This window comes from Leptodactylus fuscus, chromosome 6 (genome assembly GCF_031893055.1).
Source record: "Leptodactylus fuscus isolate aLepFus1 chromosome 6, aLepFus1.hap2, whole genome shotgun sequence".
Taxonomy (NCBI): domain Eukaryota; kingdom Metazoa; phylum Chordata; class Amphibia; order Anura; family Leptodactylidae; genus Leptodactylus; species Leptodactylus fuscus.
This window is the reverse complement of record NC_134270.1, coordinates 174,662,153-174,734,241: the sequence shown is the minus strand read 5'-3', so window position 1 is coordinate 174,734,241 and position 72,089 is coordinate 174,662,153. Positions and strand designations below refer to the sequence as shown.

Sequence of the window (72,089 nt, the reverse complement as noted above, 5' to 3'; positions counted from 1 at the left end):
GGGTGAATGTAGTTGAGGCTGGGACTGCTTCCCAAACTGGCCCGGTGTACCTCGTCTCCCCGCCTAACATTCCTGGCAGGGACACGAGAAGAACATCCCCCTCCTCTACCGCCTCCTCCTCCGCCACCGCCTCCTCCTCCGCCACCGCCTCCTCCTCCGCTGTTAGATTGACCCCAGCTACGAGTTGGAAACGTTGCAGCACTGGCTTTGGTAGACGTCAGCAGGCTGTGCTGAAGCTGATCAGCTTGGGGGACAGACAGCACACTGCCTCCGAGGTGAGGGATGCCCTCCTCAATGAGACGGCAATATGGTTTGAGCCGCTGCACCTGGGCCCAGGCATGGGTGTTTGTGATAACGGCCGGAACCTGGTAGCAGCTCTGGAGCTTGCCGGACTCCAACATGTTCCATGCCTGGCCCACGTCTTCAACCTAGTGGTGCAACATTTCCTAAAGAGCTACCCCAATGTTCCAGAGCTACTGGTGAAAGTGCGGCGCATGTGCGCCCACTTTCGCAAGTCGACAGTAGCCGCTGCTAGCTTAAAATCTCTCCAGCAACTCCTGCATGTGCCACAACACCGGCTTTTGTGCGACGTCCCCACACACTGGAACTCAACGTTTCAGATGTTGAATAGAGTGGTTGAGCAGCAGAGACCTTTGATGGAATACCAGCTACAAAACCCTAGGGTGCCACAAAGTCAGCTGCCTCAGTTTCACATCCATGAGTGGCCATGGATGAGAGACCTTTGTGACATCCTACGGGTGTTTGAGGAGTCCACAAGGAGGGTGAGCTCTGAGGATGCGATGGTGAGCCTTACAATCCCGCTCTTGTGTGTTCTGAGAGAATCCCTGATTGACATCAGGGATAACTCAGATCACACAGAGGAGTTAGGGATAGCATCCGATCCGTCACAGCTGGAGAGTAGGTCCACACATCTGTCCGCTTCATCGCGTTTAATGGAGGAGGAGGAGGAGGAGGAGGAGGAAGAAGAGTTGTCCGATGATGTGATGGTGATACAGGAGGCTTCCGGGCAACTTCGAATCGTCCCATTGTTGCAGCGCGGATGGGTAGACATGGAGGATGAGGAGGAAATGGAGATTGAACTTTCCGGTGGGGCCAGAGGAGTCATGCCAACTAACACTGTGGCAGACATGGCTGAGTTCATGTTGGGGTGCTTTACAACCGACAAGCGTATTGTCAAAATCATGGAGGACAACCAGTACTGGATCTTTGCTATCCTTGACCCCCGGTATAAAAACAACATCTCCTCTTTTATTCCGGTAGAGGGGAGGGCCAATCGCATCAATGCTTGCCACAAGCAATTGGTGCAGAATATGATGGAGATGTTTCCAGCATGTGACGTTGGTGGCAGGGAGAGCAGTTCCTCCAGTAGGCGACCAAGTTCTCACCGGTCCACACAAACGAGGGGCACACTGTCTAAGGTCTGGGACACCTTGATGGCACCCCCTCGCCAAAGTGCCGCCACGGAGGGTCCTAGTGTCACCAGGCGTGAGAAGTATAGGCGCATGTTGCGGGAATACCTTTCCGACCCCTCTGCGCCCTACACGTATTGGGTGTCGAAGTTGGACCTGTGGCTTGAACTTGCCCTATATGCCTTGGAGGTGCTGTCCTGTCCTGCCGCCAGCGTCCTATCTGAGAGGGTGTTCAGTGCAGCCGGTGGCATCATCACTGACAAGCGCACCCGTCTGTCAGCTGAGAGTGCCGACCGGCTCACTTTGATAAAAATGAACCACCACTGGATAGAGCCTTCATTTTTGTGCCCACCTGTGTAAAGCACCCCAACATGAAACTCCATGTCTGTACTCAACCTCTCCAATTCCTCCGCATCCTCATACTCATCCACCATAAGCGTTGCACAATTCTGCTAATACTAGGCTCCCTCCACCCTGATTTCCCCCAAATCTGCTGGTTAGAGGCTCCCTCCACCCTGATTTCCACCAACTCTGCTGGTTAGAGGCTCCCTCCACCCTGCTTTCCCACAACTCTGCTGGTTAGAGGCTCCCTCCACCCTGCTTTCCCACAACTCTGCTGGTTAGAGGCTCCCTCCACCCTGATTTCCACCAACTCTGCTGGTTAGAGGCTCCCTCCACCATGAATTGGTCCAAACTGGGCTGTTTAGAGGCTCCCTCCACCATGAATTGGTCCAAAGTGGGGTTTTTAGAGGCTCCCTCCACCATGAATTGGTCCAAACTGGGCTGTTTAGAGGCTCCCTCCACCATGAATTGGTCCAAACTGGGGTTTTTAGAGGCTCCCTCCACCATGAATTGGTCCAAACTGGGCTGGTTAGAGGCTCCCTCCACCATGAATTGGTCCAAACTGGGGTTTTTAGAGGCTCCCTCCACCATGAATTGGTCCAAACTGGGCTGTTTAGAGGCTCCCTCCACCATGAATTTGCCCAAACTGGGCTGTTTAGAGGCTCCCTCCACCATGAATTGGTCCAAACTGGGGTTTTTAGAGGCTCCCTCCACCATGAATTTGCCCAAACTGGGCTGTTTAGAGGCTCCCTCCATCATGAATTGGTCCAAACTGGGGTTTTTAGAGGCTCCCTCCACCATGAATTGGTCCAAACTGGGGTTTTTAGAGGCTCCCTCCACCATGAATTTGCCCAAACTCTGCTGGTTAGAGGCTCAATCCACCCTGATTTTCAAAACAAATGTTGGTGCCAACCTCAACTTACTACAAGGGCCAAATTCACTGCTGGTGACAAGCTCTCCTCACTGCAAGTGCCAAATACACATGTTTCAAGGTGTTTTCCTACTGTCAGAGAGGTGGTATTGAGTGTGTAAAGTGTGTAGTTGTTAGGCTGTGATGTTGGGGTAATAGAGGGTCTTTGGTGTGTTAGATGCCCCCAGACATGCTTCCCCTGCTGTCCCAGTGTCATTCCAGGGTGTTGGTATCATTTCCTGGGGTGTCATAGTGGACTTGGTGACCCTCCAGACACGGATTTGGGTTTCCCCCTTAACTAGTATCTGTTCCCCATAGACTATAATGGGGTTCGAAACCCGTTCGAACACACGAACATTGAGCGGCTGTTCGAATCGAATTTCGAACCTCGAACATTTTAGTGTTCGCTCATCTCTACTAATAATGTAACTGTGAATCTCAATAGTCATGGCGCAGTAGTGGGTCCATCCCGTAGCCCCCGCGCTCCACAGATCCCCTTATCTCTGGCACTGCTCACTTTAGAGAAGGGATATCCAGTTCGGACCAGACTTGTGATTTGTGTTGCTTTTCTTTCTCTTACGGCTTATTTTCATCCATTATATTTCTTGTATTTCTTTACAGATGATGAAAGATCTAAAAGTAACCATACAGTTCTGGCCACCATTGGACTAGTCTTCACTCTGCTGGTTGTGGTGCTTGTCTACTTCAGTTCGAGGTAAATGACCTGTCTGCATTAGGGTTGAGGGATCGGAATTCCGATCCTGATCTTTTCCAGCGGGATCGAGGTTGGAGGTTAGCTCAAGATCTTGAGATTTTTTTCTCATAGAGAACCATTGACTGGGGTTGAACGATCGGGATCGGAAAAGATCGGATTCCGATCGACGATTGAGCAAATTTCACGATCGCTCTCGGGATCGGCTGGAAAATGATCGGAAATCGGATTTTAAAATCAATCCTGAAATCTCAAGATCGGCTCAACCCCACTCTGCATTTACTCATGGCCATAGGTAGCAATAGTCTGACGCTGACTCAATGGAATCTATGGGAGCAACGTCATCTGTTGTCAGTAGTGGATGTAGTAATTGATGTAGAGGTGTTATCTTCTATTGTGATCCTACTTGGATTGTTTGTGATGTCAATAAGGTGACTGCTGCAAGGAAAACCTTACAGAATTGGCAATTGTCTATTATTAGACTTAGTGACCAAAGTGAAAAGTGCAAGATTTTCCTTCTTTCGTGTTTCTTTTACTTTCTCATGTCCCTGATCGGCAGTAACAATATGACGTGTTCTGTTTTTATAGAAGTCGATGCCAGAAGGTGACAAGGAATGAGGTAAGATGGTTTATATAATGTATATTGTGCAATATACTGTAATACATATTATATAAGTACATCATACATAGTAGCAGTCAGGAGGCAGAAGCAGAGGGGGAAATCTCGCCCCAAGACACCCTGATGCTATTGATTATGGAATCCAGGGGGTCACTCAAATGAATTTTAATCTATGGTATTTTGTATCTCCATTTTTTTCTAGATTGAGTTTCCAAACGCCACCTATGCTGATCTAGTGAAAAACAATATTGCAAATGATTATGAAATAATAAAGGTAAATGTAACAATATCACATTATTTTATGGGACTTTAAGAGACTCTCCTGTGTATTATGCTATAGAAATCTGGTTAGTAATACAGGCTGAGATGAGGGGTGACATGGGGTGACTCTTATAAGGGCTCAGATCCATAATACAGTCCAGTGGTGAACCTAGCCTCGCTGCTGCCTGAGGCGGATGATTGAAAGACGCCCCCTGTCCCGGACTGAAAACCGGGGAAGGAGACATTAGCTCATATTTCCATGACCAGTTGTAAGACAGGCTTGCACATTCCAGTGAGCGCCCTCTATTGGTTTGCAACAATGTGGCAGCAACTGTCTTCCTAATTACATCATGGAAGGCGGATTTGCATATTCTTCCCATAGTTCCTTGCAAAGTGGAGTGCTAAAGGCTTAACAAGTCTCCACACACCTATATGGTGGTCTCTCCCTAAGGAGTGACAATATCCCCCGAACCCTGTCTAAGCCTCTCATCTCTACCAGGTTATAGTCCTCTCTACATCGGGCTGATGAGATCCAACCAGATCGAAACAGCTGTCCTCGATTGAGAGACTATAACCTGGTAATAATCCCAGTGTCATTGCTAAACAAAGGTCTCTTGGAAGGTCGGGCATGAGGCTAAAGGGAGCAGCCATTATTGGGTTATTTCACTGGAATCCTGTCTTAAGACAGGCTTGCACATTCCAGTGAGCGCCCTCTATTGGTTTGCAACAATGAGGCAGCAACTGTCTTCCTAATTACATCATGGAAGGTGGATTTGCATATTCTTCCCATAGTTCCTTGCAAAGTGGAGTGCTAAAGGCTTAACAAGTCTCCACACACCTATATGGTGGTCTCTCCCTAAGGAGTGACAATATCCCCCGACAGTTGTAACTTGTCTCTGTAAAGTTTGCAACACAGACATCTTTGACTCCTCACTTCTCCACCCGACCCTCATATAGGGGACATTATGAATAGAAGGGGCATCATATATACTGTATATATGATGCCCCTTGAATACGTAATGTCGCCTAATGAACGTTTTTATAAATGTCGCTTGCACGTGGAATTATGCACCACAGCGGCCCCTGCAGCCTCTATTATGCACCACAGCAGCCACTGCAACCTCCATTATGCCCAACAGCGGCTCAGTAGACTTTGAGGCATAATAGAGGTTGCAGGGGGCCGCTGTGGGGCATAATAGGAGTTGGGTGAGCCACTGTGGGGCATAACAGAGGTTGCAGGGGCCACTGTGGGGCAGAACAGAGGTTGCAGGGGCCACTGTAGTAGTGACCTGTCTTAAATCTGAAGATGACTGATATGATGTATTATATAATGTCTTGTCTTCTGTGATGTCATGGTGTATTGATGACTTATATCACTATATCGTCTCTTACTTTACAGCCTATGAACCCCCCTGAGATCACAGGAGGACCTGGAGGCTCCACTTACCAAAATGTGTAAAACCATTCTAAGGAGTCAATACCCATTTACAACCCAAGAATAACAGCTCAAACACGTTGTGGAAGAAAACTCAGTAGGAACACATTGCATTTTCTCCTGCAGCATTTTTCATTTATTTCTGCAGAGTTTGTCTTTACTGATCTTCTTCCCTTAATACGCCAGCATTTCCACAGGTATAAATGACATGCTGCAATTTGCAAAAACGTGGGCGTTTTTGGAAATGCAGCTTTTCCTCGGCAGATTTTTTCCCTGCGATGTGCAGGTACTGGCTTTTCCGCAGCTGAATAAATACATGCATTGTAGTAACGGGGGGCTTTAGCCCAATGCCCCCACTCACTGTATAGTGCTTCTTAATGCCTCCTGTACATAGTATAATGCTCCATAGTGCCCCCAATCTCAGTATAATGCTCCTTAGTGCCCCCTCTCATAGTATACCAATGGAAGAACAAAAGGACGGCGCTCTCAGGTCCAAAGGAATTTATTCAAAAAGAAGATTGCACAACGCAAAAACAGTTGCCGCGTTTCGGGTCGGAACCCTTTATCAAGTGCGTAACTAGTTAAAAACAATAAATATAGTATATGTATAAAAAACATGAATATACAAAGACATAATTTAAAAAACAGATTAGCTTGTCAAAGAAAAAAACAACAGACCACGACGTTATTAGGCAAGAAAATCATTTACCTATAAACCCAGAACCTATAAACAAATCCAAGGTATATTATATGAATTCTGAATTAAGCTCAGGTGATGTATTACACATCATTAGTCATAGACAAACTATTATATATTGATCATATTATTCATACTCGAGATAACTATAGATCCTTAACATCCCATATGTTCAGTGACTATTATTATATTTCATTAGAACAAGATTCCAGCAATAATATTGTCTTACCTTCACTAATCGAGCTTCACTCAAGCTAGGAAGAAATAAACTCTATCCGGAGCGCCTCGGCCTATTTAACCGTACCGCTCCATGTGCCACTTCCGGAGGAAAAAGATGCGGTCCAAGCTGGAACGCATGCTCATTAGCTAGATGTTACGAGCCTTTGTGCAAATTTTTTCGGCGGAATATTCTATCACCACAAGAGCACGGGCACTCCGCCCGCACCAGAGAAACCAACAGTACGGGCTAAGAAAAAACGGTGGTACGACCTATCAAGAGTCGTATAGCTAAATATGCAAATGTGGATAAAAAATAAAATAAAAGGAAGTCATGCGGTTCAACCTAGAACGCATGAACTTCTGCGCATGCGTAAAAGGACAATCTGCTATACGAGTCATCTAAAAGAATTCATAGTGATGATATTTGCCTAGGACGTAACATAAAAGTTTAGAAAATGATTCTAATTAGAAAACATAAAAATCTATATGATTACATTCCTAAAAATATATATATATAAATATAGCCCACCATGTTCATGATATACTCGATATTGGTACATTAAATTTCTATCTGACTATTATACAAATTAAAAATGAAAAATAAATTGAATAATTTAAATAGTTTAAAACATGCATTTCAACCAATTATATAGGCCCTTCCCTAAAAATACACCTTTTAGTTAACAGTATACATTAAGAATGACCAAAAGGATTATACAAGGTAACTCATCTGTTTACATCCTCAGTTGCGATATTTAGGCCCGCTGGATGTAATGTATTAAATTTAAACATCCAGAACATCTCTTTTTTATTTAGCTTACTCAGTCTATCACTATTACCCGGGGGAACCCAGTCAATTGGTGTTACCAAAAATCCGCTGAAGCTTTTGTTGTGATGTTCAGCTGCATGTCGCGACACACTATGTTTCATGTAACCGTTTGTGACATTCGAGCGATGCTTGTTGATACGCTCGCTTAATTGTCTAGATGTTCTACCTATATATTGGAGGCCACACGGGCATTCCAATAAATATATTACAAATGACGAAGTACAATCAAGATGGTATTTTAATCTAAAAATTTCGTTGGTAGTGAAGTATGTGAGATTAGTAGCTTCACTACCAACGAAATTTTTAGATTAAAATACCATCTTGATTGTACTTCGTCATTTGTAATATATTTATTGGAATGCCCGTGTGGCCTCCAATATATAGGTAGAACATCTAGACAATTAAGCGAGCGTATCAACAAGCATCGCTCGAATGTCACAAACGGTTACATGAAACATAGTGTGTCGCGACATGCAGCTGAACATCACAACAAAAACTTCAGCGGATTTTTGGTAACACCAATTGACTGGGTTCCCCCGGGTAATTGTGATAGAGTGAGTAAGCTAAATAAAAAAGAGATGTTCTGGATGTTTAAATTTAATACATTACATCCAGCGGGCCTAAATATCGCAACTGAGGATGTAAACAGATGAGTTACCTTGTATAATCCTTTTGGTCATTCTTAATGTATACTGTTAACTAAAAGGTGTATTTTTAGGGAAGGGCCTATATAATTGGTTGAAATGCATGTTTTAAACTATTTAAATTATTCAATTTATTTTTCATTTTTAATTTGTATAATAGTCAGATAGAAATTTAATGTACCAATATCGAGTATATCATGAACATGGTGGGCTATATTTATATATATATATATTTTTAGGAATGTAATCATATAGATTTTTATGTTTTCTAATTAGAATCATTTTCTAAACTTTTATGTTACGTCCTAGGCAAATATCATCAATATGAATTCTTTTAGATGACTCGTGTAGCAGATTGTCCTTTTACGCATGCGCAGAAGTTCATGCGTTCCAGGTTGAACCGCATGACTTCCTTTTATTTTATTTTTTATTCACATTTGCATATTTAGCTATACGACTCTTGATAGGTTGTACCACAGTTTTTTCTTAGCCCGTACTGTTGGTTTCTCTGGTGCGGGCGGAGTGCCCGTGCTCTTGTGGTGATAGAATATTCCGCCGAAAAAATTTGCACAAAGGCTCGTAACATCTAGCTAATGAGCATGCGTTCCAGCTTGGACCGCATCTTTTTCCTCCGGAAGTGGCACATGGAGCGGTACGGTTAAATAGGCCGAGGCGCTCCGGATAGAGTTTATTTCTTCCTAGCTTGAGTGAAGCTCGATTAGTGAAGGTAAGACAATATTATTGCTGGAATCTTGTTCTAATGAAATATAATAATAGTCACTGAACATATGGGATGTTAAGGATCTATAGTTATCTCGAGTATGAATAATATGATCAATATATAATAGTTTGTCTATGACTAATGATGTGTAATACATCACCTGAGCTTAATTCAGAATTCATATAATATACCTTGGATTTGTTTATAGGTTCTGGGTTTATAGGTAAATGATTTTCTTGCCTAATAACGTCGTGGTCTGTTGTTTTTTTCTTTGACAAGCTAATCTGTTTTTTAAATTATGTCTTTGTATATTCATGTTTTTTATACATATACTATATTTATTGTTTTTAACTAGTTACGCACTTGATAAAGGGTTCCGACCCGAAACGCGGCAACTGTTTTTGCGTTGTGCAATCTTCTTTTTGAATAAATTCCTTTGGACCTGAGAGCGCCGTCCTTTTGTTCTTCCATTGATGCATCCTCCTGGTTTTTGACCAGTGTTATAGAGACGTGCTGCCACTCTCACTCTGACGAAGCCTAATATTGCTGAAAACGGAGTTGTGAACGGAGTCACAACCCGATCAGGTGAGAGGCCACCAGGTCCTGAGTTCTTTTCATAAACACCAGATAATTCATCTATATATTTATAATAGACCATCTACACTATAAGTGTGCTCGGTATCTCTCTATTCTCCCTCTCATAGTATAATGCTTCTTAGCACCAGTCCACAACCAGTCATGATACAAACATCTAAGGCCGGGTTCACACGGAGTTACGTGCCGCGAGATTTGGCACGTAGACGCCGCGTGACCCTTTGCGTGCCGTACACGCTCCCATTCATTTCAATGGGAGCGGGGAGCGTATGCGCCGCGCTAGTTTGCGGCCGTGCATTTATTCACGGCCGCAAACTAGCGCGGCGCATACGCTCCCCGCTCCCATTGAAATGAATGGGAGCGTGTACGGCACGCAAAGGGTCACGCGGCGTCTACGTGCCAAATCTCGCGGCACGTAACTCCGTGTGAACCCGGCCTAATGATTCATGGACCAAAGCTGAGCCCACAGGAAGACAAGAGACCACATCTGGGTTCACACGGGGGTGCGACTACCAGCTCCTCCATACTCTGTGGGTTGCATTGTTGACTTGGGGGTCTTTGATCTGTGTCTGACTGGGGTTAAACCTACAAAGCTTTTGTGTATATTGTCCCTGCAGATTTCCTTTAGTCTATCCACTTTTGTAACCACAATAGCTTAATGGCTTCCTATATACTCTGGTGTGTTACTAACAAGAGGATTGTGAGCCCCACCGGGGACAGGGGCTGATGTGGGAGATGTTGGTGATTTATATACAACATGGAATAAAGATCTGTCATTAATAAGGTCTCATATGTTGTGTGTTAATTCATTCCTATGACTTAGAGCATAGTGGAAGTGATCGGATCCAACATCAGCTCCATATTGGATTGTCTGCTGCCCATTATTGTGTCAAAGTCTCATGGACAGGTCGACCTCTACATTGTATATCTTGTCTATATTCTCCATAATAATTTTTGTGAAGTGTTTTTATGTGATGGGCTGGTACTCAAATGGAATAAGATGATGATGGGGAAAGTCAATAATTGTAACAATGTCTTATTTATTAATGTTCCTTTCAGAGCACATCTTCTATATTGTCTGCTGCCAGTCAGTGTCCTGGATCTCAAAACTATATAACCCTATTGATGTGGGCTGTAAATGTATCTCTGGTCTAGGCAATGTATGACAATACCGATCTGTCCTCTCTTACCTATTCTACTCGCTAGTCCTTATACACAGCCCAGTCACTTTAATGTGACCACCTATCAAAGTCCAGAATAACCACCTTTGGCAGAGCGGACCGCTGCGAGACGTGCAGGAAGAGAGGGGATGTTGTAATGTCACTGGGATGTTGTGATGGTGTCACTGGGATGTTGAGCCATGCCGACTCCAGTGCCGTGTCCAGCTGTGCTAGGTTACGCAGTGAACAACCTGATTGAGTTGGTCCCACAAATCCTCGATTGGGTTCAAGTTCGGGGAACTTGCTGGCCAAGGGAGTACGGTAAACTCATCCTGGTGCTCCTCGAACCACGCACGTACACTGTGAGCTTTATGACACGTCACATTGTCCTGCTGGTAGATGCCATCATCCTAAGGAAAAACAATTTGCATGTAGGGGTGAACATGGTCCGCAAGGATAGAGGCAAACTTGTGTTCATCCATCGTGCCTTCCACAATGATGAGTGCACCCAGATGGCTGATGACACGCGCCTTCTTTAACGTTGAAGTCACAAGTAGGCGGTGCTCACATTAATAGGACTGGACTGTGTATGTGTATCAGGAGTTTAAGCAGATTTATTTTTCAAAAATAGACTTTAACCCTCTCCGGTTGCAGATATTTTTTAGTCTTGTCTTTGACTCTCCATCTTCCAAACACTTATACTTGTCAGTGGACAGAGTAGTATGGGAGCTTATTGCTTGTGGGATGAATTGAACTTTGTAAATTGTATCATTTATTATTCCATATGATGTACTAGGAAGCTCTAAAGAAATTCAGAATGTGGTGGAATTGGAGAAAGTGCATTTGCGTGACTCTTCTTGCAGGCTTCATTTTTATGGCCTTCACTGTGCAACCAAAATGACCTGTACCCTGTAGCCTACGGGTCAATACAATTCCGGAGATATCAAATTTTTGTAGCTTTATTTATGTTGTTAACCTCTCCTGTGTTGCCTTAGCCGTGTGCTTAGGGACATTGTCTTGTTGGAAAGTGAACCTTTAACCCAATCTGATTCTGGATCAAGTCTTCATCAAGAACATCGCTGTACTTTGCTCCATTCAGCCTTTTCTCAATCCTAACCAATCTTATTGTCCAAGCTGCTGCTTCACTATAAGATGGTGTTGGACAGATGAGGCGCAGTGTCTGGTTTCACCAGACCAGAGAATCTTGTTTCTCATAGTCTAAGGGAGCGTTCACACTACCGTCGGTGTCCGACATGTAGTGTCCGCTCCTAGTGTCCGCTCAAAATCTGTCACGGACACTAGGAGCGGACACTAGATGTGTCCGTGACACCTGTCATTCACTTGAATGGGCATCGGGTGCGTTCTTTTGCACTCCGTGCCCGTCCTTCCCTGTCCGCAAGAGAAGATGTCCGACTTCTCAAGCGGACAGAGGAAGGGTGCATGCAGGGTTTTTCTGTCCGCTTGAGAAGTCGGACATCTTCTCTTGTGGACAGGGAAGGACGGGCACTGAGTGCAAAAGAACGCACCCGATGCCCATTCAAGTGAATGACAGGTGTCACGGACACATCTAGTGTCCGCTCCTAGTGTCCGTGACAGATTTTGAGCGGACACTAGGAGCGGACACTACATGTCGGACACCGACGGTAGTGTGAACGCCCCCTAAGAGTTCCGTTTCCCGAACCTTGGTGGAGTTCTGCAGTAATGGTTGACCTTTTGAAAGTTTCTCCCATCTGCATTCAGTATCTCTGAAGCTCAGCAAGAGTGACCATTGATGTCCTAGGTACCTTCTACCAGGTCCTTTCCTCTTATTACTTAGCTTGGTGGGCAACCAGCTCTAGGAATCATTAGCCACTGTGCTCTTAAGACTTTTATTTTACGTTTCTCCAGATGTTTGTCTTCACATGATTCTGTCTCTACAAGCAACTCTTTTCTCCTTGGCTTGTTTTTTGGGGGAGCATTCCCTGTGCTCCTCCAAGACTCTCCAGCAATCCCTCTTGTCTTCTTCTGCTAATGCTTCTCCACCATGTCATCAGTAGAGTCATCAGCCAGCAGAGTCGACTGCACGTCTGTTCGGCCATTCTCCTGTGGCCTCTTACACAAGTCTCTGTTTGGCCACAGGAAAATGGCTGAATTGACATACGCAGTCAACTCTACTGATTTCACGGCGGAGAAGCATCAGCAGAAGAAAAGAGGGGTTGCTGGAGGAGAGGCGTCGGTAGAAGAAGACATAGGCGTTGCTGGAGAGACTTCGTTGAGCACAGAAGACGCCCCTGTGCTTTCTGAAGACTCATTTGCAAAAGGAAGAAATAAGAAATTTCTCAGGAACGGCGGCTCGGATCAGAACAGCAAATTTTGGAGAAGAATAGCCTTTCTAAAGGCTATTCCGACATGGTATTTGTAGAAAAAGGGATTCTAATGATAGAATCCCTTTAAGTGTCATAGCAAAGGGTCCGTGCAACATTTGATTTTTCTTTATAATGAATTTTCAAAAAATTCTAAAACTCTTTGCAGAATACTGAGTGCAGGATCACATGGAAATATAGATTTTTTAAAAAAATTTTGCTACAAGGTCTCAAAATAAATTTTAAAAAGTGAGAGGACTTGAAGTCTTTCAGAATTCATTGTTTATCTTAAACCTTTAAAAACATTGCATAGATCACTGCAAAGCTTTACTAATATATAAATAAAATTAACAAATACATAAGCAAATGAAAAATTGTTACGATGACGTCGATGCAGAAAGGAAGTCGAGGCAAAATAGGACGGAGAAGGGATGATGCCGAATATATTAACCCAATATAAAAGCTGCACAAGGAGGTGCTAAGTTTGGGAACAAGAAAGGAGACATCTCAAAATAAAGGAAAGTATCATACATTGCACTCGAGACCCGAGGAGAGGGTGTACATGTAACTGTATGTGAGAAAATAAATTGCGTGAGTTGAGTCCTGGGCAGAAGTGCAGGATGTTGCATTATAGCTAAACCAAGTCGCTTCCCCAAATTTCTATTAGATAGGAGCGAGCTCATGGTGCTGTCTGAGATGTCACATCAAGATACAGAGCAAGTAAGTAATGTAATGTCTTTACTGATATCAGTGATATTTATCAGCTCCATCCCCCCTCCTCCCCCTCCCCTCTGTCTTCTACTTATTAATATTAGAGGTTTGGGGTGATGAACATACAGAGATAGAGAAGCATTAGAGCCACAATAGTAGTAGCGTGATCATAAATCCATCGTCGGGGTACTCACATAATATTACACACCTATCTCTGATACTTGTAGCGAAGAGAATTAAGACTTTACCTTTAAGGTTGATCTATATAAACTATAAGATGAGAAGTCTAGAGATTTACTCCACCTGCAGTCTGGGCTTAGAGATTGTCATTGGCTTCATTGCTTATAATATACCACAGTACTCCAAATGGATAAAACCCTAATAGTTTAGTCCAAAATATTCAATGGGTTAATAGAGCGAAATAAGAATAAGATAGAACTTGTAACAACTCACAGATCAGTGATAACATCACATTTCGGCTGCGCAGTGAATTCCTTAAAAACAATGTACGTAAGAAAGTCATGGAAACACGTTTTTTCTTTAATTCAACCCCATTCCAAAAATTTTTTCCAACTGCCCAGTATATCATAAGGAAAATTAGTAGGGTTGAGCGATCGGGATCGGAAAAGATCGGATTCCGATCGGCGATCGAGTAAATTTCACAATCGGGATCGGAATTCCGATCCTGATCTTTTCCAGCGGGATCGAGGTCAGAGGACAGAGGTCATTTGGACTAAACAACTAATTGTTCTGCACTGTAACTTTCCATAATTTTTCTCTTCCATCCACGTTCATGTGACTAGCTACAGTGCCACTGGTTGTGCACCGTGGACAAAGGTCATTAAGATCTCTGGAGATGGACTTGTCACCTTGATGTTGTTGATATTATCCACCATTTTGGAAGTCTTCAGAAAGTTTTCTTCTCGTCTTTCTGTTCTCCATGCTTGGCATGGAACACAGACACACAAGGCGAAGACTGAGCCAACTTCTCTCCCTTTTTTCTGGCTTCAGGTATGATTTTCATATTGCCCACACCTGTTACTTGCCACATGGGAGTTTGAACAAGTATCACGTGCTTGAAACAAAATTATTTACCCACAATTTTGAAAATGTGGACCATTGTTGGAGTTTTTTTGTGAAATTATGCCCAATTTGCCCTTTTTTCTTAGTTTTTTTTTGTGTTGTTCCAATACACAGAGGAAATAAACATGTGTATAACAAAACATGTGTAATGGCAAAAATTTTCTGGGAGAAATCTTTATTTTCTGGAAACATTTCAGGGGTGCCAACACTAATGGCCATGGCTGTATATACAGTCTGCTTTGCCCTACAGCCTGCTGTAGATTTTTCTCAGCTTCTTGATCTCAGGTCTATGTTTCTTATTGGTCTCTTTGTAGTCCTGGGACGATTTGTCTGAACCCTCCGACTTCAGTGTTTTTAGTTTCTTATTCTATTCTGGACTTCCCTATTCAGCCACATTGGTTTCCTTCTATTCCTAGACATCTTATTACCAGACGTATAAACTTCCTACATGAGTCATGTAATATATCATTATATTCTCCACATTTATCTTCTTATAAGTTATAACCTATGAAAATTTTTTCCCACAATTTGTCAACTGGCCGTGTGAATAAGGTCTGAGAGAGAGTAACAGCCAAGATACCGGGCGGGAACATGAAGGTGCATAACAGTAACCAATATAAGGATGGGAAATGACTTACTGCACAAGACAGGGGACATGGACCTGAGGTTACAAGGGGTGTAGGGTAATGTCACTAACATTATGGCAATTGCTTTGCCCTCTGAGGCACAAAAGTTACCATAATAATCAGTGACCGCCAAAGAGATTGAGAATATCCATAAGGATTGCAGGAAAGAGTCTCTGGACTAAAAGGAGGCAAATAAACTAGGGGTAACAAAACTGGGAACTGCTACAAATAGTCAGAGGGGAGGAGTCTGAATACAGAATCGGTAAAATGTAACTATGCTATGAACATATGTAATGTATCTCAGTTCTGATCAGAATTATTATTCTATTTGAGGTTTTCTGAATCTGTTTTGTGATTTTTTTTCATCCTTCAGGTCTGGCAGGAGATGTGTCCATGACCATGTCTGGATGTGTTTAGTCACCGTCAAGCAGTAGAGAATGGCCGGTGTAAAGCAGATGTTTCTTCTTATCGTCTTTCATGGTAAGAAGAACTCAATATACAAATGTAACCAGATAGAATGTTACATTGTAACTCCGGCCTCATGTCCTGCTGATTGTTTCCAGGCTTCTATCTGGGTTCTGTAGGTCAGCGATGGACGTTCCCTCGTAGAATGGCAGCTCTGATCGGCTCCTGTGTGGAGATTCCTTGTACATATCATCCTGAAGGAACATCAGATACATCCGGCACTGTATGGTACTTATATAAAACAGTGGGTTATCCAGAGGTCCTAAACACCAAGGACTCATCATCAGTAATGAAATATTACAAAGATCGGACCTCACTGGTACCAGGAGAGAACAGCTGTACCCTGCGGATAGACTGGGTGAGAAGAGAAGATGGTGGGGACTATTATCCAGGAATAGCAGAAGATAAATATATAAATGCATATGATGAACTTTTCAGATCTGTCTGGCTCAATGTCACAGGTGAATAGTTCACAGATTACTGAAAATGATTTACGATAATGGAAGACAAACTCGGTGTAGTTGGATCAGGGCACCATATTGTCCCCTATCTGTCCTCTGTGTCTTGCTAATCTTTGAACACATTAGTAAGAAGTAGGAGAGAGATGGACGGGAGTGTGACTGCAGGACCAGATTATACAAGGGTTCAATTTGCTGACTGCACCAGGAATACACGAGGGAAGGAAAACAACATAAGTCAGGCCAGGAACTGGTCTATTACCTGGTTATTTGATTAAATTCTAGCAGAAACCTACACCAGCTCATAGCTACCAGACTGCCGACAGCTGCCCAAAATCTATGGATAGAAGTGGTAATGAATGGCATTACACCAGTTTTACAATTCCCCCAATGTTCTTCTTACGAACTACGGACACAAAAAACAAACAAACAAAAAAAAACTGTTCATGTGCACCAAAGCCAACCAGCTGGACATGGCTGTTCTACTTTCTTTCCTGAAGACAAAGTTCACATAGCGGATTTTGGTCTGGAATTTGGCATGGATTCCGCATCAGATTCCGGATAAAAAAAAAACCTATTCAGTAGGAGTCGAGGATTTCCTCCGGACTAGACCCATTCATTTGAGCCCAATTCGGAGTGGACTTCGACGACTGGATGCCGGTGCACTGTATACACTGCACTGGCAACCAGTCGCTGGATAGATGTTTTTTGGTCCGGAATCTGAAGCGGCATCCTGCCTCAAATTCCGGATCACAATCCGACGTGTGAACTCAGCCTACTTTTTGTAGTAATCTATTGATATCCGCTGATCCTTCGGGCTGCTAGATGTCAGACGACCACCAATCTGATATTGGTAACCAAATCCAAGGATACAGTAAGTCATCAAATTTATTTTATCCTGGAAAACTCATTTATCTCCTCTTTACCTCTATGGAACTTATAGAAGCAGAAGAACGGCCATGTTTGACTGTCTTCATACCTACCAACCACCTAGGGTAGGCATAGACACTAGAGATGAGCGAGTAGTACTCGATCGAGTAGGTGTTCGATTGAATACTAAGGTATTCGAAATACTCGTACTCGATTGAACACTACTAGCTGTTCAAAGTTAAGATTCGATGCAGAACCAGCATTGATTGGCAGAATGCTATACAGTACATTGCCAATCAATGCTGGTTCTTCTCTTACCTTTAGAAGTCTTCTCCCTGCGCAGCATCCCCGCGTCCTCTTCCGGCTCTGCATTCACTCTGCTTAGGCATCGGGCCTGGGCAGAGCCGACTGCGCATGTCCGCGCGGGCGCGGGCATGCGCAGTCGGCTCTGCCTAGGCCCGATGCCTAGTAGAGTGAATTCAAGGCCAGAAGAGGACGTGGGGACACTGTGCAGGGAGAAGAATCCAGCCCGACCCTCACTCATGGACTTTTAAGTAGAATTTGATCGGATTTTCCGTACCCCTGAAATGAGCATTTCCCCCCATAGACTATAATGGGGTTCGAAACCCGTTCGAACAGTCGAACAGTGTGCGGCTGTTCGAATTGGATTTCGAACCTCGAACATTTTAGTGTTCGCTCATATCTAGTAGACACATGAAAAATTATGATAAGAACACCCCTTTAAGCTTAGCATTGTTTTTTTGTTTTTTTTTCAGTTTATACAAAAAACAATTGAAAGTGATAAAATGTAACAATTTGTTACAATTTTTTTAGGTTTTCCAGGAAATGTTAATCTTTCTGGCTCTTGGACTGTAAGAGAAGAAGCCACCACTATAAGATGTTCTGTAGATCACACGTGTCCCTCCAGTCCTCCTTCTCTACAATGGAGCAAACCAGGGAAAGTTAAAAAGAACTTGGTGGAGATTTCAGGGGGGATCCTGGAGAGAAGAATCAGAACTTGCTTATATTCCTACATATGTGGATGATGGGAGTCGTGTTCAGTGCACAGTTACATATCCTAATGGACAGAGAACTGAGAGATCAAGAACTCTGGACATCAACTGTATGTATTATATGGAACTGATATATGTGGTTGATATATTATATGGAACATGATATATGTGGTTTTATTTTTTTATGGGACAAACTGTGCTTGACAATGGTGCTATTTCTAGAAAAAATTCTAGGCTAGAAAAAAAATTCAGAATGAAATAAAATTACCAACAAAATGGTTTTGTGCCATTTATATGGGTTTCAATTTTACAGTGCAATTTCAAATGCAAAAATTTAGATTTTTTTTTCCTTTTTTGGTGTTCACCCTATGAGATAAATATTTGTATAGTTTGGGCAGGGGGGCATCATTTGTTACATTTATTTATGATCTAGAGAAAGGGGGGATTTTTATTTCAATTAAAGGGGTTGTCCCATCACAAGGATCCTATCTATCCGTGCTTGTATTTATGAGCTGTTTATCTCTTTGGCTAAGACAAGTGACTAGCTCCCTGTTCCAGGAGGGGAGGGAGAGCTGAGTGCTCCGTGCTTGTATTTCTGAGCTGTTTATCTCCTCAGCTAAGACAAGTGATATAGCTCCTGCTCCAGGAGGGGAGGGAGAGCTGAGCGCTCCATGCTTGTATTTCTGAGCTGTTTATCTCCTCGGCTAAGACAAGTGACATAGCTCCCTGCTCCAGGAAGGGAGGGAGAGCTGAGGGCTCTGTGCTTGTATTTCTGAGATGTTTATCTCTCTGCCCCAGATAAGTGACATAGCGCCTTGCTCTCAGATAGGGAATGGGGAGCTGAGTGCTCGGGAGCCAGCTTGCATACGAAACCCCGTTCACCAATTAACACAGAAAACCAGGAAGGCAACTGTGTTTACAGCCAGCAAGCTGGTGAGTGAGCAACATGGGAACACCCCTTGAACCTGTAGTCATTAGATGACCTGTCTTTGGGTAAATTACTACATAGCTATTGAGGCCTGCCACGGACAAGCCTCAATAGTTATTTTCGTATGACAGACTGCGGAGCCTTCATAAGCCATCCAGACATCTAAAAAGTTTTGAAGGGGTTTGGACTGTGACCAGAGGAACACAAATCGCTTGGCCTAACACAACTACATGCCGACTATTAGAGAAGACTCGTAACCATTACTGCCGGATCACCAATGTGTAAAATGGCGTCCACTCTGCTTTTGGGCTGGTGCTATATTTAAAGAGCCAAGGGGCTAATGTGGCCAATAGGAAGTACCATTTGTTCTACAAAAGCATCCCATTACATGGCCCTATAAATGGAAATGTAAAACGGTTATGGTTTTAAAGAAAGGGAAGTTACATTATGTACCTATGTAGCACAATGAAGATGTTATAGCTCAGTTATAGCACATCCAAGCTGTTATGGGGTCAGTGTATAAGTCCCTATTATGGGGACACTGTGGCAGTCACTAACATTGACCACTATGGCTATTACTGTTATGGGGTCAGTGTAACTAATAGGAAGCAACTTTGTGCCTGTCTATGAACTTGATGGTCTTTCTGCAACCATAACAATGTAACAATGTATTCCAATAGTCATGGCGCAGGACCAGGTTCCTCCTGTAGCCCCCGCGCTCTACAGATCTCCATATCGTTGGCACTGCTTACTTTAGAGAAGGGGCTAGGACCAGACTTTAATGTGAGTTATGTAGTTTTGCTTCCTCTTACAGGTCATATTTCATTCATTATATTTCTTGTCTTTCTTTCCAGATGGTGGAATATTTAATCATAACATTATCCTTCTGGCGACCATTGGAGCCATCTGTCCTCTGCTGGTCGTGGCGCTTGTCTACGTCTACTGGAGGTAGGATGTAATAATAATAAAGATTTCTAGTATGCTGAGGGTAAGTTCACACTGAGTTTTTTTGGACAGTGTTTTGAGGCGTATTCGCCTCAATCAATGGGAGCCGCTAAGGTCTTTGATTTGGCCTGAAGACACTCCCTCCTACGGACTAGGCCCATTCATTGGCCTGGATGCCGATGCAGTGCACTGGCTTTCATTCATAGCTACCCGGTATTTGGATCGGAACCTGAGGCGGCCCAATTTAGTTATGGCCAGAGGCCACGTTGGGACTTATTGTGAATCACTGAGGTCTATGGGAGCATTTTCTAGATAAAATCTGTCCACGGAGAGGGAATAGAGCTGTGATATCATCTATAGTCAGTGGTGGATGCAATAATGTGTGTAGAGGTGTTATCTTCTATTGTGATCCTACTTGGATTGATTGTGATGTCAATGAGGTGACTACTGTAAGGAAAACCTTACAGAATTGGCCATTGTCTACTATTAGAATTAGGGGCGGAAGTGAAAAGTAAGAGACTTTTCTTCCTTTTTGTCCCTTTTACTTTCTCAAATCCCTGATCGGCAGTAACAACATGACGTGTTCTGTTTTTATAGAAGTCGATGCCAGAAGGTGACAAGGAATGAGGTAAAATGGTTTATATAATGTATATTTATATATTGGGAGATCAATTCTACGGTAATAATTTGTGACTATGAACTCTGTACAATATGACCAGAGGGGGCAGCAGAGGGTTAACAGTTCAGCTGCAAACTATCTGCAAGTACCGAGAAGACCTGATGGAAGGCAAAGGGCAAAGGTCACCCCAAATAATCTTGTAAAAGATATTGATGTTTGTCAAATGTTGGAAATAGATTCAAGCGAGTTTTATTTAACCCTTTGATATTTTGCATTTCCTTTTTTCTAGACTGTTGAGTCTCCAGAGGTCACATATACTGATCTTGTGAAAAAGGATATTGCCAATGATTATGAAGAGTTCAAGGTAAGTGTAATAATAGAATATTATGTTATAGGACTATAAGAAGAATCTGGTCAATGTAGATGACTTGGGGGGACTCCTATAAGGATCAATAATGGAATGTATAATGGAGAAGAAGATGTTCTGTGCTAGTCGCTCCCTATCTTAGCTAGGTCACCCTTCCTTCTTACAGTGCTCAGTGATGGCTCCCTGCCCAAACCTATAGGTCTAGTAGGTCACCTCCTTCTTCCCCTCGGATAACATTTGTGTCTCATGAGCTCAACGTTTCTAATCTACATCACTGATTATATTGTATCTTACGTTGTAGCCTGTGAAGCCCCCTGAGATCACAGGAGGACACGGAGGCTTCGCTCACCAATATATCACCAAAATCGATCCAAGAAGTCAACCGTCCATTTACAAACACGAATAAACCGAAGGCGTACCGCCATATTTTGTAGGAGTAGACACATGTGTAAAGCTGGACATGACATCATGTGTGGCTTACTGTATGGAGGAGTCTAAATGGCAAGATTTATGAAATATAAACCCAAGGCTTTATGTGGTCTTAAAGTCACTACCATCACTGTATTGACTATTTTTGGTAATTCTCCCCTACTATTATCTCAGTATTTGACTTTCTTCTCCTTATTTCAGAGACTCAGACTGCTGTTCTCTCTTAATCCAGTGTTGACCGCAGCTCTGTTTGTCCTGTGTATAAGCAGAAGCCCTCCACAAGCTGTTCAGCTCTTCTGATCCATACATGATATACAGTGTTTCCCCTAAAATAAGACAATGTCTTATATTAAATTTTGGTGCTAAAGATATGCTATGTCTTATTTTCAGGGGATATGGTTTCTGCGCAAAGACTGTATGAAGAAAAACATTGCAGCCGGCTGAACGCTGTGCGCGATGTTCCGCTTGCAGAGGAAAGCTGTCTGCTGCGTGTGCTGTGATACCATACATTGTATCCACTGTTCCTGCTGCTGTGGGATGAGCTGGGAGAGTGCACCCCCCACCGCATACTATGCTTAGTGTATGCATAGCAGGCATCTCCCAGCGCATCCTACGGCAGCAGGAACAATGGATACAACGTATCACAGCGGCATCAGCAGCCGGCATATCTGTGCACATGGAACATCGCACACAGTTTTCAGCCGGCTGCAATGTTTTTCTTCATACAATTTTTGCGAAGAAAGATTATTATTATTGGGGAATGTCTTACATTCGGGAGATGCCTTATATTAGGCAATTCAACAAAACCTCTGCTATGTCTTACTTTTGGGGATGACTTATTTTCGATCCACAGACTCTGTATCTTTGCTATTATTCTTATACTTATTCTTTTTGCAAACTTTTCTCAATCATCAGCTTTCTAGTCTGCAGGGAGGAAGTCTCCCTTTCCTCTATTGCATATTCTCTAAGGGATATCTTGACTTTACTACAAAGAGTCATGATCTGTAGACCATACACATGCAGGTGTACTCCAACACCCAATAACATGGGCCTCCATCTCTGGCACCTTCTACAAATCTAAATATGCACCAGACTATTATATTTGTACTTGAAGCTTCAGTAACAATCATTTTCTGGGGCAGCACCCAAAACCAAGCACACTAACCAAATCTACTTAGAGGGCCCAAGACTCACAAGGCCTAAGCTACTCAGAGGACCTAATGCACACAAGGTCCAAGCTACTGACCAGCTACTGACTATGACACCTTTGTCAACCTGACAAGCATGGACCACAGGTAGGGTTGAGCCGATCTTGAGATTTCAGGATCAATTTTAAAATATGATTTCTGATCATTTTCCAGCCGATCCCGATCACCATCGTGAAATTTGCTTGATCGCCTATCGGAATCTGATCTTTTCCGATGATCGCTCAACTCTAGTCAATGCTTCTCTATGGGAAAAGCCACTTTTAGGGTTGAGCTGATCTTGAGATTTCAAAATCTGATTTCCGATCATTTTCCAGTCGATTCTCATTGCGATCATGAAATTTGCTCGATCGCAGATTGGGATCGGAAAAGATCAAATTCAGTTCACATGGAGGCTGTGACTACCAACTGCTTCATACCCTGACCTTACTGGGGTCTGCCAAAAAGGGAGAAAACACACATCAACAGGAGATGTCATCAATGTCCTCCTCCTTCCCTAAACATGTGAGCAATGACATCTGGCTCCCACCTTGGCCATATTTGTCACTGGCAGCATTAGTTTGGCAACTTATAGCATGTTCCTCTCTTCTCCTCTCATGACATCAACTATTAATAGTCATTTCTCATACACATACTTGTCAAATCTCTCAAAACATCCGGGACGCTACCACTAAAAAGGATGACTCCCAAGTGTTTTGGAAGAATAGACAAGTTTCCAGGGCTCCTAGGCTCTCTCTTATATTATACAGTTGTGCTAAAAAGTTTACATACCCCGGCAGATTTTTTTTGTTTTTTGGCCTCTTTTTCAGAAAATATGAATGATAACATAAAAACTATTTCTAAATTCATGGTTAGCTATGGTGAAGCCATTTATTGTCAAACTTCTGTGTTTTCTCTTTTCAAATCATAATGACAACCAGGGCCGCACCTCTAATGAGGCGAGGTGAGGCGACGGCCTCAGGCGGCATTTTGGAGGGGGCGGCAGCTGGGCCAATTAGATTTTTTTTAATTTTTTTCTAAACTAGCGCAGGAGAGGGCTGCTCTGAAAACAAACCAAGCAGCCGGGCAGCCCTCTCCTGGGCTGGTTTAGACCTCTGCGGTTCTACTGACTGGTCTCTGCACTCACATGCGGATCCACTGTATTCTCCTCATTGGGGACGGGGACTGATGTGGAAAAAGTTGTTGCTATATATACAACAGGGAATAAAGATATATAATTAATAAGGTCTAATATGTTGTGTGAATTCATCCATATGACATGGAGCATATCGGAAGTGATCGGATCCAACATCAGCTCCACATTGGTTTGTCTTCTGCTGCCCACTATTATGTCAAATCCTCGGCATCAGATAATCGCCTGGAGCTCTCATGGACAGATAGACCTCTACATTGTATTGAGAATCTTGTTTCTCACAGTCTAAGGGTTCTTAGAGGCTTCTTTCTGCATCTCAAAGATGGTCAAGAGAACTAGAAATCCTCAGAGCAAAATGTAACAGCAAAGAGTCTGAAGGGCAGAATACTTATGTCCATGCAAAATTTTAGTTCTGCTTTTGCAGTTCATATTCTCTATGTAGGATATTGAGCGCCGATTAATGTGGATTTGTTTTTTTGTTTTTTTAAATTTTAGTACAAGGTCTCAAGTTACATAACAGATTGTAAAAAAGTGAAGGGATGTAAAGTCTTTTGGAATTCATTTCATAAATATTAAACCTTTAAAACAATGACAGAGATCAAATTCGTAAAGAATAGATAACATGAGCAAATACATGAGCAAATGAAAGATTGTTGAGATTACGTACAGTGACATTCAAAAGTTTGGACACCTCCGGTGTAGTTGAGATTTCATTGCATTGCCAACTCTGCTGAGTCTCTGGCACAGCAGAGCTGACCGTGTGCTGAGCGTGGTACTCGCTCAGCACTGCTGCATCACTGCATAACCATAGGAATGCATTGGCCAGCGTTGATTGGCCAGTCTCCAGCCTTCAGCAATCTGCGCTGGCTCTGCTGGAGGAGGCGGAGTCTAAGGTCAGACCTGAATGGAGACTGGTGTACAGCGATCATAGACTCCGCCTCCTCCGGCAGAGCCAGCGCTGATTGGCTGGAGAATGGCCAATCAACGCTGGCCAATGCATTCCTATGGGTATGTGGTGATGCAGCAGAGCTGAGCGAGTGCTGAGCTCGGCACACGGTCAGCTCTGCTGTGCCAGAGACTCAGCAGACTTGGCAATGCAATGAACTCTAAACTACACCGGAGGTGTAGTTGAGAGTTCATTGCATTGCCAAGTCTGCTGAGTCTCTGGACAGCAGAGATGAGTTTGTGCCGAGCTCAGCTCTGCTGCATCACCGCATACCGCAGAGCTGAATGTGTGTGTTGAGCTCGCTATGCCACCGGCGTAGTTAAGCACAGCACACACATTCAGCTCTGCTTCATCATGCCAATAGACTGCATTCTATTAGCATGATGAAGCAGAGCTGAGTGTGTGTGGTGAGCTCGCTATGTCTCCAGTTCTGCCGGAGGAGGCGGAGTCTAAGGTCGGACCTGAATGGAGACTGGTGTGTAGCAATCTTAGACTCCGCCTCCTCCGGCAGAGCCAGCGCTGACTGGCCGAATTACGTCTTCTGTATCTCATTCGGCCAATCAGCGCTGGCCAATGCATTCCTATGGGAAAAAGTTTATCTCACAAAAATCACAATTACACACCCGATAGAGCCCCAAAAAGTTATTTTTAATAACATTCCTACCTAAATAAAGGTTATCCCTAGCTATCCCTGCCTGTACAGCTATCCCTGTCTCATAGTCACAAAGTTCACATTCTCATATGACCCGGATTTGAAATCCACTATTCGTCTAAAATGGAGGTCACCTGATTTCGGAAGCCAATGACTTTTTCCAATTTTTTTCAATGCCCCCTTTGTTGTAGTTCCTGTCCCACCTCCCCTGCGCTGTTATTGGTGCAAAAAAAGCACCAGGGAAGGTGGGAGGGGAATCAAATTTTTTGGGAGTTTGCCACGTGGTGTCCGTATGGAATCGAACATCTCGAACAGCCTGATATCCGATCGAACATGTGTTCGATAGAACACTGTTCGCTCATCTCTAATTTTTATCCATTCTTCCTTTTTAGGTAGTCTATGGTGGACTTTGGCATGTGTTTAGGATCCTTATCCATTTATAGAAGCCATCCTCTTCCACCTCTTGCTCATCCTCCTCCACCTCCCCCTCTTGCTCATCCTCCTCCACCTCCTCCTCTTGCTCACCCTCCTCCGCCTCCTCCTCTATTCAATTTCAGCTCTGTTACAGATGGTGTTTTGTTTGTTTCAAGAATTTTCTAAAATTTCATTGAATCCATTCTTTCCTCTACACATAAGACGTTCCCCATGCCATTGGCTGCAACACAACGCCAAAGCATGACCCACGCCTATGCTTAATGCTTGGAGAGATGTTTCCTGAAATCCTGAACCCCTTTCTCTCCAAAAATACCTTTGATCATTGTGGCCATACAGTTCTATTTTATCCTCATCAGTCTATAGGACTTGTTTCCAAAATGCATCAGGCTTGTTTAGACGTTCTTTTGCAGACTTCTAACACTGAATTTCATGGTGAGGACACAGGAGAAGTTTTCTTCTGATGACTCTTCCATCATGGTCATATTTGTGCAGGTATCACTTAACAGTAGAACAATGTACCACAACTCCGGGGTCTGATGAATCTTCCTGAAGGTCTTTTGCAGTCAAGCAGGGATTCTGATTTGCCTCTCTGACATTTTTATTGGTTTTCCAGACATTATCTTGATCTCCACTGTTCTTGTAACTGCTGATGAAAGGACTACTTGAGAACACTTTGCCATCTTCTTATAGCCTTCTCTTACCTTGTGGCCTCCACCATTGTCATTTTCAAAGTGCTAGGCGGCTGCTTAGAAGAACCCATGGCTGCTGTTTTTGGCACAAGGTTAGAGGAGGCGGCCGGGGATTTATAAAGCTGTAAACTTTTGCATGCCACTGTACTGTAGGTGCAGAAGTGGAGTTGGGGCAAAAAACAGGATGAAGAAGGGATGATGCCAAATGTATTACCCAAATATAAAAGCTTCTCAAGGAGATGCTAGGCTTTAGGAGCAAGAAAGGAGATATCTCAAAATAAAGGAACGTATCATACATTGAACTCAAGACCCGAGGAGAGGGTTTAAAAGTAACTCTGTGGGAGGAAAAAAATTGCTAAAATTCTGGTCAGAGACAATGTGAGTTGAGTCCTATGAAGCAGCGCAGGATGTTGCATTTTCAGGAAATAACTAACACAAGTCACTTCCCCAAATGTCTAATACATAGGAGCGAGCTCACAGTGCTGCTGTCTGAGATGTCACACCAAGATACAGAGCAGGTAAGTAATAAGTCAGTGTTATTCTATGTCTTTACTGAAATCAGTGATATTTATCACCTGCATCCCCCTCCTCCCCCTCCCCTCTGCCTACTACTTATTAATATAAACGGTTTGGGGGAAGGGGTCGGTTTCTGAACATACAGACACTTTGCAGGGAGTAAAATGGGAAGTCCAGGCTGTTACGGGACGAAGGCGACATCACTCTCATGTCATAGGATTTATTGTAAAGTTTTATATTTTCCATCTGCTACATAATATAGATGACAATATAAACAAGGGGGGAAATAGCATTAATAAATAAATAAATAATTAGTGTCAGAGTAAATCTACATACATATTTTTTCCCATACGGTAAATGCCGTAAACCCAGAACATTAGACAGAATATTAGATGGTACAAATTAACTTGTCCCACAAAAAATAAGTCTCCTACAGATCTGAGAATGGAGAAATAGAAAGGTCTTGGTTCTTCCCTATTCAGCCACATTGGTTTCCTTCTGTTCCTAGACATCTTATTACCAGACGGTATAAACTTCCTACATGAGTCCTGTAATATATCACTATATTCTCCACATTTATCTTCTTATAACCTATGAAAAATTGTCCCCACCACTTGTGATCTGGCCGTGTGACTGAGGTCTGAGAGAGTGTAACAGGCAAGATACCAGGCGGGAACATGAAGGAGCACAACAGTAACCAGGATAAGGTCGGGAAATGACAAAACAGGGGACATGGACCTGAGGTTACAAGGGGTGAGGGGCAATGTCACAAACATTATGGCAATTTTTTAATCCTCCAGGGGGCACAAAAGTTACCGCAATAATCAGTGACCGCTAGGGTTGAGCGATCGCATTCGGAAAAAAACGGATTCTGATCGGCGATCGAGAAAAATTCACGATCGCGATTGGAATCCCGAACACGATCTTTTTAGGTGGGATCGAGATCGGTGATCATTTCCCACAATGCTTTGCTAGCTAGTCTCCCATTCATTCTAATGGAAGACTAGCTAAAATCTCTAGTAGCTACTTACCTGAAGAGATGGCTGCTCCGGTGCCCGGTGTTCTCGTTCTTCTTTGCCTCGCTGTCCCCTGCCTCCCAGGTTAGGAGAGTGTGGGTGGGTTAGGAGAGTGTGGGCGGGTACTTGGAGGGAAAATTTCACGGCTCCCCGCCCTGCTCCCGCCTATACTCTCCTAAGCTACAAGCCCCGCCTTCCTAGCTCTTTAAACACTAACCTGGGAGGCGGGGGCAGCGAGGCAAAGAAGACCGAGAACACCGGGCACCGGACCAGCCATCTCTGCAGGTAAGTGGACACCAGGGCGACTAAGTAGCCAGAGGATTAACCCTTTCGCTGCCAGGCACGTAGCTATACGTGCTCCCAAGGTGGCACTTCAGTAGTACTACGTCCTCCCTACTAATGCCGATATCTCTGGACTGAATCAGCATATCTTGATGCTTTAAAATGCATTTTAAAGAAGAGACTCTCATCTTTAAAATAATACCAGGGACTTGATGATTTTACTTACAGTCTTGGAGCAATTCACTGTTGAAAACACTATTTGACATTGAGATCCAACTGCAGATCTCAATTCCCAACAGCGTTTCAACAGTGAATTGCTCCAAAACTGTACATCCAATCATCGAGTTCTTGATATCATTTTAAAGATGAGATTATCCTCTTTAAAATACAATTAAAAGCATCAAGATATGTTGATGCAGTCCAAAGATATAAAGCTCCAAAGTGTCCCCCCCACTCCTGTGTAAGCAAGCAATTTGCGATCTCTAACAAGAAAGGAAGAGGGACACGGAGCAGTGCAGCAGAGAGAGAGAGACACAGAAATGATCTCTCTCTGCATAACTTGTATGTGACAGCAGGAGGGGGGTGGCAGGGACTCTATTGTCCCTATTAACCCTTCTCGTGCCAATCAGAGCGTATACTATACATTTGTCTCTGATTGTCACATACAGTTATAATGTAATTCCCCCCTGAGCTTTACTAGTGGGGTATTCTTATGTTATACCTCCTGAACATAACCAGGAAGTTTATTGGCGCTGTGACCCAGACGTTTACCATTGTCCAGGTCGCAGCGCCAAAAAAAAAAGTCTCACCAAACACTTACACAACATATACATAAAGTTGCAAATAAAGTTTACATTTCACCCAATCCCTGTCCTGTCTATACCTGAGCTTTCTACAGTAAAATACGTCTCTAGTGATGTCCGTTACACACTAAAATAATAGTAATAACGATTATCACTAGAGATGAACGTATAGGTGCTAAAATTTTTATAGGGGGATGGAAAATAACATTTTTATGTAAAGTTCTATTTAATTTGCATGCACAAAATGGAATGGCGCATTTCTGTGATTTTGGCGATTCTTTAACACCCGCCCCTGTAAATATATACATGTGTGGTATGTATATATAGTGTATGTGTGATATGTACTGTATATATACATGTGTGGTATGTATGAACTCCTCACATATTGCAGTTTTATGGACAGTACATTATGTTTGCAGAAAGGGATTGCTTGAGCCGCACTTTAGTGGCAAATTTGAATTTTTGCGCAATTTTTGCTAGCAATCTCTGTTTGCGGCAAAGTTGAATGAAGGTGGTTGTATATATAAACTATTAAATTGTGTTTTTATATACGGTATGCTGTGTACTCTGAAAAAAGTTAGATTTTGGTATCACAGTCACAGTTTGGTAGGTGCAGTATAGCTTTATAACATATTAGTGAATAACAGCAAAATCCTGCTTGTCTTCTGTATTCGTGTTTTTGGGAGTCCGAGCTGTTGTTGTAGTTGATGTTTGCGGTACATATAGTATATATACACATTGTATACACCATAAGCTATTATTTTAAAAGTATTTTGTATATAAATGTGAGATTGAACATGAGTTTTAGGTGCAAATATGTGTTTTAGTGTATTTTTTCAAAAAATTATTTGTGTTGGTCGCAAAGTTGCATGAAGGTGGATGTGGCTATCGATGACCCATTAAGACATTTGTAATCTTCAGGTTGTCTACTTTCAAAAAATATATAGGGTTTAGGGGTTCACTTACTTTTCATGGTGTGTAATCCCTACATTTTATAGGATGATACTTTTTTAACATTTCCAGCTTCAAAGCAGATTTTTGTTCCTTCCAGTTCTAGCGATTTTCTGAAGACACGTGCATGCGGGTGCAGGCTATAGTGATATGTATGAACTCTGCACATGTTGAACTGTTATTTTTAGGAGGTTTGGTGCATTTAATTTTTTGTTTGGTTTCCACTTTTAACAACTAATATACATTTATTTGCATTTTTTCATAAAACATTCACTTTAAATCAAAATTGCATGAAGGTGCCTGTTCGTATACAGTACCAAGTTGCATTCTGACAATGCTGCAGGTGTCTACTTTAAGAAAATATATAGGTATGGGGGGGTTGGATGCTTTTTTAATGTTGCAATTTATGTTTGATTTGTCCATCTCAAAACTGTGAAAATTGCTCTGGCTACTGGAGGTGCAAAATTTCCAGAGACCCTTGGCAGCGAAAAGGTTAAAAAAAATAAATCCTCTGGCTACTTAGTGATTAAAAAAATCACTACACAGTGTGGATTCTAACAATTAAAGCGATCAATTGTTAGATTCCATGCTGTATAGTGAATAGGATTGCTTTTAAAATCCGATCTCCGATTAGTAAAAAAAATCCCATTGACTTGCATTGGGATCGGAATTGGGATCGAGATCGGGTTCTAATGAAAAATGATCGGAAATCGGATTTCAAAATCAATCCTGAAAAGTTAGGATCGGCTCAACCCTACTGACCGCCAAATAGATTGAGAATATCCATAAGGATTGCAGGAAAGAGTCAAAAGGAGGCAAATAACAAACTAGAGGTAACAAAACAGGGAACTGCTACAAATAGACAGAGGGGAGGAGCCTGAATACATAGAAAGAGCCCCAAATACAAAGTATAATGAATCTGTCTAATTTACCAGGCAGCTATGAACGGATGTAGCATGTCTCAGCTCTCATCACAACTATTATTTTATTTGTGGTTTTCCAAATCTGGTTTATTTATTTTTTATTCTTCAGATCTGCCAGGAGATACGACAAGGTTTGGATGTGTTTAGTCACCGACAAGCAGTAGAGAATGACCGGTGTAAAGCCGATGTTTCTTCTCATCATCTTTCAAGGTAACATGAACTCAATATACAAATGTAACCAGATAGAATGATACATTGTAACTCCGCCCTCATGTCCTGCTGATTGTTTCCAGGCTTCTATCTGGGTTCTGTAGGTCAGCGATGGACGTTCCCTTCTAGAATTTTGGCTCTGATCGGCTCCTGTGTGGAGATTCCTTGTACATATCATCCTGTCAGGAACTCACAGATATCCGGCACTGTATGGCACTCATATAGAAAGCAACATACCTTATATCCAGAGATCCTAAACACCAAGGACTCATCATCAGTATTACCGGATTATAAAGATCGGACCTCACTGCTACCAGGAGAGAACAGCTGTACCCTGCGGATAGACCCCGTGACAAGAGAGGATGGTGATGACTTTTATCCAGGAATCGCAGAAGATAAAGAGACAAATGCATATAGGAAATATCACAGATCTGTCCAGCTCAGTATCACAGGTGAATATCTCACAGATTATTGACAATCATTTACATTTCTTTATATGGAAAACAAACAAACCCAGTGTAGTCGGATCAGGACCCCATATTGTTCCTTATTACTGTTGAGCGAATAGTATTCGAAACTATTTGTCGAATACCTCGCTCCTATAGGAATGCGTGGAAGCGGTCGAACACCAAGGGGTTAAGCGCAGTGAATATTTGACGGCCTCTAACATGCATTCCTATGGGAGCGAGGGATTTGACAAATAGTTTAGAATACTTATCTGTCCCCTACTGTATGTCTTGCAAATTTTTGGATACGTTAGTTAGGGCGGATTCACACCAGCGCCCGATCTCCGTTTTGCAGGATTCCATTTTCTGTCGGCAGAAGACGGAAACGCGGCATTCAGTGTCCGCTAGGGTTGAGCCGATCTTGACTTTTCAGGATAGATTTAAAAATCCAATTTCTGATCATTTTTCATTCGAACCCGATCTCCATCGCAATTCCGATCCCAATGCAAGTCAATGAGATTATTTTACTAATCAGAGATCGGATTTTAAAAGCAATCCTATTCACTATACAGCATGGAATCTAAGAATTGAACGCTTTAATTGTTAGAATCCACGCTGTGTAGTGAATCATTTTTTTTTTTTTTAAATCCTCTGGCTACTTAGTCCCCCCTGGTGTCCACTTACCTGCAGAGATGGCTGCTCCGGTGTTCTTCTTTGCCTCGCTGCCGCTCCATGCTGCTCTTCTCCCTTCACTGCCCCCTCCCTGCCAGGTTAGGAGAGTGTGGGCGGTTTAGGAGAGTGTGGGCGGGTACTGGGAGGAGAGACGTCACATCTCCCCGCCCTGTACCCACCCACACTCTCCTAAGCCACAAGCCCCGCCTTCCTAGATCTTTAAACACTAACCTGGGAGGCGGGGCAGCGAGGTGAGAAGAGCAGCGTGGAGCGGTAGCGAGGTGAAGAAGAACACCGGAGCATTGGAGCAGCCATCTCTAGAGGTAAGTAGCTACTAGAGATGTTAGTTTAGTCTCCCATTAGAATGAATGGAGGCAGCCGGCGCACAGGGGGTTAAGGCTGTGTGCCGGCTGCTTCTATTCATTCCTATGGAACCGCAGCGGACCCTTCACACTGAGTATACACTATATACTCAGTGTGAAGGCTAAGCAAAGCATTGTGGGAAATAGTACCGATCTCGATCCCACCTAAAAAGATCGTGTTTGGAATTCCGATCGCGATCGTGAAATTTTCTCGATCGTCGATCGGAATCCGATCTTTTCCGAACACGATCGCTCAACCCTAGTGTCCGCCGGTAAACACCAGTGAGCGTCTTCTGCTCTCCGCAGCGAAACCATTTTTTCTTTGGATAGAAAAATGAAGCTGATTAGAGATGAGCGAGTAGTGTTCGATTGAGTAGGTGTTCGATAGAATACTACGGTATTCGAAATACTCGTACTCGATCGAACACTACTAGCTGTTCGAAGTTTAAGGTTCGATGCAGAACCAGCGTTGATTGGCAGAATGCTATACATTCTGCCAATCAACGCTGGTTCTTCTCCTACCTTTAGAAGTCTTCTCCGTGCAGCTTCCCCGCGGCGTCTTCCGGCTGGAATTCACTCTGCCTAGGCAGAGTGAATTCCAGCCGGAAAACGCCGCGGGGGCGCTGCGCTGGGAGAAGACTTCAAGGAGAATCCAGCCCGATCGTCACTCGTGGACTTGGTAAGTATAATTTTATGGAATGTTGCCTACCCCTGAAACGAGCATTTCCCCCCATAGTCTATAATGGGGTTCGAAATCCATTTGAACAGTCGAACAGTGAGCGGCTGTTCGAATCGGATTTCAAACCTCGGACATTTTAGTGTTCGCTCATCTCTAAAGCGGATACATTTTCTTATTCTCACTCTAATAAAGACATAAAAATGAACTGTACACTAAAGGGTTAGGACCTTCGGACTCGATAAACATGACTGTTCTTCTTTGTTTCCTCAAAATTTTTATAATGATTTATCCTTAGGATAGACTATTGGTATGAGATTGGTAGGAGATGACACCCGGCAGCCCCACCGATCAGCAGATATCAGCAGCCGCGGTGCAGTTAGAGCTCAGTGCACAGAACTCCTTTTCACCTCTACAGGACAGAGAAGAACAGCCATGTTTGTATATTTCTACATCTACCCACCATCTAAGGGAGTTGTAGACACATGAAAGGCTGAGATGAGAATACTCCTTTAGGCTAAGGCCCCACGTAGAAGACTTTGACAGAATTTCATTGCCTCGAAGTCCCAGTATAAACATAATAACAAGCAGATGTGACCAAATGTTGATGTAACAATTTGTGATACAATTTTTCAGAATATCCAGGTCATGTTGATCTTTCTGTCTCTCTGAATATAAGAGAAGGAGAAGCCGCCACTATGAGATGTTCTGTAGATCACACGTGTCGCTCCAGTCCTCCATCTCTACAATGGAACAAACCTGGTCAAGTTAAAAGGAAGTCAGTGGAGATTTCTGGAGGATCCTGGAGAGAAGAATCAGAACTGACTTATATTCCTTCCTATGTGGATGATGAGAGTCGTGTTCAGTGCACGGCTACATATCCTAATGGACAGAGAACTGAGAGATCAAAAATTCTGTACATCGACTGTATGTATTATATGTGAGGGGGGACGATTATAATGTTATTAAATGGCTAAGATATTAATATGTGCAGGTGACTTACAGTATAGGAGGTGACCGGGTGCTTAGACTCCTTCGTTTGGCACAAACAAGATTGTTTCTATTGGAAAATGTTATCGTGGTCATTCACATAGGAAACGTTCTCTAATATTTTGACATTCTCTGATGTGACACTATCTGAGACTCCTTGAAAAGAGTCAAAAGGAAACTCAGTATTACACCAGCCACAGTGTAATGTAGGAACATAATGCGGAGTGTCCTCAAAAAAAAAAAAAAAATCACGTTTTTGCTAGGGTTGAGCGATCGGGATCAGAAAAGATCATATCCCGATCATCAATCGAGTAAATTTCACGATCGCGATCGGGTTCCGATCCCGTCTAAAAAAAATCAGGAACGGAATTCTGATCCCGGACACTCAACTTACCTGCACAGAAGCGCTGCCTCTGCCACTCCACGCTGCTCTTGCTCCTCTTCTTTCTACTGCGCATGTCTGCAGAGCGCCGAGCGTGCCCCCGTGCGTGCCACAACAAGCCCCGCCTACTTGAAGCATTAGTAACACTAGCCTGGGAGGCAGGGGCACGTCCGGTGCTCTGCAGACATGCAAAGTAGAAAGAAGAAGAGCGAGAGCAGTATGGGGTGGCAGGGGCAGCGCTTCTCTGTGGATAAGCAAACAGCAGGGGGGCCTTAAGTAGCAAGGGGATTTTTTAATCACTACACAGCGTGGAGTCTAAAAATTTAACCCTTCAATTTTTGGATTCCACGCTGTGTAGTGAATAGGATCGTTTTTAAATTCCAATTTTCGATCAATGAAAAATCCCATTGACTTGCATTAGGATCGGAATTGGGATCGGGATCAGATGGAAAATGATCAGAAATCAGATTTTAAAAACGATCCTGAAATCTCAAGATCGGCTCAACCCTAGTTTTTGCTTAAGTTATGACGTTTTTATTTTTCCATCCATGGAGCAGTATGGGGGTTTATTTTTTGTGGGACAAATTGTAATTGGTTAATGCTCCTCAAGATGTCTTGGGAAGCCAGAACTAAATTCAGAATGAGATAGAATCAGCCAAAAGACCTGCATTCGTGCCATTTTCTTATGGGTGTTTGTAAATATAGCTCCTTATATTTTTTGTGAAGGCACAATGACCAATGTATCTTTAAAGAGTTCTGTGTGTAGAATTCATATAAGTCATCGCATCGCTTTCATTTCCTTCCACAGATGCTCCCAAAAATGTGACCGTCATCGTCATTGAGATGGATGAAGTGATAGAAGGCAGTGATGTGACGTTACAATGTAATGATTTCGCCAATCCTGATGTGCATGAGTATGAATGGTACAAAGGGAAAACCAGATTACGGAACAATAGAGGGGAGATGACTGTGCATAAAGTGACCAGGGACATGGAGCCCTATTCCTGTACTGCCATAAATCGTGTGGGGAGAGGAGAGTCAGCCCCGATACAGATACCTGTACTATGTATGTATATAGAATTATATAGTTAATAGAGATGAGCGAGTAGTACTCGATCGAGTAGGTGTTCGATCGAATACTACGGTATTCGAAATACTCGTACTCGATCGAGTACCACTCGCTATTCGAATGGAAAAATTTGATGCAGAACCAGCGTTGATTGGCCGAATGCTATACAGTCGGCCAATCAACGCTGGTTCTTCTCCTACCTTAGAAGTCTTCTCCGTGCAGCTTCCCCGTGGCGTCTTCCGGCTCTGAATTCACTCTGCCAGGCATCGGGCCTGGGCAGAGCTGACTGCGCATGCCCGCGCTACAAGAAAATGGCTGCTTTGACTGTAAGCGGCCATTTTCTTGTAGTGTGGACATGCGCAGTCGTCTCTCCCCGGGCCCGATGCCTGGCAGAGTGAATTCATTGCCAAATGACGACGCGGGGACGCTGCACGGAGAAGACTTCTCAGAGAATCCAGCCAGATCCTCACTCGTGGACTTGGTAAGTTGAGTTTGATCGAATGTTTCCTACCCCTGAAACGAGTATTTTCCCCCGATAGACTATAATAGGGTTCGATATTCGATTTGAGTAGTCGAATATTGAGGGGCTACTCGAAACAAATATCGAATATCGAAGATTTAACTACTCGCTCATCTCTAATAGTTAATAAGTTACTTAGTCAACATGGTAAATATAGAAATATGTCCATACAAGTTAGAATTTTTGTGTGCAGTACGTGGTTTTGTGCAAAAATTTGCATCATTTCTAAGAACAGTATTTGCCATCAGAAATCTAGCTTAAATAATGTATTAGTGATCAGACCCCTCTAAAAATTGCAGCAAATACAGATAAAAAAAGGAAATAAAAATTCCAATCCCCCTCTTCAGTAGAACACATATTAAAGTACATAAAGTGAAAGAGATGCAAACTACGTATCTATATGTACATAAGCGTCCGATATACAAACCGAACTTTGTAGCAGGAAAAAAAGTCGACCATAAAAAGGTAACCAAAAGTGATCAAAGCAATAGAAGTTCCCCAAATTGATATAAATAAAAAGTGGACCCGTAAAAAAAGACATGTAATGAATCTTCAAACACAAGATAAGTTAGAATATGGCGACTCAGGTTTTCAATTTTTTTAAGGGATTCAAATGCAAAAAAATGAAAAAAATAAAATAAAATAAAATTGGCCTTGCCGTAATTATACCAACTAGAGATGAGCGAGTAGTCAAATATTCAATAATCGATATTCGATTTGAGTAGATAATCAATGCTGGACTATTCCCATTATAGTCTATGGGGAAAAAATTCTCGTTTCAGGGGAAATCAAAGTCTCTCCCTGTCTAAATCCAAGCCGCATCTGACACGAATGTGGCTGCCACTATTCTTATAAATCCAAGGTCACCTGATTTAGCCAACCAATGACATTTTCTTATTTTTTTTCGATGCCTACGTTTTCCTCTTTCCTGTCCCACCTGCCCGGCACAGTTATTGGTGCAAAAAAAGCGCCAGGGAAGGTGGGAGGGGAATCAAATTTTTACTGCGTTTACCACGTGGTATTTGATTTCATTAGATTATCTCGAATACTTGATCGAATACTATTCGCTCATCCCTAATACCAACCCATTGAGTACAAGTGACATGAGATTCTGGCTGCACAGTGAGCACTGTAAAAACAAAGCCCGTAACAATGTTGCACAATTACAGTTTTTCTCCAATTTCACCCCATTGTGATTTTGTTTTGCAGTTTCTCAGTATATTGTACGGAATATTAAATGTTACCAATAGGAAATACAATGTTGCCATAAAAATATTAAGCCCCAAATGGCTTTTTGAAAGGAAAAAATTATGACTTTGGGAAGGTCAGGAAAGAGATAACACTGTCTTTCTATTCTGCAGTTCCACCACAACATGTGAATGTCACCATCCTTGACAATGGCCAAATAATGGAAGGGACTGATGTGACTTTAGTCTGCACCTCCATCTCCAGGCCTGAAGCCATAGACTATGAATGGTACAAGGGACGAAACAAAAAGTTACCATACAATGGACGGAATATGACAGTGTATAATGTGACCAGGAACATGGAGTCCTATTCCTGTACGGCCATAAATCGTGTGGGGAGAGGAGAATCAGCCCCGACAGAGATCCCTGTGATGTGTATGTCTATATAATTACATAGTTAATAAGTTACATAGTTAACATGGTAAATATAGAAATATGTCCATAAAAGTTTGAATTTTTGTGTGCAGTACTTGGTTTTGTGCAAAAAAATTGCATCGTTTCTAAGGACATGATTTACCATCATTTATACCAGAAATCTTGCGTTTCACCGACCATAAAAAATTAACTAAAACATGATCAAAACAATAGAAGTTCCCCAAATTGATATAAATAAAAAGTGAATATAAGGGAAGTGCCAGAGAGCAGTTCCCCAGTGCTGTAGATGAACCCTGGAGGAAGGGGCACAAGAGACAGTGAGCCCTTGTCTGAAACCCCAACACTGTCCCTTCCTGCTTGCCGGTCCTATCCTAGGTAATAGGCGACAACTGGACGACAGACCTTTCCCTTTTGTGACACACAAAACGCGGACAAGACAAACAACAAAGGGAGGTCAGCTAGCCAAGGGTCGGTAACAGTCAAGCAATGCAGTGTCAAAATTGATATCCAAAAGAGTAGTCAATAGGGAAAGCCAGAGGTCAAGAGTCAGAATACAAGAAATAACAGCAAGAGAAAAGCCAGCACGCACAAGGCAATAGCAAGCACCAGTGTGAATATGAGCCAAGAATAAATAGAGAGGAAGAACTCGCCCCGGACTTGATAGGAAGGCTGGCCGTCAATCACAGGGCAAGACCAGAATTAACCACTTAATGACCAGAGGCAACCAAGGTGCAGCAGACGGGTGCAATGTAAATTCAATAACAGAAATAGAGCCATGTTCACACAGTACAACAAAAACTCTAAACAAGGAATTAAACTGCACCTGCCTCCTGCGCCACAGCATGCGAGCAGAGGATGGCGCAGTGACCTGAGCAGGCAGAGACGTTACAAAGGATCCGTAAAAAAAAGACACGTTATGAATCTTCAAACACAAGATAAGTTAGAATATGGCGACTCAGGTTTTCAATTTTTTAAAGGATTAAAATGCAAAAAAAAAAAAAAGAAAAATTTGGCCTTGCCATGATTATACCAACCCATTGAGTACAAGTGACATGAGATTCTGGCTGCACAGTGAGCACTGTAAAAACAAAGCCGGTAACAATGTTGCACAATTACAGTTTTTCTCCAATTCCACCCCACTGTGATCTGGTTTTCCAGTTTCTCGGTATATCGTACGGAATATTAAATGTTACCAATATGAAATATAATTTTTCCATCAAAAATGAAGCCCCATGAGGCTTTGTGAAAATAAAAAATGAAGAATGTATTGCCTTTGGAAGGCGGGGAAAGGGATGACACTGTTTTTCTATTCTGCAGTTCCACCACAACATGTGACCGTCACCATCCTTGGTAATGGCCAAATAATGGAAGGGACTGATGTGAATTTAGTCTGTACCTCCATCTCCAGGCCCGAAGCCACAGAGTACGAATGGTACAAGGGACGGAACAAAACTAAGTTACTATACAATGGAGGGAATATGACAGTGTATAATGTGACCAGGGACATGGAGCCCTATTCCTGCACGGCCGTAAATCGTGTGGGGAGAGGAGAGTCAGCCCTGACAGAGATCCCTGTAATAGGTATGTATAAAGCCTGGAGCTCTGGGTAGTAGTCATTGTATACTGTATATTTTGTGCTTATTATTTGTGCAGGGTAAGAGTATATAATCTGTCGGTGCAATGTACTTTAATGCTAAAGAATATGTACATCCTTTCACCGATCCACAGCAGAAATCTCAGTTATAGAACATCCGAGCTGTTAATGGTCAGTGTATAAGTGACTATTATGGGGACGCTGTGACAATCACTACCTATATCAGTGCATGCAAACAATAGAGAGAGAAATTTATTATGTGTTCAGGTTTTCATAACCACATACAGGAAGTAAACAACAGAAATCTCTGATTGGTTGGTCGAGGTATCCGCCTCCTGTGACATCAGCTCCAGGGCACTACCTCCAGGAAGTGATGTATCGTCTTGCCATGTGGTTTCTGTGATGCCATTTCCTGTGGGAGTGGCTTCTTGCCATGTGGCTTCCACATGGTCAGGGCCTACACTTGAGGACACCATAGAGGCCATCTTGTCATGATGTCTGGTTCATTGTCAAAAGTCCATAACACACAGGAATGTCTTTGCAGCCTCAATCTTCACAATCCCATGCATGCATTACAGTATATACATATAGCCTAGTATACAGCATTGGCTTAGCTCTGAACTCCACCCACTGGATGTGTGAGGGCTAGGGGTTAATTCAATTTTATCTGTTCATGCTTTGACAGCCTAACTGGTTTTTCCACCAATGTTTAGAGATGTTCTCTTTGAGTTAGATGTCCATAGTCTCCAACCAAATGGAAACGGCTCAAATCAGCTGGGGAGGACTACTGACTCCACAGACAATAGATTACAGGGACATATGATTTTAGTTTCAACCTGGGACAAAAAAGCATATTATAGCTATATCCAGATATTGCAGGTGTCTAGAGATGAGCGAGTAGGTATTCGAGCGAATAATATGGTATTCGAAATACACGTACTCGTTCAAATACTATCGCTATTTGCAGTAAAGATTCAATTCAGAACCAGCGTTGATTTGCCGAATGTTATACACTGTATACAACACTGGTTCTGCAGAAGGCTCGTCCTTGCTAGTCAGGAGAGCTGGCAGCTTGCTGTTACGAGGGAGATGACTTTTTCTCATAGGAATGCATTGACCAGCGTTGATTGGCCAGTGTACAGCATTCGGCCAATCAACGCTGGTTCTGCCGGAGGCTCATCTGTGAGGAGGCGGAGTCTAAGATCAGATCATAGCAGTCTCCATTGTGGTCCGCCTTGTCACGGACGAGATTCCAGCGGAATCAGCGTTGATTGGCTGAATGCTGTACACTGGCCAATCAACGCTGGTCAATGCATTCCTATGAGAAAAAGTCAGCTCCTTCGAAACAGCAAGCTGCCAGCTCTCCCGACTAGCAAGGACGAGCCTGCTGCAGAACCAGCGTTGATTGGCCAATCAATGCTGGTTCTGCAGGACGAGTAAGGGCCGGTTCAACGCTTGCCTCCCGTCCGGAAGAAGTCCGCAGGAGGACCCCCTAATGGAATATCAGTGCAACTGCAAGCACTGTGCAGTTAAAGTGCACCTACCCCATAGACTATAATGGGGTCTGTGCACTATAACTGCACAGCGCTCCTCCTAAACACTCTCCTCCTGCTACTCGTGGACTTGGACTCCTTTAGTCGAATAGTGGTTTCCTCTGAATCGAGCATTTTTTCCCATAGATTATAATGGGATTCGATATTTGATCAACTAGTTGAATATTAAGGCTCTACTCAAAACCAATATCGAACCTCAAATATTTCACTGTTCGCTCATCTCTACTGGCGTCATCTTGTCACATAATATTATATTCAGTTTAAACACAAATAGTTATACTGCATTTAGTTTTAAGGATAACAATGTTTCTGTGATCATATATTTACAACCTTTACAATATTTTCATCCATTCTATTTCTTGCCTTTCTCTGCAGATGGAGGAACATCTAATAGTAACATTATCCTTCTGGTGACCATTGGAGCCATCTGCCCTCTGCTGGTGGTGGCGCTCGTCTACGTCTACTGGAGGTAGGATGTAATAATAAGGAAGATTTCTAGGATGCTTATACATTGCTTTAAAGGGAACATGTCACCATTTTTAATGTTTATGTTATTATTATTATTATTATTATTATTATTATTATTATTATTACTATTATCTATCACTTTATTCTAATCTGTTTTTAGTTCATCATTTTTTTCTTTGTTCTATTTTCCGTACTTGACCTAACAGCAGTTAGTCATTGCCAGAGGCCATGTGGCGACTCATTGGGGTCTATGGGAGCGTTTGCTAGACATTCTGAGTGCAGGGAGAGGGAATAGATGTGACATCATCTATTGTAATTGATGTAGAGGTGTTATTTTCTATTGTGATCCTACTCATATTGTTTGTGATGTCAATGAGGTGACTGCTGCACAGAAAACCTTACAGAATTGGCAATTGTCTACTATTAGACTTTCTCATGTCCCTGATCAGCAGTAACAACCTGATGTGTTCTTTTTATAGAAGGCGATGCCAGAAGGTGACAAGGAATGAGGTAAAATGGTTTATATAATGTATATTTATATATTAGGGTAAAAAAATATGCAAATCTATTCTCCAGGATGTAATTAGGAGAACAGTGCACTCTGTACGGCGCCCTCTAGAGGGCAGCCCCCTTAACATCATGCATGACTCAGTTAATAAGCCTACTGACATGATGTTGAGTTTATTGCCAAATTAGTATTTCTATTCCAAAAGGAACATATTCCCGCTATGGACAGCGCTGTTTCAGTCTTTTGGACCTCCTCAGCATAGCGCAGGGATACTGATTTGGCAGAGTGAGAGACTATAGACCAGGGTCAGGGGATAATCATACACATTAGGGAGAGTGTGTGCCTACATAGGCATACGGAGACTTACAAGTCATTCCTGCTCCGCTAGGGATTCCGCTATGTAGGCACACACTCTCCCTAATGTGTATGATTATCCCCTGACCCTGGTCAATTGTGTATCACTCTGCAAAATCAATATCCTTGCGCTATGCTGAAGAGGTCCAAAAGACCCAAACAGCACTGTCCATAGCTGGGAATCTGTTCCGTTTGGAATAGAAATACTAATTTGGCAATAAACTCCGCATCATGTTAGTAGGCTTATTAAGTCATGCATGATGTTAAGGGGGCTGCCCTCTAGAGCTGATTACGAGTGGCACCTGTGTGCTCATCATATGACCATGGACCGTAAATCACATGACCAGAGTTTTATCTTCTAGAATTAACAGAATGAATGACAGCAAGCCGAAATCTAAAAAACTGTGATGAATTGATACAGAAAGTATAGTGGGAAATTGTATATCTTTTTATTGTACATTTGTTTGTCAATATTGGTCTGAAAGTGGCCAACCCCTTTAACCTCTCTCCTTTTTCTGGAATCTTTCTCTCCTCCTTCATACATGCTGTCATATCCCCACTACTGAAAAAATCCTCCCTTGACCCGTCCTGTGCTGCTAACTACCGAGCCATCTCTCACCTCCCCTTCATCGCTACACTCCTGGAACATCTGGTATATTCCCACCTAATCCGCCATCTCTGCACATGCTCTTCTGGACACCTTACAATCAGGTTTCCGTGCACTACGCTCTACAGAAACAGCCATCACAAAGGTCTCTAACAATATCTTGATGGCTAAATCTAAAGGGAACCGTTCACTACTGAACCTTCTGGATGTCTCAGCAGCATTTGACACCGTAGACCACAAACTCCTCCTCGCTATGCTCCACTCTATTGGCCACAGGGATAACGCGCTCTCTCTTGGGTTCTTCCTATCTCTCTGACTGCTTATTTAGTATATCATTCACCGGGGCTATTTCTTCTCCTCTGCCCCTTGCGGTTGGGGCTCCTCAGGGCTCGGTCCTAGGCCCCCTCCTCTTCTCTCTGTACACAGCCCCAGTTGGACAAACCATTCGCAAAAAACATTTGCAAATTTGGCTTTCAATACCATGTTTATGCTAATGACACCCAACTATATACCTCATCCCGGGACATCACCCCTGCACCACTAAAGAACACCAGTGACTGTCTCTCTGCGGTCTCTAACATCATGGCTTATCTCTATCTGAAATTGAATCTTTCAAAAACTGAAGTTCTTGCGTTCCCTCATCCACTAACCAAGATGACCCTGATATTTCTTTCTGTCTATGGCCTATTACACTGTATTACACCGAGGTGCCACGTCCGCTGTCTTGGAGTTTCATTTGATTCAGAGCTCACCTTCACCCCACGTATTCAAACACTTGAAGGCTCTTTCCACCTGAACCTCAAAAACATCTCTAGAATTTACCCTTTTCTCACAATGGAAACATCAAAATCCCTCATTGTCGCTCTGATTCTCTCTCGTCTTCACTATTCCTCTTACTAATCTCTCCCTACTACAATCTGTCCTGAACGCGGCCACTAGACTCCTCTTTCTGTCAAACCGGTAAACAGACGCATCTACCTTGTGTCAGTGGATGGATTGGTTGCCCATCACAGATACAATATAAACTTATCACTCTGACCACAAACCCATCCACATCGCTGCTCCCCCCTATATCTCCTCTCTCGTCATTAACTACCGCCCAACCCATCTTGTTTGTTCTGCCAATGACCTTAGACTTGTGTCCTCTGTTACCCGAACATGCCACTCCCATTTCCAAGACTTTTCTCTGGAATGCTTTACCCCGGACAATTTGATTAACCCCTTCCCGACATCCGCCGTAATAGTACGGCACATGCCGGGTGTGTAACTATAGTGACCGCCCGGGAGCCAGGCGGCCACCATAGCCGCCGGGTGTCTACTGCTTTAAGCAGTAGACAACCGGCGCTAATGTCTCCGATCGGTCCCCGGACCGATCAGAAGCATTAACCCCTCCTGCGCCACGGTCAAAGGCGCCGGAGATGCCATTTTCCCGGCGGTGCATGAGCACCGCCATTTTACCAGTGATCGCCAGCACCTGGAGCAAGCTCCAGGGCCGACGTCACGTTGCCATTGCAGCCGGGAGCCGTGTTAAAGGCTCCCGGCCGGTCTGCAATCTCTTTCTTTTGCAGGCTGGTCTATGCAACCTGCAAAAGAAATGATGATTTTTTGCAATGTATTGCAATGCATTAGAATTGTAATGCATTGCATTAGTGATCAGACCCCCTGGGGTTTAACACCCCTAGGGGGTCTAATAAATGCAAAAAAATAAATAAAAAAAAAGTAAAAAAAAAAATATGAAAAAATTTAAAAAGTATTAAAAATTCAAATCACCCCCCTTTCCCTAGAACACATATAAAAGTATGTAAATACTGTGAAACACATACATGTTAGGTATCCCCGTGTCCGAAATCACCCGCTCTACAAATCTATAAAAATATTTTTCCTGTTCCTGGGCTTAGTTCTCCAAGATGGCGGCAGGAACAACCTCCCTGCCAAAAACTATATCCAAGTACCAAGAAGAACTGATGGAAAGCAAAGGGCAAAGATCACACCAAATAATGTTGTACAAGATGTTGACATGTATCAAATGTTGGAAATAGGTTCGAGTGAGTTTTTGGTAATTCTCTGATATTTTGTATTTCTAGACTGTGGAGTCTCCAGATGCCACATATACCGATCTTATAAAAAAGGATATAGCCAATGATTATGAAGAATTAAAGGTAAATGTCATAATATAAGATTATTTTATAGGACTATAAGAAGAATCTGGTTACTGATGTAGGCTGAGATGGACGGTGACATGGGGGGAGTCCGATAAGGATCAATAATACAATCACTGAGGAGGATGAATAATGGAGGAGATGTTGTTCTGAGTCGCTCTCCAGATTATCTACAAGGGGGAGTCCCAAGCAAGCTTCTCACTAGCAGACAGTATGGACAGGGTTAATTTTCCAAAGACAAGTCCTATAATCAAGACTAAGTCATTATATAACCCCACATTACCCAGGACCTCTCAGCTAGGACACCTCGTAGTGGTGTAACTAGCAATGGCGGTGCCCCATGGTGAACTTTTGACATGGGCCCCCCCGACTGACACTGACGCCGAAGACCTCGATCGACCCCCTCCTACGCATTCCTGCGCGCTCTATTATGTCCCTTAGTGGCCCCTGCACACAGTATTATTCCCCATAGTGGCCCCTACTGTTATGGTCAGCAGGATTTATTTAAAAAAAAAACTAAACAACTTAAAAACCCTGCGGAGCCCTCTGGGCTACTGACTGCTAAAAACCTGGTGTGAACAGTGACTGACAGTTCCTGTCACTGCCAGCTAAATTAAGCCACCAGGTTTGCTTTGTTACCAGTCACAGAGTCCTGTGCAGTCAGAGCAGCCGCACAAATAAACAAACTGGCTAGCCTGAACTCCAGGACTAGCCAGAGACCAAGTAAACCCTGTGTGTGGTAGTACCACCTAGGCAACTACTGCCAAGCCCACTCCCAGTCACCCTGTCTGAGAAGTAATGCTAGCTGACCCTACTGAGTTCTACCACACACATACAAGGCAGCATGCTGCCTGACTAACTGTGGCATTGCTACCTAAGGGGTAATTTACTAGCTAGGGCCAATAATGTTTACAGACTGGAACTGTACAGAAGAACAGGCAGCAACGCCCATCTCATGGCCGCAGCTTCTGCACAATCCTAACACCTGCACACAGTATTATCCCCATAGTGGCCCCTGCACTCATTATTATGCCCCATAGTGGCCCGTGCACACAGTATTATGTCCCACTGTGGACACCCATAAACACTTATTATACTCTGGGGTCTTTTCAGACCCCAGAGTATAATAATCGGAGACCCAGGGGGAGAAAAACATTAAAAAACTCTCACCCATCCTCCGGCTCCTACGTTGTTGGCCTCCGAAGTAGTCCATCTTCAATGACGTCAAATGACCTGGAACGCAGGCCAGGGTCATGAGACATCAGACAACTAGGGCGAAGCCTGCCCGGATTGTGGAGAGGTAAGTAACAGTGTTTTTATGTTTCTTACCTCTCCCGGCCTGCCAATCATTATTATATAATGATAGCAGCGGTAGCGGCTGTCACTGGACCCCTAATGTCCCGAGCCCTGTGGCAGCTGTCTCTGCTGCTATGGCGGTAGTTACGTCACTGCTCATAGTCACCAGTCTTAGTGGTCAGCGATGGCTCCCTACCAGATGTTACAGGTCTAGTAGGTCACCTCCTTTCTTCTTCTCAGATAACATTTGTATCTCATGGGCTGAAAATTTCCCATATCCATTACTAATAAGGACGAGGAGGAAAAACAACTGAACATAAAGCAGGAAGAGAATAAATAACATCAGAGAAAATTCCCCAACAAATAGCGAAATCTGAGATGACGGATACAATGTGTTATATAATGTCTTGTCTTCTGTGATGTCATGGTGTATTGATAATCTGTATCACTGACTATACCATCTCTTACTTTACAGCCTATGAACCCCCCTGAGATCACAGGAGGACATGAAAGCGCCACTTACCAAAATATATCAAACCGAACTAAGAAGTCAAACCTCCATTAACAACACAAGAAATAACCGGAGGCGTACAGCAATATTTTGTAGGAGCAGACACATGTTTAACCCCTTAATGACCAGACCTCATTTAAAAAAAAAAAAAAAAAAAAAAAACTGACAGATTCCACTTTATATGACTTCACAATATGAAAGACGTGCGGAGGACATTGGGAATATAGAATTTCCTACTATGTCCCCAGTAGCTCCTATGATTGAGGGTCTCTTCTGGTGTCTTTTTCCTTGTAAGCCCTAAATCCGGGGTGTTCTCTCATATATGTTTAGCACAGCTTATACATTCCCTTCCTGTCACAGACAACTTTGTTCTAATGATTTGGCAATTCACCGTGTAGGTTAAATATTGCTTCAGTTTTATTGTACAGGTTGTTACGGACGCGACAATACCAAATATGTATTGAGTTTATTATTATTATTAGAGATAAGTGAACACTGTTCGATAGAATACAGATTCGATCGAATATCAGGCCGTTCGAGGTATTCGATTCCAATCGAACACCACGAGGCAAATGCACTAAAAATTTGTATCCCCTCCCACTTTCCCTGGCACTTTTTTTGCACCAATAACTGCACAGGGGAGGTGGGACAGGAACTACGACAACGGAGGCAGTGAAAAATAATTGGAAAAAGTAATTGGCTGCCGAAATCAGGTGACCTCCACTTTATACGAATGGTGGATTTAACACTCAGTTAATTTGAGACTGTGAACTATGTGACTGTGAGACAGGGACAGATGTACAGGCAGGGTTAGCTAGGGATTACCTTTATTTAGGTGGGAATGTTACTCACCCAGCTCTTTGGGGCTCTATCTGGTCGGGATCCCTGTCAGCTTGTGATATGCAGGAGCTGAATTTTTCCCATAGGAATGCATTGACCAGTGTTGATTGGCCGAATGCCATACAGAGGTACAGCATTCAGCCAATCAACACTGGTTCTGCCAGAGGAGGCGGAGTCGAAGATCGATCCCCAGCAGTCTCCATTCTGGTTTGATCTTAGACTCCACCTCCTCATAGACGAGCCTCTGGCAGAACTGGCATTGATTGGCCGAATGCTGTACACTGTATGGCTTTCAACCAATCAACGCTGGTCAATGCATTGCTATGGGAAAAAGTCAGCTTGCGCATATCACAAGCTGACAGGGATCTCGACATAATACAGTGACTTGGGATTGCTAGATGCCCCCAGACATGCTTCCCCTGCTGTCCCAGTTGCATTCCAGGGTGTCGGCATCATTTCCTGGAGTGGAAATAGTGGACTTGGTGACTCTCCTGAGTTGAAGAGTAGGATCCCCTGAAACGAGCATTTTTTCCCGATAGACTATAATGGGGTTCAATATTTGTTAGTATTCAAATATTGAGGGGCTATTCGAAACGAATATCGAATATTTTACTGTTTGCTCATCTATAATTATTATTATTATAGAATTCATTTTCTATAGGAAAAGGAAATTTTTGGGGTTAATAACTTCATTACCCCCCGTATCCAATCACTCGCACGTTCATGTCACCTCTACCATAAAAACATCTCCAGAATACGCCCTTTCCTTACCAGAGATCCACTAAAGATTGTCTCTGATTCATTCTCGCCTTGACTACTGTAACTCCTTACTAATCGGTCTTCCCCTCACTAAACTCTCCCCTCTACAATCTATTCTGAATGCAGCGGCCAGGCTCATCTATCAGGCTAGATGCTACAGCGATGCCTCCGGTCTGTGCCGGTCACTACACTGGCTGCCTATTCATTATAGAATAAAATATAAAGTTATCCCCCTCCCCCACAAGGCTCTCCATAAAGCCGCACCTCCATACATTTCTTCCCTCATCTCTGTCTACCGCCCAATCCGTGCTCTCCGTTCACTCAATGACCTAACACTTACATCCTCTATTATCAGAACCTCCCACACTCGTATACAAGACTTCTCCCGAGCTGCACCACTTCTCTGGAATGCTCTACCCCGGACAATCAGATTAACTCCCAATTTCTACAGTTTCAAATGCAAACTAAAGACGCATCTTATCAGACAGGCCTATCACAATTCCTAATATAAACCCTTCCATAGTTAGAATCCTTACAATAGACCCTCCTCTGTTCCCGCTCCCACTTTATCCCACATGATATGATGGCGTATCTGACAGTAACTTTATATGTCCAGGCACAATCTGCACATAGTAGGACATGACTGGTGATGGCTCATACAGTTTTATGTTTGTGTAATAACAGTAACCTCTATTACAAAAATTTTAGGACCATTGTATAAGCAATGCTACCTCCAATGCCACCCCTGCTACCTCTTGTGTCACCCCCTCTACCTCATAGATTGTAAGCTCTTATGAACAGGGTCCTCAGCCCTTTGATGTATCTTCTTGTCTGTACTTGAGCCCTACGTACAATTTGTAAAGTGCTGCAGGATATGTTGGTGCTATATAAATAAAATGTATTATTATTATTCACCTTCTTTTAGAGACTCTACATGGGAATGATGTAACAAGTTTTTCCCAGCTGGATTTGGGGATCCTCTGTTGTTCTTCCTTGCAGATCCTCTCCAGCTCCGTCAGATTGGACAGCCATCTTCAGGTACAGTCCTATGAAAAAGTTTGGGCACCCCTATTAATCTTAATCATTTTTAGTTCTAAATATTTTGGTATTTGCAACAGCCATTTCAGTTTGATATATCTAATAACTGATGGACACAGTAATATTTCAGGATTGAAATGAGGTTTATTGTACTAACAGAAAATGCGCAATATGCATTAAACCAAAATTTGACCGGTGCAAAAGTATGGGCACCTCAACAGAAAAGTGACATTAATATTTAGTACATCCTCCTTTTGCAAAGATAACAGCCTCTAGTCGCTTCCTGTAGCTTTTAATCAGTTCCTGGATCCTGGATAAAGGTATTTTGGACAAACAATTCAAGTTCAGTTAAGTTAGATGGTCGCCGAGCATGGACAGCCCGCTTCAAATCATCCCACAGATGTTCAATGATATTCAGGTCTGGGGACTGGGATGGCCATTCCAGAACATTGTAATTGTTCCTCTGCATGAATGCCTGAGGATTTGGAGTGGTGTTTTGGATCATTGTCTTGCTGAAATATCCATCCCCGGCGTAACTTCAACTTCGTCACTGATTCTTGAACATTATTCTCAAGAATCTGCTGATACTGAGTGGAATCCATGCGACCCTCAACTTTAACAAGATTCCCGATGCCGGCATTGGCCACACAGCCCCAAAGCATGATGGAACCTCCACCAAATTTTACAGTGGGTAGCATGTGTTTTTCTTGGAATGCTGTTTCTTTTTGGACGCCATGCATAACGCCTTTTTTTTATAACCAAACAACTCAATTTTTGTTTCCAAAATGAAGCTGCCTTGTCCAAATGTGCTTTTTCATACCTCAGGCACCTCTATTTGTGGCGTACGTGCAGAAACGGCTTCTTTCTCATCACTCTCCCATACAGCTTCTATTTGTGCAAAGTGCGCTGTATAGTTGACCGATGCACAGTGACACCATCTGCAGCAAGATGATGCTGCAGCTCTTTGGAGGTGGTCTGTGGATTGTCCTTGACTGTTCTCACCATTCTTCTTCTCTGCCTTTCTGATATTTTTCTTGGCCTGCCACTTCTGGGCTTAACAAGAACTGTCCCTGTGGTCTTCCATTTCCTTACTATGTTCCTCACAGTGGAAACTGACAGGTTAAATCTCTGAGACAGCTTTTTGTATCCTTCCCCTGAACAACTATGTTGAACAATCTTTGTTTTCAGATCATTTGAGAGTTGTTTTGAGTAGCCCATGATGCCACTCTTCAGAGGAGATTCAAATAGTAGAACAACTTGCAATTGGCCACCTTAAATACCTTTTCTCATGATTGGATACATCTGGCCATGAAGTTCAAAGCTCACTGAGGTTACAAAACCAATTTTGTGCTTCAGTAAGTCAGTAAAAAGTAGTTAGGAGTATTCAAATCAATAAAATGATAAGGGTGCCCATACTTTTGCACCGGTCAAATTTTGGTTTAATGCATATTGCGCATTTTCTGTTAGTACAATAAACCTCATTTCAATCCTGAAATATTACTGTGTCCATCAGTTATTAGATATATCAAACTGAAATGGCTGTTGCAAACACCAAAATATTTAGAACTAAAAATGATTAAGATTAATAGGGGTGCCCAAACTTTTTCATAGGACTGTATCTCTAGAGATGCTCAGTTGGGTTGAAGTCAGAACTCAAGTCAAGAATGGTCCCAGGGTTGTTCCGAAGCCGCTCCTTTGTTATTTTAGCTGTGTGCTTAGGGTCAATGTCTTGTTGGGAGATGAGCCTTCGGCCCAGTCTGAGGTCCAGAGCACTCTGGGAGAGGTTTTCTTCCAGGATATCTCTGTATTTGGCCACATTCACTTTCCTTGAGTTGCAACCAGTTGTCCTGTCCCTGTCCCATAGCCTGATGCTGCCACCACCATGTCTCACGGTTGGGATTGTATTGGGTGAGTGATGGGCAGGGCCTGGTTTTCTCCACACTTACTGCTTAGAATTAACACCAAAACGTTCAATCTTCATCTCATCAGACCAGAGAATCTTAATCTCCTAGTCTGGGATTCCTTCAGGCTTTCATATATCTTGCTTCATCTTTTAGGAGTTCAGCTTTAGCCGTCTTGAACCCATAGATCGCTGAATCTGTCACTATTGCCGCTCTGACCCTCCATCAGAGCGGTACACTCTACCTCATCGACCCCTGATGAACATTTAGGCGTGTTGGGACTCTTTAAATACCTTGTCCAAATAGGTTGCTGCTAGCAATTCCCCAATTGGGTATTCCCATTATTTTTGATCATATTTTGGAATACACTGATGTGAATACAGTGGTCATCTTATATAAAGTAGCTGAAGCTCCTGGTGGGCTTCACCTCTGCTGGGCTTCAGATTGTTTCTATATCAACTTTTTATGATATTGTACAGATTATTGCTATTATTGCACACCCAGGACGCAAGGACCAGCAGAGTCACTCTGTGGGTAGCATTGCTGACTTGCAGCACGGGGGGGTCTTTGATCTGTGTCTGATTGGGGTGAAACTTACAAATAAGATTGAGATTTCAGGATCGTTTTTAAAATCCGATTTCCGATCATTTTCCATTCGCACCCGATCCCGATCCCAATTCCGATCCTAATGCAAGTCAATGGGAATTTTTTTAATGATCAAACATCAGATTTTAAAAACGATCCTATTCACTACACAGCATGGAGTCCAAAAAATGAACGCTTTAATTTTCGGACTCCACGCTGTGTAGTGATTAAAAAAAAAAAAAAAATCTGCTGTCTACTTAGTCCCCCCTGGTGTCCACTTACCTGCACAGATGTCGCTGCCGCTCCCTGTTCTTCTCACTCATCTTCTCTCTCATCCACATGCCTTCAGAGCGCCGTGCGTGCCCCCACCTCCCTAGGCTAGTGTTAGAGATGATGGGAGTAGGCGGGGCTTGTTGTGGCTTAGAAGAGTGTGGGTGCGTACAGGGCGTGGAGATGTGAGTGCATCATTTACATCTCCCCTCCGTGTACCCACCCCAGTACAGGGGCTGATGTGGAAAATGATGGTGCTATCCTGTATATCCATGCAAAATTTTTGTTCAGTTGATAAATTTACCAAAAAAAATCACATTCTGTATGAGTGCAGATTAATGTGGATTTTTTTTTTTTTAATTTTATTTTAGTACAAGGTCACAACATAACAGAATGTAAAAAATTTTAAAGAATTTGAAGTCTTGCAGAATTCATCGTATAAATGTTAAACCTTTAAAAAAATTACATAGAACATTGCGAGGCTGGAATTCATCAAGTATAAATACAATGAACAAATACATGAGCAAATGAAAGACACCCCTGGTCAAAATGACTGTAATTGTGAACAGTTAAGCAAGTTGAAGATAAAATGACCGATAAAAGGTCACCTCTTGCTCATCCTCCTCCTCCACCTCCTCCTCTTGCTATCCTCCTCCACCTCCTCCTCTTGCTCATCCTCCTCCACCTCCTCCTCTTGCTCATCCTCCTCCACCTACTCCTCTTGCTCATCCTCCTCCACCTCCTCCTGTTGCTCATCCTCCTCCACCTCCTCCTCTTGCTTATCCTCCTCCACCTCCTCCTCTTGCTCATCCTCCTCCACCTCCTCCTCTTGCTCATCCTCCTCCACCTCTTCCTCCTCTTTTCAATTTCAGCTTTTTTTTTTACAGATGTTGTAATGTTTGCATCAAGAATTTTCTAAAATGTCATTGAATCCATTCTTCTCTGTACACATAAAATGTTCCTTCTGACATTGACTACAACACAACCCCAAAGTATTATTGATCCACCCCCATGCTGAATGGTTGGAAAGATGTTCTTTTCCTGAAATTCTGTGCCCTTTTCTCTACAAACATACCTTTGATCATTGTGGCCAAAGATTTCTATTTTAACCTCATCAGTCCATAGGACTTGTTTTCAAAATGCATCAGGCTTGTTAATATGTTCTTTTGCAGACTTTTTACACTGAATTTCATGGTGCGGTCACAGGAGAGGTTTTCTTCTGATGACTGTTCCATATTTGTGCAGGTATCACTGAACACTAGAACAATGTACTACAACTCCAGGGTCTGATGAATCTTCTTGAAGGTCTTTTGCACTCAGGCGGGGGTTCTGATTTACCACTGGCAATCCTATGAGCAGCTGCCTCTGTAACTTTTCTTGGTCTTCCAGACCTTGTCTTGGCCTCCACTGTTCCTGTAACTGCCATTTCTTAATAACCTTTTGAACTGATGAAAGGACTACTTGAGAACACTTCTTAAATGCCATCTTCTTATAGCCTTCTGCTGCTTTGTGGTCTCCACCATTGTATTTTCAGAGCGCTAGGTGGCTGCTTAGAAGAACTCATGGCTGCTGGCCTAGCTTCTCAAGGAGATGCTAGGCTTAGGAGCAAGAAAGAAGACATCTCAAAATAAAGCAATGTATCATACATTATACTCAAGACCCGAGGAGAGGGTTTACAAGTAAATCTGTGGGAGGAAAAAAATTGCTAAAATTGTGGTCAGAGACAATGTGAGTTGAGTCCTATGAAGCAGTGCAGGATGTTGCATTTTCAGGAACTAACTAACACAAGTCACTTCCTCAAATATCTAATACATAGGAGCGAGCTCATAGTGCGGCTCTCTGAGATGTCACACCAAGATACAGAGCAGGTAAGTAATAAGTCAGTGTTATTCTTTCTTTACTGAAATCAGTGATATTTATCACCTGCATCCCCCTCCTCCCCCTCCCCTCTGTCTTCTACTTATTAATATTAGAGGTTTGGGGGAAGGAGTCGGTTTCTGAACATACAGACACTTTGCAGGGAGTAAAATGGGAAGTCCAGGCTGCTGCGGGGCGAAGGCGACATCACTCTCATGTCATAGGATTTATTGTAAAGTTTTATATTTTCCATCTACTACATAATATAGTCTCCTGCAGCTCTGTGAATGGAGAAATTGAAAGGTCTTAGAAGGTTCTTCTATTTGTTATCCCATCTTTAGTTCCATCAGATGATGTGCAAAAGATGATCTCAAAATCTATAAAAGTGACCTGGATAACAGAGGTGTGATGTGTATCAGTGCAATGTGCCCTGTAATGTGGTGGGGGGAGTGGAATATGCCTGGGGGAGGTGATAGACTGAATATATATATATATATATATATATATATATATATATATATATATGTTAATGTAACTCATAACAAGCTAAATATACCCCGTGACACAGACTGTTAACTTGACTCTTTCAATTGGTTGTCAATTACTTTGTGTCTTCTGAGACAGAATTCCATGGCACAGACTCTATTACGCTGTAGAAAATTGAGTTACAAACTGCTCTATATAAGTATCTGTTTATCTTTTCTTATCTCTCTTTGTAGTATTTTCTTATCTTGATCTCAGGTCTATGTTTCCTATTGGTCTCTTTGTAGTCCTGGGACGCTTTGTCTGAACCCTCGCACTTCAGTGTTTTTAGTTTCTTCTTCTATTCCAGACTTATTCCTAGACATCTTATTATCAGACGTAAACTTCCTACATGAGTCCTGTAATATATCATTATATTCTCCACATTTATCTTCTTATACACCTATGAAAAATTGTCCCCACCACTTGTGATCTGGCCGTGTGACTGAGGTCTAAGAGAGTGTAACAGGCAAGATACCAGGCGGGAACATGAAGGAGCACAACAGTAACCAATATAAGGTCGGGAAATGACTAGAGATGAGCAAACACCGTTCCATCGAATATCAGGCTGTTTGAGGTATTCGATTCCAATCAAATACAAGACTGCAAACACAGTAAAAATTTGTATCCCCTCCCACCTTTCCTGGCGCTTTTTTTGCACCAATAACTGAGCAGTGGAGGTGGGACGGGAACTACGACAATGGAGGCAGTGAAAAAGATTGGAAAAACCCATTGGCTGACGAAAACATGTGACCTCCGATTCATAAGAATAGTGTCGGCCATCTTCGTCTCATTTTCGTTTTGGAGTGATAGGGAGAGCTTGTTCTCAGGGCGATACAGTCACGGCTTTCATAGCTTTGGCTAGGCAGGAAATAACAGATCTTTTCAGAGCGAAATATACAGTGAAACTGCAAATCATACAGCAGCGTAGCAGCAGGGGACGTGGGCGAGGACGTGCAAGTGAATATCCAGCTGTATAGCCAATCCACAGTCCAATTACTGGAGAGGGGCTGCCAGCACCCAATTCACTTTCTTCCTCCTCCTCCTCCTCCTACAACCTCAGCCCCTTCTCTGGTATGTAATCATAAAAAACCTTAATTTTTTTTATGTCAATTAATTTTTCATGTATACCCCCCCCCCCCCCAAGGGCCTGCAAAAAATTTTTTTAGGGCTCACCCCCAAGAGTCTGAAATCTAATTTTTTTAGGGCTCACCCCCAAGAGTCTGAAATCTAATTTTTTTAGGGCTCACCCCAAGGGCCAAAAACACTGCTGCTGCATGGCTCTACTCATGCCAAGGGCCAAAAGCACTGTATTTTAAAGGCTGTACTCATGCCAAGGGCCAAAAACTAAGTCTCTGCTGTTTAAAGGCTCAATTCACCCAAAGAACCAACAAATCTCTGCTGGTGAAGGCTGAACTAAGTTAAAGGGCCTAAAACTCTGCAGGTAGAGGCTGAAGTCACCTGAAGGGCCTCAATCTCTGCTGGGAGCTCAGCTTGTTGAGGGCCAGAAAAGTGAATTTTGGAAGGTCTCACCACATCACACACACACACACACACACACACACTCACACACACACACACACACACACACACACACACACACACACACACACACAATGACAGTTCAGGGTGAGTACTGTTGGATTTCCCATTGTCTATTCCATCTGTGGTTGTCATGGGGAACGTGATTTAAAGGGGTGCTTGTTACTGTTTGTTGAGCTTAAATTTGGGTTTGTGTCCATCCATTTGGGGAGTAAAGAAGGTTTCCAGGTATTTTCCCACTTTGATAGAGTTTTTTTTGAATGTGTAAAGTGTGTAGTTGTTAGGCTGTGATGTTGGGCTAATAGAGGGTCTTTGGTGTGTTAGATACCCCCAGACATGCTGCCCCTGCTGTCCCAGTTGCATTGCAGAGGTGTTGGCATCATTTCCTGGGGTGTCATAGTGGACTTGGTGACTCTCCTGAGTCGAATGGTGGGATCCCCCGAAACGAAGCATTTTCTCCCATAGACTATAATGGGGTTCGATAGTCGATCGAATAGTCAAATATCTATACGAAACGAATAACAAATATCTATAGAATATTTTACTGTTAGCTTATCTCTAGGGGACATGGAACTGAGGTTACAAGATGTGAGGGGCAATGTCTCTAACATTATGTCAATTGCTTTGCCCTCTGAGGGACACAAAAGTTACCATAATAATCAGTGACCGCCAAAGAGATTGAGAATATCCATAAGGATTGCAGGAAAGAGTCTCTGGACCAAAAGGAGGCAACTAACAAACTAGAGGTAACAAAACTGGGAACTGCTACAAATAGACAGAGGGGAGGAGCCTGAATACATAGAAAGAGCCCCAAATGCAAAGTGTATAGAATTTGTACAATTTATTGGGCAGCTCTGAACATATGTAATATATCTCAGCTCTAATTACAACTATTATTCTATCCAAGGTTTTGCTAATTTTTTTGTGAATTATTTTTTTTTATCCTTCAGATCTGGCAGGAGATGTGTCCATGACCATGTCTGGGTGTTTCTAGCTATCACCAAGCAGTAGAGAATGGCCGGTGTAAAGCCGATGTTTCTTCTCATCAGCTTCCAAGGTAACATGAACTCAATATACAAATGTAACCAGATAGAATGATACATTGTAACTCCGGCCTCATGTCCTGCTGATTGTTTCCAGGCTTCTATCTGGGTTCTGTAGGTCAGCGATGGACGTTCCCTCGTAGAATGGCGGCTCTGATCGGCTCCTGTGTGGAGATTCCTTGTACATATCATCCTGATGGGGACTCAGAGATATCCGGCACTGTATGGTACATATACAATGCATGGAGCTATCCAGAGATCCTAAATACCAAGGACTCATCATCAGTAATGGAGAAATATAAAGGTCGGACCTCACTGGTACCAGGAGAGAACAGCTGTACCCTGCGGATAGACCCCGTGAGGAGAGAAGATGGTGATGACTATTATCCAGGAATAGCAGAAGATGTAGAGACAAATGCTTATAGGAAACAAAACAGATATATCAGACTTGACGTCACTGGTGAATATCTCGCAGATTATCGACAATGATTTACATTTCTTTATAAGGAATAGAGATGAGCGAGTAGTATTCGATCGAGTAGGTATTGGATCGAATACTACGGTATTCGAAATACTCGTACTCGATCGAGTACCACTCGCTATTTGAATGGAAAAGTTCGATGCAGAACCAGCATTGATTGGCCGAATGCTATACAGTCGGCCAATCAACGCTGGTTCTTCTCCTACCTTTAGAAGTCTTCTCCGTGCAGCGTCCCCGCGGCGTCTTCCAGCTCTTCATTCCCTCTGCCAGGCATCGGGCCTGGGCAGAGCCGACTGCGCATGTCCGCTTGTAGTGCTTGTAGTGCGAGCATGCGCAGTCGGCTCTGCCCAGGCCCGATGCCTGGCAGAGTGAATTCAGAGCCGGAAGATGCCGCGGGGACGCTGCACGGAGAAGACTTCTCGGAGGATCCAGCCCGACCCTCACTCGTGGACTTGGTAAGTATAATTTGATCGAATGTTGCCTACCCCTGAAACGAGCATTTTCCCCCATAGACTATAATAGGGTTCGATATTCGATTCAAGTAGTCGAATATTGAGGGGCTACTCGAAACGAATATCGAATCTCGGACATTTTACTGTTTGCTCATCTCTATTTATAAGGAACAATAATGGGAAACAAACAAACTCGGTGTAGTCAGATTAGGACCCCATATTGTCCTCTATCTGTCCCCTATGTCTTGCTAATCTTTGAACACGTTAGTAAGAAGTAGGAGAGAGATGGACGGGTGTGCCCCAAACTTATTTAGAGACCTATTGATGGATTTACCACATCATACTCCTCTAGGCTTCAGATTAGGACCAGGGTAGTGTTGTGTAGACACAGATAAATACATTGATAGATTAATGAATATGATGCATTGTCTCATTCTCAAGTCAATAAAAAAATAAAAATTAACTGTACACTAAAGAGTTAGGACCTTGGGACTCGATAAATTTTTGTAGCGACCTATCCTTAGGATAGACTATTGGTGAATGTGATGAAATGTTGATGTAACAATTTGTGATACAATGTTTCAGAATTTCCAGGATATATTCATCTTTTAGTCTCTCCGACTATAAGAGAAGGAGAAGCCACCACTCTAACATGTACAGTAGATCACACGTGTCGCTCCCGTCCTCCGTCTCTACAATGGAACAAACCTGGTGAGATTAAGAAGAATTCAAAGACCATTTATGAAGATTCCTCGAGAGAAGAATCAGAACTTACTTATATTCCTTCCTACATGGATGATGGGAGTTCTATCCAGTGCACGGCGATATATCCTAATGGACAAATCATTGAGGGATCCGAAAGACTGAACATCGACTGTACGTATTATATGGGAGTGGGGACAATTATAATGTTATTAAATGGCTAAGATATTCATATTTATAGATGATTTACAGTATAAGAGGTCGCCTGTTGGCTAGTCTTCTTCTTTTTGGCACACACAAGATTATTTCTTTTGGAAAAAGTTACTGTGGCCATTCACAAGGACATTGTCTGAGGCCCGTTAAATGGAGTCAAAAGGAAATTCAATATTACACCAGTCACAGTGCAATGTAGGGCACGTAATCCGGAACATCTCCATACCTTTCCATAGTCCAAAACGTATTATTAGACATAAGTGCAGTAGACCCAGAGCCCGCGATATTTCTAACCTCACATCTTATACAATACCATAATGTCTGCCTTGTCTTGCCCGGTTACTTTTCATTGTCATCCTCTTCCTTTTCGACAGCTATTAGATCAATGTTGAATTCCCATGGATATTTACTACAGTCTCAGGTGATATGAGTAGTATCAGTAATTGCGCCACTGATATTCCACGTAAATTCAAGTTATCACTTAAAACTTCATTAGGCCGGGGCCGGAAACGCCGCGGGAAAAATCAGGGCGTTGTACAGTACTTGCAAAGTGGACAGGATTCATGCAAATCCAATCCCCACTTTGTGGAAAAAAATCACAGCGCAGGCATGCTGCGATTTCCAAAACCGTTGTGGTTCTGAAAATCGCAGCATGTCAATTATATCTACGGAAAAGCCAGAGGCTTCTTATGGGTTCTGTAGAACTGTCTCCTTATTTTCTTTGGGCTGGCACAATGACCAACACCAAATTTATAGTTTAGTTTTTGTCAAAAATCTAAAACTTTGAAATATGCAAAAAAAAAAATAAATTTCAGGAACCCTACTCTGACACGACCAACTTTTTGAGTTTCCACTTGCGGTGGTTTTACATCATGTTTTTAACTTGCAGATTTTATTTATACTCTATTGAGGAATATTCAATGTTTCCATCGCTCTATTTCATTTTATTGTGGAATGGTGAAGAAAATGGAAAATTGGCTATTTTGTTTTTTCTTACTACTTTGATGTTCATTGTAAGAGATAAATATTTTTTTATAGTTAGGGAATTTTTTGGAGGCAGAGATTTGTTTGTTTTAAATCGTACAGGAAAATATGCAAGGCGATTTCCAAAACTTTTAGCAGGACTGGGGCAGATCATCTTACTATTATCGGTGATGACTGCCCAATCCAATCACACTCCACTGAGGTCCATCCTGGTGGCCAATTGCATGGAATACATTTATGCCGTTTTTTTTGGTCCAGACTTTGATGCGGAATCAGGGTCAAAATCTGGCTCAGAAAACCATCTCCCATTGAATTCATTTCCTAGTTCCGCAAAAGTTTTTTTTCCAGCTTGCAGAAAAAAGAAGAGATCTGCCCTTTCATCACGCGGAATCTGCGTTGAGACAATCCATCCCAACTAGGTCCGTTGATTTGGGCCTAATCCGGTGCTGAATGCCGCGACTGTCGGAGTCCGCGGGAGGTGCTTTTTGGACCAGATTTTGACGCGGCTTCCGGTCCATAAAACTCCATGTGAACCCAGCCTATACATATATTTTAAGGGTTGTAATATAGATTCAATTTTAGACCCCCCCCCTTTCCTTCAGTGATATTTACCGATCCAGTTAGCACAATACAAATATTTATTACATAACTTCTGATTGTATCTGTAAAGAGTTCTGTGTGTAGAATAATATAAGTCATTGCACCACTTTCATCTCATTTCACAGATTCCCCCAAGAATGTGACCATCACCATTACTGGGAATAAGAATGTAATGGAAGGCAGTGATGTGACGTTACAATGTAACAGCTTCTCCAAACCTGATGTACATGAGTATGAATGGTACAAAGGGAAAACCAGATTACCAGACAGAGGACGGGAGATGACAGTGTATAATGTGACCAGGGACATGGAGCCCTATTCCTGTACTGCCATAAATCCTGTGGGGAGAGGAGAGTCAGCCCTGGCAGAGATACCTGTACTATGTAAGTATATATAATACATAGGAAATAAGTTATATAACAAAAAATAGAAATATGTCCATCAATGTGCACAAATGGATGGATAGCTGTATTGCAGCCAGTTAGGACCTGCAGTGCCACTAAATGGGTTTGACTTAGGGCTGTGCCTTGTAAGTGGTCACCTTTTTACTTTTAAGTTTTTGCTCTTCATTCCCTGTGCCTGGGTCTTGGCTTTTCTGCAGGGAATCACCAGTCACTGCCTCTAATATTAGTCCCTCTTCAGTGGCTGCCGAGCTAAGCCAGGGAAGAGACACTGGTGTGGCACCAAAGGGACTGAGAGAGATGGGGTCAGTAGACTATCCGAGGTCATGGCAGGCAGAGTTTGTTCATAGTAGTATGCAGGCAAGAAGTCAGGGCAGATGGCATAGGGTCAATGCAATGATCAGACAGAGGTCAGGACAAGTGGAACAAGTTCAAAATCTGTTAAAAGGCAGAAGACAAACATGGTTAGTCCAAGTATTCAGAAACAGAAAACGCCTTCACCGGAACTAGCAAGCTTGTATCCTTTTTTTCGCAAGTATCTTTCCCATAAGGCTGCATTTCTTATCTATCTTAGGACCACAGATGATTGATATGGGATTGTTAACTGAGCAGGGAGAACACCCCAACCCAACAGGATCCATGTAGCATAGGAGGAGAGGATATGGAGATGGCCACATGGGAATACAAGAGTGCGAGGCGGGATGAATGCACCACCAGCGTTATCATGAGAAAGGACATGGGGTGAAGGAAACAGGAACTCTATAGGAGCTAATGTGATTTGGTTGTTACTTGTAATTTTATAAAATTTTGCATTTGTTTCAGTTGTTTCTCTCTTCTATAGACGCACCAACTGGAGTCCGCGTAATTGTGAAGAATGAAGGGGAATTGATCTGTGATTTCCGAAGCAGCCGCCCTGATGTAACTCACTACACCTGGATGAAGGATGGGTCTATACTATATGAGACGGGGAAGACTCTGACCCTAGAGGACAATGAGGAGAGCTCTGGCCAGTATTCATGTGTCGCTCATAACCGTGTTGGAAGCTCCACCTCAGAAGAACAACACATACAATGTTAGTAATGATGAGACAATGTTACTGATGTAAACACATTTTATGACTCCACTTCTTCGTAACCTACAGACTATTAGATAAGGTAGAAGTAATGGAGGAGGACGGCAGGGTCAGACTACACAGGGATTGTATGTAGTCTGTAATAGAGATGAGCGAGTAGTACTCGATTGAGTAGGTATTCGATCGAATACTACGGTATTCGAAATACTGATACTCGATTGAGTACCACTCGCTATTCGAATGTAAAAGTTTGATGCAGAACCAGCATTGATTGGCAGAATGCTATACAGTCGGCCAATCAACGCTGGTTCTTCTCCTACCTTTAGAAGTCTTCTCCGTGCAGCTTCCCTGCGGCGTCTTCCAGCTCTGAATTCACTCTGCCAGGCATCGGACCTGGGTAGAGCCGACTGCGCATGTCCTCTTGTAGTGCTTGTAGTGCGGGCATGCGCAGTCAGCTCTGCCCAGGCCCGATGCCTGGCAGAGTGAATGAAGAGCCGGAAGACGCCACGGGGACGCTGCAAAGAGAAGACTTCTCGGAGGATCCAGCCCGACCCTCACTCGTGGACTTGGTAAGTATAATTTGATCTAATGTTGCCTACCCCTGAAACAAGCATTTCCCCCCATAGACTATAATAGGGTTCGATATTCGGTTCGAGTAGTCGAATATTGAGGGGCTACTGGATACGAATATCAAACCTCGAACATTTTACTGTTCGCTCATCTCTAGTCTGTAACCATGGAGACACATAAGTTGGTGATGGAGCTGGTGACACAAAACAGGAGGCGATTACAAGGCTGTATAAAAAGAAATCCATGTAATAATAATTCTCCTGCTTTTCTTTACAGGGAATAAAGTGAATTTACCGCTGATTCTGGGGACAGTTGCCGGAGTTTTCTTTCTGCTTCTTTTTATTCTGATCATCTACTTTTCTTTACGGTAAAGAAATTATAAGAAGAGAAAATATTTATCATAAGTAGTGATTAGGGCTGATCTTGAGATTTCAGGATCAATTTTAAAATCCGATTTTCAATCATTTTCCAGCCAATCCCGATCGTAAAATTTGCTCGATTGCCAATCGGAATCTGATCTTTTCTGATCCCGATAGCTCAACCCTAATAGGAATAGTCGGGGCAACACGGTGGCTCAGTGGTTAGCACTATAGTCTTGCAGCGCTGGAGTTCTGGGCTCTAACCCCACCAGGAACAACATTTGCAAGGAGTTTGTATGTTCTCCCTGTGTTTGCATGGATTTCCTCCCATTCTGCAAAGACATACTGATAGGGGGGAAAGAGTACATTGTGATCCCTATATGGGGCTCCCAATCTACATATGCAAAAAGAAATAGTAGTAGTCTGAAGATCCATCATCTCATATCTATCTCCTATCTATCTATCTATCTATCTATCTATCTATCTATCTATCTATCTATCTATCTATCATCTCATATCTATAGATAGCAGATACATATTACATGGAACATGATGCTGACTTTACAGTTTTATCAATTGAATAGGTATTTTCGGAAGTTACACTCCCCAACGTCCAAGACAACAACAGCTGGGAATCTCTCCAATGTGAGTGTTTTTGTTCTGTTTTTCTATCTTTATTCAGTTGGGTTTAGGGTCCCAAACCTGTACCCTGCCTCAGTGTGCTGTTGATATACTGGGTTGAAGATCCCCATTGCCCTGACGAGATGACTCCGCAGAGGGTGTGCGGTAAAGCAGAGCTCACTATACACTGCAGCACTGCCCTTTGAGGTGTACAAGGTGTACATGCGCACAAAGACCCTCAAAAAACTCAATTTATTAGACAATGGGGCTCTTTAACCTATGACTAATGAAAGTTGGGAGAATACCGAGGTGTCGGACATTGAACCCCACCTGTTTAATGGCATGCTGTCAATATAGTGGTCCCAAACAGCCTAACAATTTCACTTTCAATAAAAAGTTGCAGCAAACTACCGTATACCCTGCCTTTCACAATGGCAGTTGCTGTACTATATCATTATCTGTATTGTAGGAGGCTAAAGGTTATATATAATATACTCATTTCTATGTCCATACAGAAATCGGTCTATGATTGTTTTATCTTTTATTTTCAGAACCTGACTGTAATAGATGAAGCAAATCAGAATGGAAATATCTACAGCAATTGTAACCCTGAACCAGAACCAACAAGATCAATGTAAGTTCCTGCCATAGGGGATATCTGCTATGCATAAACCCCTCATTGATATAGAGTGAGTGGATGTAATCCATGATAAAAATGAGCCCACCATTGCTTTTTCTTGTGCAATTCTCCATTGGTTTGATGTATCACATGACCCCCTTCCCAGTGAAAAAAGTAGAGTGGAATCCAAAATGGCGGCTTTGCAGATGGCCGCCCTGGGCATCACCCGATAAGGTGATATCAGCAACCACTTCCATTTTATCTGGGTGTATCCCTACTTATGGCCCACCCTGTATAATTATTCACCAGACCACGAGTTTCGATTTCAATAATCCAAAAATTTGGGAACAATCATCATCCCCATCTTGATTTCTTAGGTCAGTCCAAAAAAGTGATAGTAAGAAAAAGGAAGAGAAATTTGTCAATCGCAAAACTAAAATAATATTCATGAGATAAAAACAATAAAATATAAATATAAATCCTTCTTTTGCTCTCATTAATATCAGTAAGGGGCACAAGTAGGGTTGAGCTGATCTTGAGATTTCAGGATCGATTTTAAAATCCAATTTCCGATCATTTTCCAGCCGATCCCGATCGTGAAATTTGCTCGATCGCCGATCAGAATCCGATTTTTTTTACGATCTCGGTCCTCAACCCTAGTCAATGCCTCTCTATGGGAAAAGTCACTTTTAGGGTTGAGCCGATCTTGAGATAACCTCTGACCTCGATCCTGCTGGAAATGATCGGGATCGGAATTCTGATCGAGATTGTGAAATTTACTCGATCACCAATCGGAATCCGATCTTTTCCGATCCTGATCTCTCAACCCTAGACACAAGTGTACTTGTGTATTGTATCTTGTATGACTTGTTTAATTTATCATTTTAGATCTTCAGTGTATATGAAGTTTACAGACAATTCTGTTATTTACAGCAATAGTGAAGTAAGTAATATTACTATTATTTATCTCATCTGAATTATCCATCTCTGCCTCTCCTGGGTTTTATGTCTGCATAGATTATTATTAGAGATGAGCGAACAGTGAAATATTCGAGATTCGATATTCGTTTCGAGTAGAGCCTCTATATTCAACTACTCGATCGAATATCGAATCCCATTATAGTCTATGGGAAAAAATGCTCGATTCAGGGGAAACCACTATTCGACTAAAGGAGAGTCACCAAGTCCACGAGTAGCAGGAGGAGAGTGTTTAGGAGGAGCACTGGGCAGTACAAGCACATGGACCCCATTATAGTCTATGGGGCCATTGCGCTTTAACTCCACAGCGCTCGCAGTTGTGCTGATAAAAAATAAGCTCCCTCGTAACCACAAGCTGCCATCTCTCCCGACTAGCAAAGACGAGCCTGCGGCAAATCAACGCTGGTTCTGCAGCAGGCTTTTCCTTGCTAGTCGGGAGAGCTGGCAGCTTGCTGTTATGAGGGAGCTGACTTTTTTGTCATAGGAATGCATTGACCAGCGTTGATTGGCCAGTGTACAGCATTCGGCCAATCAACGCTGGTTCTGCCGGAGGCTCAACTGTGAGGAGGCGGAGTCTAAGATCTGACCACAATGGAGACTGCTGTGGTCCGATCTTAGACTCCGCCTCCTCACAGATGAGCCTCCGGCAGAACCAGCGTTGATTGGCTGAATGCTGTACACTGGCCAATCAACGCTGGTCAATTCATTCCTATGAGAGAAAGTCAGCTCCCTCGTAACAGCAAGCTGCCAGCTCTCCCGACTAGCAAGGACGAGCCTGCTGCAGAACCAGCGTTGATTTGCCGAATGCTATACACTGTATAGCATTCAGCCAATCAACGCTGGTTCTAAATCAAATCTTTACTGCGAATAGCTAGTTGTATTCAATTGAGTACGAATATTTCGAATACCGTAGTATTCTATCTAATACCTACTCAATCGAATACTACTACTACTATATATATATATATATATATATATATATATATATATATATATATATAGTTGTATAATTTTCTTGTGCTGTGGGAAGAAGCTGACAATGAGGGTCGGCTCGGAAATCACAATTCTACAATTTTCTACCACTTAGAACAGTTCTGGTGTTCTATGAGAGCTAAAATTTTCAGCTCTCATATGTCACAAAGATCCCAAGTCTAGCTATACCAACACCAGAGACCAATTGAAGCAGCATGTACCATACTCCTGGACTATTGTCCTAGGTGGCCTAAAATTGTAGATACAGACATATGAAGTAACCTCCGCCCTAGCCTCAGGATTATACTGAATTCCAGGGATTGTTAGCAAATTCTATAATATAAGGTGACTTAAAAATTCTTTATACTTTTACCCCTATGATAGCATGAAATGAGCCCTGTCCAGAAATCCATGAAAATCCTTCTCCTCTCTTTTCTGTGACTTCTGTGTTGCCCCTTGTAGTCCTGCCTGCACTGAACATGATTCTATACGTCATATAAATATGATAGACTTAATCCGGTGCTTAGAGACAGCCAGAAGCTCAGAGGCCATAAGATACCATTGAGCCAACATAAGTGATGTGTCTTTGAGATCTGGATAGTCCGGACCCACCGAGGGGACTTTCGGGTGAAGACTGATGACTAGGGTTGAGCGATCGTGTTCGGAAAAAATCGGATTCCGATCAACGATCGAGAAAATTTCACAATCGCAATCGGAATTCCGAACACAATCTTTTTAGGTGGGATCGAGATCGGTAGTATTTCACGCAATGCCTTCACACTGAGTATATAGCGTAAACTCAGAGTGAAGGCTCCGCTGCGGTAGCGGCAGCGAGGCGAACAGCAGCGGAGCAGCCATGTCTGGAGGTAAATAGCTACCAGAGATGCTACTTTAGTCTCCCATTAGAATGAATGGAAGCAGCCGGCACGCAGCCTTAACCCCCTGCGCGCCGGCTGCCTCCATTCATTCTAATGGGAGACTAAAGTAGCATCTCTAGTAGCTACTTACCTCCAGAGATGGCTGCTCTGCTGCTGTTCACCTCACTGCCGCCCCAGCTGCAGTCTTCTTCGCCTCGCTGCCCCCTCCCTGCCAGGTTAGGAGTGTGTGGGCGGGTACAGGGCGGGGAGACGTGACGTGGCAGGGAGGGGGCAGCGAAGGGAGAAGAAGACTGCAGCTGGAGCGGCAGCGAGGTGAACAGCAGCGGAGCAGCCATCTCTAGAGGTAAGTGGACACCAGGGGGGACTAAGTTGACTTGCATTGACATGCATTGAGATCGGAATTGGGATCGAGATCGGGTTTGAATGAAAAATGATCGGAAATCACATTTTAAAATCAATCCTGAAAAGTCAGGATCGGCTCAACCCTACTGATGACTTGTTAGTCTGCAGTATATGCCATGGTGCTGTTATATGACAATGGATCCGTCTCCTGCTCCTCCTGGAACTTTCTAGATCCCCCTGATTCTTTGCTTCACCTTCATGGACCAGCAGATCCTCAGCACGGATTCCCTAACCCTCTGATAAAGCTCATAGTAATGAAATCTGTTGACCCTACCCAAAGCTCCATGTGACTGCTTTAACCCCTCGGTAGATATAATTCTCATTGTCATATCTTCCTTTGCTATTTTGCAGGCAACACAAGACGTTGAATATTCTTATATCGCTCATGTTCCACATGACCAAAGCAATTCTAGAGTTAGCCATGGGCAAGATGTGGAATATGCAACTTTGCGATATTAAAAAACGGGTTTGATTTGTCATATGAGGATTGTAGGATAAGTCATTGACCAAATAATCTGGCCAAATATGTCAATAGTCTGGGATGAGATGCTACATCGACGACACTGAATAAACTGAAGTGATGATATAGACATCTAGTATACACCTCAAGTGTGTGATATAAAACATTGAGGGTCATGATCCTCTGGGGCCAAGTCATATGGGTGTATATTTTGGCACCTAGAGACTGCTCTGGGTTCATCATATGTCTCTGGACTTTAGAATGGAACAATCCAAAATAAAGAATCTTGACATCATCTGTTGTATTGTTGTACCGGGCCACCAGTCAGCTAGGAGGAACCAACAGCACCAGCACTGGAGGAGGAGAAGATGGACAACATCACCATCGGAGGAGTCAACTGGGTTATCAAAGTCACCAGTTGACCTGCAGGCAAGTGAGGATCACGAATGAGGAACTTCTCGGATAGCCCTGCCGGAGCAGGAGTAGCACAGAAGACATGCTCACCTCTAGAGATGGAAGTACTCAGATTGGATGGTTATCTCAATCATTTCTTTAACCCTTTCCTGCCTAATCACTTTTTTATTTTTCCATTTACAGACTCATATGAGGGCTTAATGTTTGCAGGAGAAAGTGTTCCTTAGAATGATAATATTCAGAATGTGGTGGAAATGGAGAAAAATTGCTTTCCTGTGTCTTCCGTACATTCACAATGTAGCGAAAATGACTTGTTATCGATATGCTAGTGATCAGTATGATTCCACATTTGGGGCCCCATGTTGTGAAAACACACCATTTTAGCCGTGTGGGAACACCACGGCAAAAATGTTGCGGTTTATGTTACCTGTAAAGTAGAAGGGATTGTGGCTAAACCCATGTAGAAAATTTTTTGGAGACACTATATTCTGACACCTGTAACTTTTTTTTTATATTTCCGTGTTTTGGGATATGTAAGGCTTCTTTATGGCAGGGCCAGATGTCATTATTATTTATAACATTTATTAAAAAATTTTGGGAGTATTTTTTTGAGTATTTTTCCCGTCACGGCATTCAAAGTATAGAAAAATAATTTTTATCACTTTGTCGACTGGGTGTTTTCAGACCCAGGGATACCTGGTGTGTATGTGATTTTTACGCACTTTTATATGTGTTCTAGAATAAGGGAGGTGATTAGAATTTTTTATATTTTTTAATTTTTGTATATTTTTAAAATTTTACTTTCAGACCCCCAAGGGGTCTGATAACTAATACAATTCAATGCAATGCACTGTAAAATACCGACACTTCTAGAGCAGCCGGAGACTAGGCTGTAAAAGGCTTAAGCCCAGACAACCCCTTTAAGATAAGATCATGATTTACCATGGCATCTGAATGGTTAAAAGTCAATTACCAGAGTTATTTTGTATCAAAAACACAACCAGAGGAAGACATATACAATATATTTATAGCAGATATCAGGAAAGGGTTAAACATTTACAGATTTCATACAATTTCCCTCTGTGTTTCATCACTCCCATTACAGAACAACTCACCAAGAGATCATCAGATAACAGAGGTCAAGTACAGATCAAAAGTTCCTTCAGTGTTATAATTTGCTGCAGCATGATACCTTATAAAGATGGATTCACACAGAGGAAAATGGTGAGGAATTTGGTGGTCACATTCCTCACTATTTTCCTCCGTGTGAATGGACCCCAAGGAGTCGAGATAACTATCTATGCCACAGTATTGTTAACACAATAAGTGTAACTTAGGGGTGTAGCTATAGGGGGAGCAGAGGTACAAATTGCTACTGAGCCCTGAATCCTGAGGGGCCCTAAGACCTCTCCACAATATAAGTACATAGTGGGGGCCCATTACAGATTTTACACCTCTGGTGTGCTGTTAAGGACACTTATACCCTATTTATAGGATAGAAGATAAATGTCAGATCACAGGGGGGTCCAACAGTCAGGATCCCCAGTGATGAGAAGAAACTTCCATGTAACTAGTGCGCTTGTGTGACTGGCGCTCCATTGACTGTTATCTCTATAGTAGCGCCGATCATGCAAGCTCACTGGTTCTCCTTTCACAAGAAGGCTTTAGGGGGAATTTCCATCCCTGTTCTCCTTAATGTTGGGGGTCCCGCAGTCTGACAGTTATTCCCTGTCATGTGTATAGGGGATAAGTGTCCTTAACATCACAACCCCTTTAACTCATCAGATTTTTACTGCACTTTTTCTTTTATCTGTGTTTTACTCATTGAGCTCCTTGCTGTACAGTTCTTGGGAGGACACAGAATAAAACAGCTCTACCTGTTCCCTACACAGCGGGAAATCCCAGCACATGTAAAGAACCAATTAGCAGCTCAGATGCTCACAGCCAATCAGCTGCCAGCAAACAGTCTAATCACTATATATACCTCCTAACATTGTCCATGGCTACACATGGTGCATATTCAAGGCTTGGAGGAGGCGTCAGGTGAAACAGTTGATACTTTTTGTATGTTTTTTGCTGTCACATTTATGACCTGCGCCATGGACTCCTAATTCTATGCAATCCATTACAAGCTGCTCGTGCACGTCTTCAAATCGAAACAAATAATTTTATTGTTTTCCTCCCGTTTTGTTTGTGCCATTTCACTTTTAGGATTTTTGTTGAAGTTTATTTCCAAAATTCTAAATAAAGAAATAAAACTAACAATGACATTAAATTGATCCAAAGAAGATTGTTATATCCAGAAATAGCTTTACAAAGAGGAAAAAAGGACAAATGGGGAAACTGTGGCCACACTCTTGTAATCTGTCGTAAGACAAAGTGATGCAAACATCAAAAGTTTTTAAAATCTTCAAAAATGGATCTTAAGAAGACGCAGAGTCTACACCAGTACTTGTTTATCTGAATTCGAATGACTTGTAGAAATTTTATACACCTCTCTACATATCTGTACATTTGGGCTGTTCAAAAGAAGGAAAATCAAATTTACGCCCAGTAGGAGTGGGCTGATTTATACCAAAAGTTGTGCCATTTCAGGATTTATCCTTAAGAATGGGGCTCCAGATTGCAAAAACACCGCAGCAAAAAACGTTGCATTTTACAGTACCTGCAAAGTAGATGGGATTTTCAAAAATTCCTGCCAAAAATTGGTCCAGGCCGGTGGCCCCATGTGGCAGAGATGCCACATTTTTTTTACAGTCACTGTATAGTGAATAGGTTTCTTGTGAATCCCATTGCCAGACATCGGTAATATATGTGCATTGTGGTTTTGGAAATTGCAACATGTCAAGTACACCTACGGAAACGTTACAGACAGTTTCCCTATAGATATAATGGAAGCAGGAAGTCTACAGAAGGAAACCTCTGCAAAATTTCTGTGAAAAGCGACTTGGGAAAAAATGCGTTGCCAACATGGTTTTTCTCGCAGCACTTTTTTTGCTGCGGCCCGATACCTGGGGCCTTGGCCATAGACTGAGTTTTAACTCTTTTAAATTTGGCAGGTGCCAAAACCAATGTCTGTGTAGACTGTAGAATGTTATAGCGATCAGTAGATGTTATAATGGATTGACAAGGATGCCGAGGTCTGGAGGTTTAGATATGTCTATATAACCTACAAAATAAGAATTCAGTGGTATCTTCTATATGACGTCTGGTATTGGTAGTGAAGTATCAGAAATGGATTACATAATAGTGTCTGGCTGAGGGTTATCACTAGGGTTGAGCCGATCTTGAGATTTCAGGATCAATTTTAAAAACTGATTTCCGATCATTTTCCAGCCGATCCCGATCGTGAAATTTTCTCGATCGCCGATTGGTATCTGATCTTTTCCGATCTCGATCGCTCAACTCTAGTCAATTCCTCTCTATGGGAAAAGTCACTTTTAGGGTTGAGCCGATCTTGAGATTTCAAAATCCCATTTCCGATCATTTTCCAGCCGATCCCGATCGCTATCGTGAAATATGCTTGATTGCTGATTGGAATCCGATCTTTTCCGATCCCGATCGCTCAACCCTAGC

General features: G+C 42.7%; 1 protein-coding gene and 1 pseudogene across 1 annotated transcript; both read left to right on the top strand.

Moving 5' to 3' along the window:
- The first annotated feature begins 15,772 nt into the window (after positions 1-15,772).
- On the top strand, positions 15,773-21,406 carry LOC142210159 (Schwann cell myelin protein-like; annotated as a pseudogene).
- A 9,740-nt stretch (positions 21,407-31,146) lies between these two features.
- On the top strand, positions 31,147-47,032 carry LOC142210158 (B-cell receptor CD22-like). Its single transcript, XM_075279184.1, has 9 exons — positions 31,147-31,189; positions 31,273-31,641; positions 33,991-34,272; positions 35,526-35,723; positions 37,668-37,928; positions 41,451-41,544; positions 42,023-42,053; positions 45,097-45,171; positions 46,943-47,032. The coding sequence occupies exons 1-9, from the start codon at positions 31,147-31,149 to the stop codon at positions 47,030-47,032; spliced, it is 1,443 nt and encodes a 480-aa protein (XP_075135285.1).
- Positions 47,033-72,089: the final 25,057 nt, after the last annotated feature.

Coding starts and splice junctions, on each gene's coding strand:
- LOC142210158 (XM_075279184.1), top strand. CDS start 31,147: ATGACCGGTGTAAAGCCGATGTTTCTTCTCATCATCTTTCAAG. Junction 41,545..42,022: donor CTCGTCTACGTCTACTGGAG/GTAGGATGTAAT, acceptor TTCTTTTTATAG/AAGGCGATGCCAGAAGGTGA. Junction 45,172..46,942: donor ATGATTATGAAGAATTAAAG/GTAAATGTCATA, acceptor CTTACTTTACAG/CCTATGAACCCCCCTGAGAT.